Raw genomic sequence first — 72,089 nt, 5'->3', positions numbered from 1 at the left:
TTTTACAGACTTTATGTCACGGCCCCGACTTTGGCGCATTCAGTGTTAGGCACTGGGACGCCGGGGGCGCACTGATGTTGTTGGGGATCGCAAGCTTGTCTGGCAATCCGGGAGTCACGATGTCCCATAGTGAGATACCGAATGAATGCTTGAAAGAGAACTTAAGGTTACTCACGTAACCCCGGTTCTCTGATAGCATGAGTGAGGTATCTCACCAAACCACCCTCCTGGCCGGTGGCGAGAAGAGGTTGGTTAGCTAGACTGAAGCAATGACGTTGCGCCATAGAATATAAGGGAGGAGGAAGTACCTCCTCCACGTCGCATACGTCAGTCGTCCAGCCAATGGTGGCTGGCGTAATGAAATATGGCTTCTGGGGAACCCGTGAGGGGGCGTGTCCCATAGTGAGATACCTCACTCATGCTATCAGAGAACCGGGGTTACGTGAGTAACCTTAAGTTTCTCATACGTAACCTTAGGCCCAGGCAGTTAAGACCCACGATACCCCCAAGAGGTTATTGCAGGTAGCAGGGACCTACTGTTGAGCAAAGTTGCACGTCTTCCATCTGTGGCGCATGTAACCTATTACCCCTATTTCCCCTTGGAGGTTGATCAGGCTTCCGTAGAGGATTTATTGGGATGTTATTAAATAAGGAGTAACTACGCCTAGGTCTCGGACAGTTGGCTAACGTGCAAAGATGTTTGACCCTAGAGATTATCTAGAGACACAGGTTATAGGCTACTTCTTGCTTAGGTTTTTAAAGAGTGGAGACCTTTTTACCGTCCTTCAGTATACAGTCACACTAACCCAAGCCTTAGAAAAGACAGATGAAGAACCATAGAAGAGATACCTTATCTTCCTGTTCAGCACTCTAGAGATGTTAACAAAATGTGGCGCATATCCACTTGCAGGTTACAATGTTGTAGAAAATATAAAAAGAGTAAATCCACAAATAGAGGAAAAGAAAATACAATAAAAATAGTAAATCCACAACTGGAGAAAAAGGTCGGCCGATTGTCGTTCAGCAGTCACTCGCGGCCGGAACAGCAGGTGTGATTTCTGCACAGGTTCGACGGAGTTTCGGTCCGCGACTCAGCCTGGCACAAAGTCCAACACTATGCTTCTCAACGAAGTACGGAGGACGAATTCTAACAACCACACGCGACATCATAAAGCAAAAAACCCAGCGAGTTGAAGGAAGGAAAAAAGAAGAAGAAGCAGCCCCGTTAGTTTGGTTCGACCCCTATTTATACTAGATAGACTTATCTTCCCCAACACATTCCTAAGGCAAATCAATCCTACTTTCCCACGACAGTTTAGAACCTTCTAGAAGATGCAGGAACATTCCCACGATGCAGGGATATTCCCACGATAGCTGGGATATTCCCACAATAGCTAAAACATTCTAGAAGTCACAGATCTTAACCAACAATTTGAAAAGACACACGTTACTTCTCCGAGTTACATTTCGGAGATGCTAACATTACATTCAGTAGGTTTACAGATTGTCATGAGCTCTCTCTCTGCCTGGTAACACGTGCTGATTGAAGTCTGATGACCTCCACCTGTTCCTGCTCTGCTCTGCCTCACCCTCGTTAACCTACCAGCTGCACTGCATTCACCACTCATCATGTCCTGTATATAAAGCCTTGCTTTTCAGTCCACACTTGTCAGATCGTCTGCTACCAGCACCAGTTACCTGCCTGTTTTGGAAAACGCCTCTGACTCTTTGCCTGTGATCCCAGACCCGCTCGACTACTTCTGTGTTCTCCAGCCCCGGTAATCTTGACCTGCCTTCCGTCCCTCTTCTACGAATACCGCCTAGTCCTTGACTGTACTGCTGCTTCGTTTCAATTGCTGTTGTGTGTGTGCTTCCCCCAGGACTTCCCGGATCATCCAGCTCCTGCCATCGCTGTTCGGCTACTGGGGGAACACGCACACGCAGACTCTTGGAACTCCTGTACCCCCCCCGGAACCCCCTTAACCCCCAACCCTTAAATAAACTTTTGAACGTGACGCTTTTGTGGTCCTCGTCCTGTTTGGTGTCTGACACAGATAGTAAAGTACAGTCATCAAGAGAGATTGGTTGCATTTTAACAAGTTACAAACATTTATTGCATTAACCCTTATCACACAATGTAATCTGAACACAATCATTTGAACAATTTAAGGCACTTTACACATTTCAGAGATTTGAGACATACAAACGTACATAATTCCCTAAACTTTACAATGTTACTAAAGTAATACTTGTCTTGATACATTTCATTTATCACACATTCATACAATCTCACATCTCATCCTCGTTCTCGCGTTAATTCAAACATCTCACGGTTTATTATGAGGTCACGTTATAGCTCCATTTCCATCATTTATTCACATTCAATAATCATCTAGTATTTCTGAGTTCAGGGCAATCTGGCCAAGTAATCCAGCACATTGTTCATCATCTGTTACAACACATTCATCCACTTCCACACTTTCAGGTGAACTTAATTCAAGAGTAGGTTGCAAGGCCACTGGTTTAACATTACGATTCAATTCCTGATCAGTTTCTTTCCTAATTTGCCAAATCATATTTTCTAGGTCAGACAGATTACCTTGATAGCTAGCACTGAAGCTAGCCTTTCTGCGTTTTTGCCTTGTAAGACGTATTGGTTTTGTGCTACTGCTCTGTGGTCCATACGGATGGTGTTCAGGCAACACGTCAATGCATTTCAGAAAATCCTTTATAGCATCTAAATACATGCTGTTGCAACATAAGTATAAGTATATATACTCTTTTGATCCCGTGAGGGAAATTTGGTCTCTGCATTTATCCAAATCCGTGAATTAGTGAAACACACTCAGCACACAGTGAACACACAGTGAGGTGAAGCACACACTAATCCGCATTCGGGGAGCAGTGAGGGGTTAGGTGCCTTGCTCAAGGGCACTTCAGCCGTGCCTACTGGTTGGGGTTCGAACCAGCAACCCTCCGGTAACAAGTCCGAAGCGCTAACCAGTAGGCTACGGCTGCCCCATTTACATTGAGCATGAGTCAATAGAGCAGGGGTCTCAAACACCCGGCCCGCGGGCCAAATCCGGACCGCGTCCTGCCCAATTCCGGCCCGCGACGTATGACAAAATAATAATGTAATCCGGTCCTTGAGGCTATTTAATTGCGACAAACAACGGTACTGATTAAAATAGACGATAGATCCAGGTACGGTGACAAATCTCATTTGTAGGCCTACTCTGCTCCACTATGTGCAAGACATCCAGAGCTTGATTCAAACCCAAAATCACTGCGCAAAGTTTTCAGGAAATACTTGTATTATACGCGAGAAACACAAAGACAGAAATCTGTTGCAGAAATTGAAGCAGAAATTAAGCAGAAATAGGCCTACACCTAATGTTGAAAAACGTTCACGTGTGGTGAAGTCTTGTTATTCACCTATTCTAATTCTGAAGGAGAATATCCTTTTGGAGATTATGATCGATCGTCTATGACAGTGATAGTCACGGTGCGTCTGTGAATGGAGGTACGTGTATACAACGGTGTCCACTAAGCATACCATGCTTGTTTCGACCCTCTGCCCAACATAGCTTGGAGGTTGCAGTGGTAATCGTGATGATAGTGTCCGTAATGGATGTGGTACAGACAGCAGGGCTAGTAAAAATAGGGCTCTAAAGAACTACAAAGTCACCCGCAATATGATGCGAACTTCTGGGTACTGCAGATTACCCTCGATAGGAACTGTTTGACCAGAATACTTTATTGTAGGCCTATATTGTAGTAATCTATTACTAAACCACAACATCTTAGGTGTTGGTATACATCTTAGGTGTTTTCCTGTTAATTTGTTATGTGGGTAATATGAAAAAAGGAAAGTAAACCTGCTTAAATATGTTCATCCAGTATTTACTGAAAGGTGCATAATTTGAGGTGCTTGCCATCCAGTGACAAATTAGATGGGTAAATTTACCCCCTTCATAAACTTTTGTTTTTGTTTACTTTTGTTAAGATTTTTACATTTACAGTAGGACTTTATCTCTGACCACTTTCAAGCCATGGCCTTTTGAAATGTTGATATAAAAATCCAATGGTGTTGCTTTCTTAACCCTGATGCCTAGTTTGCCAGGTTTAAAAAAGTTATGAGAGGAAATATTTTTATTTGGTGTGAAACACACACACATACCTGTTTTTATGTTTTTCATTTATTTTATAATTTGTATTAATATTTATTTTATCATTATTTTATTTATAGCTAAGGTTGCTAGCACAGGTGTCTAAAACTAGATAAAAACACGTGCACTTTCTGTTTGCAGTTTTGTGTGGTATTTGAAAAAAAGAACATTGCATTTTCAGAAATAGCCGGCCCTCCAATCAGATGACGTTGGCAGAATTGGCCCCCAGCTCATTTGAGTTTGAGACCCCTGCAATAGAGTCATGACTTATTTGCAGATTCAACAATTAAGTCAGCGGCTTCAGCTGAGACTGCTGCTTTCTTAACTCCTCTACTGCGACCATAAGCCTCAGAATGTGTTCCTTTTCACCATTACAGGGAATTTGAACTCCAAATTTGTATCCATTCCTTCCTCATCATCCAAACCATCCAACACCGCCTCTGCTTCAACAGCAGTCTTTCCATTTGCTTTGAGAATTTTTAACAAGTCATTGCTCACATGCTTTTGTTGCTCTCTGTACCTTGTGGGTTTACAGTCTGAGAAGTTTCATCACTGTGCTACACCCCACACCTGAATCTTGCTTACCTCCTGAGAGGTTTCATCACTACCGGGTTGGCTACACCCCACACCTGAATCGTGCTTACCTCCTGAGAGGTTTCATCACTACCGGGTTGGCTACACCCCACACCTGAATCCTGCTTACCTCCTGAGAAGTTTCATCACTGTGCTACACCCCACACCTGAATCCTGCTTACCTCCTGAGAAGTTTCATCACTGTGCTACGCCCCACACCTGAATCCTGCTTACCTTCTGCGTAATTTTGTTCTGTGTCTTTGTCCTCATTTTGGTCACCAGACATCCCTGTCACTGAAAACTCTTTGTCACCTGCTCTACCCAGCCTCCGACTGTCACGCTTCATTTGCACCTCTGGTGGGCCTGTTTTGCGGGCAAGCATGAACTAGATGCCCTTCTTTTTCACATGATTAACACTTCATGGTTTCAGTGGTGGCAAACATTGTATAGGAAAAAACGCTTAAAGTAAATTTGAAAGCAATATTTAGATCACTTGTATAGTATAGTATTGTATACAGTAGTTGCATTGTATAGACTTTTCTCCTAAAAGAAATAGCATGTTTCAGTAGCAGGAATTTGCTGCAGGAATTTCCCAAAGAGAATCCTTTTAATATAAAATCCTTTTAATCTAAAATGATGAAAGAAGTATCTATCTATCTGATAGCCTACTATTTCTCCATATTGGCCCAATTCACAACAGATCATTTTATCATTGTATCACTGATGACCACTGATGATCGCTGTGTATCAGCTTTAGAACCATGCAGTAGCTATGAGACGCCTCCTAGGCCATAAATCAAGAATCAAGAATAGCCTACCTAATCTGGACTTTGGGGAAGAATGTCCATCTTAGATTTTCACACTTTTCAGGTCATGTTTCAGGACACAAAATTGCCTGTTAGAAAGACAAAAACAGACAGCAAAGACTCACCCAGCTGGACAAAAGGTCCTCATGCACTCACTCTCACAAACGCTCTGCCCACTCAGAGAGAGAGAGATGATTCAGAGACATTCCGTTTTTTTTTACACTGAAAAGTGTGAAAATCTAAGATGGACATTCTTCCCCAAAATCCAGATTAGGTAGGCTATCCCACTTTTTCAAGATTGTAACAACAATAAAAAACTGGCCATACTTATTGGTGAAGAGCCCACAATTTATCTTGAAATGTGAGGATCTGAGCGACTCTGCCTAAAATAAATGAGTCTGTGATATACACACACACACATTCACACACACACATAATCTTATTATCAGGATGTTTACTGCTGTTCATTTTGTTAAATTATTCCCCCAAAATGTGCAAGACAAAAGTGCAGAGTAAATGTAGTATATGTGTGAGCTTTTGACATAGAAAGTCAAAATTGGTTTATGTGCAAGCTTTTCATTTGCATGTGGAAGAAAACACAGTGTATGTGCAAGCTTTTCATTTGCGTGTGGAAGAAAAAGTAGTAGGCCTACATGTATAAGCTTTTAGTGCATATGCAACCTATTCTTGATTTATGGCCTAGGAGGCGTCTCATAGCTACTGCATGGTTCTAAAGCTGATACACAGCTGGCGGACTGGACATCTGGACACTAATTGAGAATTTACTTATATTTGAACCATTGTTGGAGATGGGGAGGAGTAAACTGGACTGAACGTCTTAATTCAGGGGTGGGAGAGGGGTCGGTCTGTGGAGGTCTTGTTTTGAGGTTTGAACAGAGTTGTTTATATTAATCTCAAGTAGAGACAGGTACAGGTGTGCATCTCCATGTTGAAAGGCTGTGTCTTGGGACTGGACCAAGAGAAGAGGCTTTCTATGAGAGAAGCTGGAGATGGGTTGGCCTGGATTAAACTGGACTCACATTAGATGCAGCTGTGCTGATAGACTGGACACTACTGTATAGTAGTAGTGTTTGATGTCAATTAGGATGTGTGATTCATCATGTGTGATTCATGTGTTTCTAACCTGTAGCACTTTGAGATCTTATCTGTGATGAAAAGTGCATTATAAATAAAATGCATTATTATTATTATTATTACTATTATCATCATCATTGCTGTAGTATTTCTATCTGCATGCTTCACCTGCTTCTGATCCACTTTTTTTCTTCTATCAATTGTATCACTTTGATATACCGGCAGTGGTCACATGGATTTTTCCACTTTCATCTAAAAACAAAACAAAAAAGCAGTTAATGTGTTACAGAAAATTCAGAATATATCAGTTAGGCATTACTGTGTTTTTCTCACCCTATAGCTATCTGCTCACTGGGCACTCTGACACCAGCTTGGCATACAGCTACAGAAAAGGGATTTCAGCAGTGGCTACAATAGTCAAGGATGCTCTGCAGCAAACATGCCAAAAGGCCAAAATGACTGACTGGATTAGCATTGCACAAGGATTTAACAGGATTCATTTTCCTAACTGCATAGGTGCATTGGATGGGAAGCATGTTAATCCACAAGACCCACAATACAAATTCAATTCAAAACTATGATGAATTCATTTTTTATTCATGTCATATATGCATTATAATTTATTTCACATATATTCACATCTTCATATATTCACTAACAACCACATGTGCTTGATAGCCACACAGACATGCCATGTAATGGTCATTAACTTACAGGGAAGGAAACACTAAAGCAATAAACTGATATATGACGCTTTTGCACCAACACTGACAATATATAGTGAGGTTTATGACATGAAGATTAGCACTGGCAGAGTGCTAGCAGTGCTGGTGTAGTGAAGCATCAGCTAACCTGTTATCCTTTCCCTCCCTATAATCTTTATGGTGCCAGGAAGCCATAACACAGGGGAAATGTCATGAATGGCAACACATTGTAAACAATTGCCCTGGGCAGTCTCATCGACCCCTCACCCCCCGTCTCTCAGTATACCTATATGCCAACCTGGCCACATAAAAAACGCTTCCCATCACATAACACTGAGGTTAATGGGCAATTAAATAGCTAGAGTGGAAGGATCAGAGGCTGCTGCGGATAGAAATAACTAAATGAAAATAATAAATAAATCTGCACAGGAACATTTGAACAGTTGGAAAAGATTTACATTACCTCTTTCTCTTTATTTTGTCCATTCCGATTTAATAACCAAATAGATTGTCTTTAATTTCATGCCTGACCAATGCGAGCCACTGATCGCCTGTGTGATGTCCTGTAGGGCCACCTCTCCAGACAGAACCAGATTGGGGCCCGGTGATTAGGTCCTGCAACAGATCAGCAGTACATAGTTACTGGCCACAGTTGAAAGGTTTGGCTAATTGCTATTGTTCAGTCACAGTGCTAGCTCTGTCTATCATTTTGTCTATCTGAATGTGTGTGTGTGTGTGTGTTTTCTGTCTGACTCTGCGTCTCTCCTATTATGATCAGTGGCTATTTATTACACTGTCAGGTTGCCACAACAATGCACAAAAGTGGAGATACTGTGCTTTTCACTTGAGTACACAAAGCCTCCATAATGCAACCAACAGGGAAGAGACAGGCATACTCCTCACAAATACACTTATGAACACAATAGTACGCCAGGGCTCTTTCCCTGCACACTCTTGGCTAAGTATCTGCAGGAGTGGAAATTGTATATCATTAGCATTATTTGTGAAAGTCATCATTGTGAAGTGTTTTTTTTACTTCTCAGCAGCAGTTTCACACAATGGGAAACGGAAGAGCGAAAAACACAATGGGCAAAGCCCTGGAAGATCTCAGTAAACAAAAATTACACCACTTTTTCTTTTTTTTTATAAAGGATAGTTAGGATTCTGAGGCTCACTCCACATTAGTGATAGACGAACAAGAAACACACACTTAAGGAGGTTCCGAGAAACCTTGTTCTGTGTTTGTGTCTGTATGTTTGTCTCTGTCTGCTTCCTCTGCGTGAGCGCTGTGCAGTGACCTTAAAGGTCTCAAATGTTTAAGTACAGTAATGGCACAAATTTGAATGCGCACCGCACACTACTGAGGAAGTGATACCAATTAGTGCGTCACACATCTAGAAAACATGACAGAGGCTTACTTTAAATGAGAGTTTATCATCTATGATTTTAGGATTATAGGATTGTCAGTTTCATGGCAGTCATTTTGAACTAATGTGCGTATTGAGAACTTCCTGGTCTGTGCGCTGGCCATGATGGGTGCTTGTGTGTAGCATCTCAAGTGACCTAGAGGGCTGAAATGTTGTCAGTTCAGAAGTACTTGTTATCCGGCAATAATATAAAACAGTATTCTAGCATCTGTACCTGTGTGCCAGTACTTCCCACAGCTATTCTGATTGTTCCCTTTAGAAACTACAAGGTCTCAGCTTTCTAAAGAGACCAAGCATTTGATGGTAGGCCAAACTAGGTGGGAACAGTGGCCTCTGAAGTAGGCACAGTGCAATTTCGAGGGGGAAAAGTCTAAAAATGCCCATCCCATATGAAGTTAAAGCAGCCCTAAACAGGGATATACTGTATACTGTTTGTTACAGAGACCTGGGATTCTATCTGTTTCTCTCTCATGTTACTGTTGCACAAGGCACGTTCTGCTGTGAGGTTGGGTATTAGAAAACATACTGAATTGGTCTTTTTATTTCAGCTGTCAAAAGTGGCAAGTAACATCAACACTTGGCAAGGGAGACACTCCTCAACGCAACAAATGCACATTTGTAACAGACAATTGTGCTTCTCAACTGTAAGAGGACCCTGAGAACAATTATTCTTTAGTGCTCTAAGTTAGCAAACATTTTGCGCTGTTTAGCATTAGGTAGGTGTTGATGCATTGCATTGTGCATTGCTTGCCATACAAATGACAGCAGTACACAACACATACTATATGTTACATATGTCCTTTATGTTTCGTCAGGACACATAACTGAATCTGATGATAAAAGATTCTGTGTATTTTCAGTGAATTTTCTTTGTATCTTCACAGAGCAACACAAAAGCTTTGTTTGAGGAACATTCTCCGACAACAATCCCACACCATGGTGTGTCCTCCTACGTCCAACCCAAACAAATTTGCTGAATAAAGATATAAGATGTCAGGTGTTCTGCTAACTCTGGCAAACACAGCAGCGTGTTCTGAAAATATGATCCTGAAGACAGGTATAGCAGGGTCAAACACAGAGCTTTCCACCGCCTCTGGCTCCCTCCCCCCCTCCTCTTCCTCTTCCTCCTCCACCTCCCTCTCCTACTCCTCCTCCTCCTTCCAAACTCCCCGACACCCTTAGACGTTCAGTATCTATTAACGTGACAGCGCAGGAGGTGTTCGCTCGACCCCCCCTCACCTTGCCACTAATTATAAGCCCTATTATGTTCCGCTGTCAGTGGAAGAGATGGCACTGGCCCTAACCCGCTGGCGTGTGGAGAGGGTTTGCGCCAGCAGGGGACTGTAACCGCACCAACATGAAAGGCCCGCCATGCCAGGCACATGCAGGCTGCCGCTGCACTGTAGAATGCCAGCTTCTGACAAAAATAACACATGTAGGCTAGTCCAGAGAGACAGGGTGCTTACAGCGGTACATTTAAAGAGGGTGACAAGAATAAGAGCAAGGAGAGAGAGAGAGACTGAGAGCAAGAGATCACTGAGACTTCATAGAGGAGAGAGAGAAAGGCAGATATAGAGAATAAGAGTTGGAAAATCATTAGAGCTTTACTGTATATTCTGTGATCTAATTCTATTTACCTTTTAACTTCCTTAGTTCTGTTGGATTAGTTCCAATCAGATCTCCTAATGAAACATTTGATTGTTGTGCGCCTAAGATGATGCCTGTCTGGCATGAATGTAAAATTATTAGTGTGTGTGTTTCAGATTTTGTGCTTTAGAGAGCGAACATTAGGCAAAGCAGCTCTCCGCTAGATCGGAGATGAGATAGATGACCAGCTGGGTCCAGGTTCTCTTATCTCTGAATAAGCACATCGTCTGGCAGCCCCTCTCCTGGATGCAGCCCAGAAAAATATGCTTTTGGAAGAGCTACAGACAAAGCTACAACTGAATACGATGACAACGTCTTTGTACACCTTTGATGTGAGGGATCACAAAGTGGTTGTTCCCCAGCTTGGCAATAAAAAGCTCATAATTGTAGGCCTGGATCTTTTCTCTTTCTCTCTCTTTCTCTGTCTCTCTCTCTCTCTCTCTCTCTTTCTTTCTCTCTATCTCTCTCTCCCTGGATCCATCTAAGGGATGTGTGTCTCTGTGGATCACTGAAGCCCTTTTTTTTCAGGGCACTTCTGAGATTTGAGAGAATCTGGTTTCACTCGGATTGAATGTCTGGCGTCAGTCCCACCGGCCAGGTCTGTTTGGAGCTCATGTGCAATTACCGGCATTATCAAATTATTTCCTATTTATTGGTGTCTCTGGTAGTCCCCTGGCAGTACACACACACACACACACACACACACACACACACACACACACACATCCACACACACATCAGGCCACCATGCTTCATTAAACACCATTAAGGGAGGCACACAGAACAACGCAGTGAGGTTAATGTCCCTGATGCAGGGCTCTTACCCAGTTGAGGCTGCGCTCACTGAGGCCTGCAGCACGCAAGGTAAAGACAAAAGAGGCACAACAGACTCTCCGCATTACGCAGGATCACTATATTTGGACACAGAGAACAGATTATGGAGAGAGAATGGCTACCGTTTAGATAGGCGAAACTTAAGTATAAGTATATATACCCCTTTGAACCCGTGAGGGATATTTGGTCTCTGCATTTATCCCAATCCGTGAATTAGTGAAACACACTCAGCACACAGTAAACACATAGTGAGGTGAAGCACACACTAATCTCGGCACAGTAATCTGCCTGCAATGACAGCGGCGCTCGGGGAGCAGTGAGGGGTTAGGTGCCTTGCTCAAGAGCACTTCAGCCGTGCCTACTGGTCGGGGTTCGAACCGGCAACCCTCCGGTTACAAGTCCGAAGCGCTAACCAGTAGGCCACGGCTGCCCCAAAACACTTAACTGATTTGCTCTGTAGTCACTCACTGGACAAATGGACATCTGCTTCTCAGTGTTCTTTTTGACTCTAACATGCTGACTTAATCCTTAGCCAATAGGTCCAGATGTTTTTCTTTTCAACTTGAAAAGAGGGTATACTGTATTCATGTACTTGGGCAAAAAAACCCACAAAATGAATACTTGTGGTTCATATCAGGTTAGACTAATTTCTGTGTGGTGTATGAATGCGATGTCATCTCACAGCATTTGTATCACAGACTGCACTGATTATTCACAACATCCATCTGTTGAAGGATAAGAGCTCTAACCATGCATTCAGCGTAAACAACCCAAGATTGTGGGGTGCCTTTTCTCATGTGCTACTTGGCTTCACACGAATCTCAGCCTCCTGAGGACTAGACTAGCAACACTATACACACACACACACATTACCGACCAGGATCATTTGGGGAAGGCCATGGTCAAAACAACTGCATGAATAAAGACAAAAAAGCTCTTATCCACTAGCCCTTGCATTCCCCAGTGGCAGTGGGTTTGTAGCCGATAAACCCGAGGCTCGATAACAGCCCTCTGGAGGATACCTCCACACTGTACTCTGTACACAAAACAAGTTACCAAGGCCTACTCAACACAATTAAAGCAGAAGTGGCCACTGGAAAGCCCCTCAGCGAGCCTCAGCATCATTGGCTGTGTGTGTGTGTGTGTTTGTGTGTTTGGGGGTTTGGGTGTGTGTCTGGGTGTGTGTGTGTGTGTGTGTGTGTGTTTGGTTGGGGGGCGCATGGCTGGAACTTAATTTACTGCATTTTTGGACCACAGGGAATAGCAAAGGTGTAAATGTGGGAGCCGGAACTGTAATGTATGCACATAGAACATTCTAGGCCCTGCATGGATTACAGAAAAATGGCTGACTTGTTTGTTTTAGTGCAATTGGCTTTTTTTTTACTAAGATGGTTCCACTTGACTGTGGAAGTGTTGGTGAAGCGGTTCCAGGCAGGCAATAGTGAATAAAACATGATGAAATGTGTTTTTTTTTTTTAAAGAGAAAGAGAGATTCATTCACATAACTGACAAAAAAGGGCAAGGTTGGAATAAAACAAAGTTTGAATAGAGCATTTGCATAAGAACAAATGTTTGTGATTTATTTCAAAATAACAAACATTAATTGCCACTTTAGTCATAATACATTGGAACATCTGGGTCACCACCTTTTTTCAGATCTGTACAATTCTGGAATTATGACACCACAGTTTACTGAGCTGAAAAACATGGAGCGTTGCAATCTTCCGGGTATCATTGTCTTGATGTGATCCACCCTTTAATTAAGTTTAACTAAGTAATTAAAGTATCTGGCTTAATCTTTATGACTTCTTATTAATATGTTGTCAACAGTTTATTAATAATGTTATAAAAACAACAATTATATTCTTGTCTGCTGCCTTGTGCTATGCAACATAGTTACATAATAAATGTTAAGGAAGAGTTCAGATCCTGATGAAAGAATGTTGACGGTTTGACTCTGCCACTCAACTCAACTTGACAACTTTGTACACGTCACTGGGCAAAAAAATGTTTTTGATCTGAAGAATGATCCATCCTAACAGTGTTGTTTAATATTACACACTTATGCATGCTACTCACAGTGGGCCAAACAAAGCAACTTACATCATCTGCATTGCCTGTGCAGATGGCTTCCAACTGGAAAAGTACAACCATATGTATACACAATATATACACGGCTCTCACATAAGAGCATACACACAGAGAGAGAGAGAGGCAACTGCTCAAGAAGAGTAGTGATTGGGGATAAATTAAATTGAGTTCTAAAACCATTTGGCATTTGGCTGATCTGCTTTGCAGCGCTGTGTTTTCTGCTTGTGTGTTTGCTCACGATAAACAGGAGATGAGATTGATCAGATGTAGTCCTAACTGTCATTTCAGAGTCACTGCAGCCTTCACATTAAAAAGAAGTCTAGAGTCTGAAGTCTAGAGTCTAGAGCTAACAAGGTTGCAAAGGGACAATTATGAACTTGCATAAAGCACCCCATCCTGCAGAGTAGGGAGCCTATACAAACAAGCAGAATAAATAAGCTAAAGTGAGTGTTTATCTGTCTGATTCAGTGTAGTCAACTGCACATGCTCTCCCACTTCAGACAGGGTAGAGATAACAAGACAGGAGATTGAGTCTGCAGGAGTCCCTCATAGAGACAAATAAGAACTTTAGCATACAGATACACACATACACACAGGGAGATCTGCAGAGTGTGAAAGAGAATTACACTTTACACCGCCATAGGTAAAGCCTTAACTCACTAATTAAAGAGAAGAGTATACCTAATTCAAAAGACTTTTAACAAGTATAAGTATATATACTCTTTTGATCCTGTGAGGGAAATTTGGTCTCTGCATTTATTCCAATCCGTGAAGTAGTGAAACACACTCAGCACACAGTGAAGACACAGTGAGGTGAAGCTAATCCCGACGCAGTGAGCTGCCTGCTACATCCGGGGAGCAGCGAGGGGTTAGGTGCCTTGCTCAAGGGCACTTCAGCCGTTACTACTGGTCGGGGTTTGAACCGGCAACCCTCCGGTTATAAGTCCGAAGCGCTAACCAGTAGGCCACGGCTGCCCAACAACACCTAGTAACAACACCAACATTAACAGCAGGGTATGCTTAGCAACATCAACAGCAGGGTTTAGGCTGTCAATCAGAACCGCACTAGATGTTGTGTATTGTGCCCTTGGACAAGACACTTCATCTGCATTGTCTCAGTCCACTCAGCTGTAAAGAGGATGACAGCTTTGGCTGGGGGTTACCTGTGGTGGTGTCCCGTCCAGGGGCAGTCTACAACTGTCTCTTAGCTTCCACTGGCTAGGAAAGGATTGGCTAACTTTTTTCATACTTGTAGTTAGTTGCATTTACAGGAAGTACACACACACACTCTCACACACACACACACACACATATATAATATATATATGAGAAGCTGAAATATGTATAACTGTGTTTACAAATAACTTACTGATGGCAATTAATGCTTTACAACAATGCTTTACAAATGATGAACATGGCATTAACCAATATTTTACAAATGCATAACAAATTCTTCTGTAGTTACTAGGGACCGTTCGTTATTTATAAATGGGGCCACCGGAGGGATTTTGAGTGCTTCAATCAAAAGTTGCATGACCCTCCCCTGCCTGCAAGAAAATTTTCAACGACCCTCCAGCAGTCTTTTTAAATAAGACATGACCCTCCCCGGCCAATTGTCGATACCTTCCGCCCACGCTATAAAGCACTATGTATACACATCAACTTAAGCAACTTTGAAGTATAAGTATATATACCAAGATGGTGGCCATTTCAGTAGATTTACTCACTAACATTGTTGTGGAAACACAATAAGCATGGAAACTAAATGCACACTTCCTGCAACTGCATTAGCCAACTTGAAATAAGTTACTCCTCTGGTAAGTATTCACATAAAATAAAACAATAAAACATTGAGACCACTCAACAAAGCACACTGGGTAATAACAAATTCAACACATGAACTTGTTGCTATGGACTCGTCTCTAGGCTTCCTCAGTCATTGTAAAGCTGCCGAAGCTGAACATTATCCAAAACTCAATTTCTCAGACGAGCGTCAATTTGGGAGCTTGCTACACTCCTTCCTTCTCAAATGACTTGAAAAGGCCGTTTGCACAATTTCACAAATAATCACAGGGACCGAAAAATACCTAACATGCCAACTTTTTCCGGGTTTAGGCCTATCATTTTGACTTTTCCCCACTGTCTTGCCGTTTTAATATTTTCCCGTAGAATATCCCATATTACTGTAATACTCTCATAACATTAGTCCTGCATTCTGGCATGTCTCTGTGTTGTCCTGTTGTTACCCCTTGCCCTTCCAGAGAAACAGATGTATTCAAATCATCGTTTTGCTTGCTTGAATGCGAACTCAGAGTGATGTTAACCTACAGTAGGCCTATTTAAGTTAACGACGTGGTCGTGAGAGCACGATTCATTGGCGCTTGCAGTGTTCGGCCGTAGGCTATGTCTACCTGCGCACCTGCCAGGCTAAGAGCCAAAGAAATCCCCCTGTATATTCACTCCAAGTTGGCCTACCATAACTTACAAACTCTAGCCTACACTGTAGACCATAAACTGGCTATTTATATGACCAATGTATTTGTTCAACTTTATGAAGCAGAATTACGCACTGCTACTTGGAACATAACACATTTTTGTTGGCAGGAGAGAGAATGACAGCGATTAACAAATTGCATTTGTTGCTGGTTACCAATAAATAGGGCCTACTATATATTTTTTTGCAAACAACAAAAACAGAAAGGATGGAGACAGCAAAACTAGAGATGGGCAGGAACAAGGTCAATTGGTAGAAATGCTTGTCAAAACGTTAGGAGCTGGATGTGTGGATGAATGAAGCACAAGTATGCTTTATAAGCATGCACACTGTTTAAAGTTAGGCTACACGGTAAACTACAAGTAAACCAAAGTTAAATTTAGCTTTTTTAGGGCTGGATAAAGTTGACCAAATGGATATAGGCTGTTAGGCGTGAATAAAGTAGGCTACTTTGTTGCTCCAACCCTTCCAACGTTAATGGGGACGGATGTTGACATTTTCCGTATTTTGCGTGAGAAACCCGGGAAATCTCCCTTATTTTCATTGTTCAATGTTGACAGAGCTATGGAACGAAAGAGATTGTTATGGCGACAGAAATCAACAATCAAACAAGCCACTTTGATTTTTTGCTGTTTTCATTAATACAAAAGATGGGTGACCCCCCCTCCTAGACAAAAAAAAGTTAGGTGACCCTCCCCTCAGCAAAGAATAAAAAGACATGACCCTCCCCTATTTTCCTCCGGTGACCCCGTTTATAAATAACGAACGGTCCCTTATATAAAGTGTTACCAAATAGTTACATGCATGTGCAAACACTGACATCTCCTTTCAGTGTGTAGCCCACCAGACTTAAAAACATGTTTTCTTTGGTTTGCTTTCTACCATGTGCTGTGATCATGACAGCCCAATCATGTATAATGCATGACCTGCCCACTCTACCATTTACAAACAGGCTGCAGGCCGGACAGGTCACTGTACTCACCACTTAGGAGCAGCCACAGCTCAGGCTCATGAGAGGGGGAAATGAGAATGCTTTTCAGATATGTCATGCCATGTAAGAGGTGTGTGGGCGTGTGTTTGTGTGTGCATACATGCCTGGGCATGCATACGTGTGTGTGTGTGTGTGTGTATATGTGTGTGTATGTGTGTGTGTGTGTGTGTGTGTGTTTGCATCTGTAAGTCTGTTCATAATTGAGCATGTGTAGATGTGTGCAGATCTGTGTGTGTGTGTGTGTGTGTGTGTGTGTGCTTTAAACCCAATCATAAATGTTTTTCCTCTGTTGATTTTCCATGTGTTGGTGTTTGTGTTTGTAAATCTGTGTAGGTGTGTGTGTGCATGTGTGTGTGCTGTATATCCAATCCTATATGTCTCTCTTCTGTTCTTTTTGCATGTATAGGCTGGATAAGCAACATGGGACTGGCAGTCACGAGATATTCATTGTCATCATCCCATCTATTCGTATGTCTCCAACACGTTTGCTTGCAGCAGAGCCTAAATAGAATGACAATTCATGGTGCTATCATTATCACCGTTTTAATTTTCATCCCCAACCTCTAAAAGATCATCCGTGAGTGTGTGTTTCAGTTAAGAAGACAGAGAGATTCAGAAAGGAAATATACTGCACTTCCACAAGAAACACTTAGAGGAGTCAAATAGAATTCAACTCCAAAAATAGGCCCGGTTGGCCCGGTTAGGCTGCATTCACACAAGATTAAGGAAAGAAAAGTGGTTTGTTTATAAATATATATAGATGATCTGTTGTATAAAGGCACAAACAATAAAATATCCTTAGGCAGAGTTAAACCTATTTCTCCCTCAGAGACAGACACACACACACACACACACTCATACACACACTCACACATACACACACACACACACACACACACACACACACACACACACACACACACACACACACACACACACACACACACACATGCTTTAGGCCCTTCATGTTTGTGTCCCTATCCCACCTGACACAAGCTCTGTATTTATTCCATGGACCACTCTACCTGCCACTGAATTGGATAGTCCTTGACCTGCCTTTTGATACACATCTGAATTATACATTTTTCCTCATGGCTGCTGGAGTGAAGACCATATATTCTACCATCCCACTATAATAATCACATGGTACAGAGCATTCAAGCTATGACAAAAAAGTGTATCCACCGCGCTTCTGCGGCATTTACATCTGGTGCATCAGACGAAGAGCGGACCGTGTAGATGTACTAAAAGTAAAAATTCGGAGCAGCACAGATGTAGTAGCTATACACTTTAATTAAGGTGCACAAAAGGGACTAACGTTTCGATGCTTCATGCATCTTCCTCAGAGTAGGACTCTGAGTAGGACTCAGATGCATGAAGCATCGAAACGTTAGTCCCTCCCCTCTGATTTATTCCTGCTTCTGCACCATCTGTGGCCGGTCTGCTTCTTTGGTTTCTGTAATTCGCTTACTTAGACTTTCTGAGCACCATTTGCTGTTGTAAATGATATCTCTGACAGCGCATTACAGTGGCTGTACACACTGGTTTGCGTGCATCAGAGTGCACTGTCTGCACCCGGATATTTCACCTGGATATTTATTGTTGTGGCAGTCACAGCTGGTGCAGCATATTCCACCTGCAATCCAACTCCAGTGGCTCGCGAAAACAAGTGACTGTGCAGATACAATTTATCCTGGCTCTGATGTAGAACAACCGCCGTGTTGTTTTGTAATGACAGCTCTTGAGTGAGAAAGTCAAGTGCTGGAGCTTTTTTTTCCCCCCACACACACGCATCGCTTGTGTGAATATTTTCACCTGTACTTTACAGAGTCACTGTTAAACTGCAGCGCTGTGTGGAGTACAGTAAGTACCTGAAGAGGTTTTTAAAAATGAATCGCAATGTAAGTCTGCTATACACACCAAAATAACTAGGCTCTCCATAGTCATTGTTGGAGGAGATATCAAGTATGCAGGGTTTTTTAAATGGGTATAAATAATCAGGGTATTTTCAGCCCTCAACCATCGTACTCTTCCTACTGGGTGTCGGATATCCTACCAATCCAACTTTTTTTAATATTTGAATTACAAGAAGGTTAATCAGACAATCAAATTATATTGTGCTCAGTGTATTAACAATACCTGTCAGCTAATGCACCGTTTAATGCTCCTGTATGACGGACAAGATATGTAGGGTATCAGCCTTCTTTCTGACCAGTGAGCCTTTACATAGATGTGAAGGTGTGGGAGAGAGAGAGAGAGAGAGAAAGAGAGAGATGGTGAATTGAATTAGATTGAATGTGATAGATATCAGCCATTAGCCATTACCCGTCACAGCGCCACTCTTGGCACCGAGCTGGCCAATCAGACAGAAGTGTATCATGGAGTAAGTGAAGGCCATATGTCACATGTCTTTGCACTTCACTGTCTCCCTCGTACGCGTGATCTCATGCTAAAACAGGATCAGATTTGCAGTCGGTGTGCTTTGTGCGCTCAACCACACAGCATCAGGGTGACCTGAAGAGGAGTGGAGATCTTTCAGAGTTGGGAGAGATTTCTCCGGAGTCGGGGGCCCGTGTCTACTGAGGGGTGGTAGGGGGGATGAGTGGGGCAGTTAGACAAGGGTAGTTGTTGAGCCAGGGGGCAGATGTGGGGGAGAGAAAGGGGCATATCATCCAAGGCTGTGTGCATGTCTGCTGAGAGATGGTATAGGCGGGGTCAGGGGAGTAATTCGAGGAGGGGTAGTTGCTGCGGTGCTGGGGGCAGATATGAGTGAGAGGGGTATCAGGGTGGATCATAGATGGGGACGAGAGGTCTCCAGAGTTGAGGTAAATGTATGCTGAGGAATGATGGGGGGGTTAGATGTTGTGGATCATGGCTGCTCTAATTTAATATGTAAATGGCTCATGTCATGTATGAAGGTGATAATGAGTAATTTAGCGCCCGAGTTGCTTCAGCGCAGTTGACATATATTGAGAGGACCTCCATCGCCTCTCCGAGGCTCTGGTGTGCAGAGTGCGCCTCTGTTCCAGTGATGCAGTGCAGCTTGTATGGCTGTACAGCCTCTCTATGGCTGTCACTTACGCCCCGAAAGGATGTCTGAGCCGCTCTGAATTATTTATCCACTCAAGACAAAGTTAGAAAGCAAGATCACATGGCTGGAATATGGAATATGGACAACAGAAATATGGTCTTCTCCATATCAATGTAAATTCACATAAACACACACACCACACACACACACACCACACACACACACACAAACACACACACACAAACACACACACACACACACACACACACACACACACACACACACAAACACACACACACACACACACACACACACACACACACACACACACACACACACACACACACTGCATAACCTCTGTGGTGGCATCATTATTTTTTCAATCTCACCATGAAGGCAGAGAGCCTAAAGCATGCCCATTTGCCTGCATAATACATGGCTCCCGTGTGGGGGTGATTTAGAGCGCTGATCTCTTGTCTGGGGTGTTATCTTAGTGTCTTCATTCACACCTGCGCAGCACAGCAGACAGGTACAGATTCAGGTCGAGTGTTTATCAACATAACCAGGTGCCTCCAAGATACAGGGAGAAAGAGAGTCTATGGATGTGTGTGTGTGTGTGTGCGTGTGTGTGTGTGTGTGTGTGTGTGCACTCGGGCATCTGTAAGTGTGTGTGTGTGTGTGTGTTCATGTGTCTGTGTGACTGTGAGTATTTGTGTGTGTGTGTGTGTGTGTGTGTGTGTGTGTGTGTGTGTGTGTGTGTGTGTGTGTGTCTGTCTGCCTGTCTGTCTGTGTGCGCTCGAGAGAGAGAGAGAGAGAGAGAGAGAGAGAGAGAGAGAAAGAGAGTGAAAGAGAGATTATGAGAACATAGAAAGGACCAAAAGTCAGAAATAACGATTTAATAATTTAAACCTCAGTGCATTGCCCTGGCTGTAAAATTAAGACATGATAAATAGGTGTCTCTTGGGCTTGATAAGTGAGACCTGATGTACATCTAATGTGAATGTAATCCCCACATAATGTTCAAGTAATGCAGCTGAAGCATCCACAGCATGTTAAAGTAATACAGCTGAAACCTACTGAGTATAATGTGAAGCAGAGTAAAGAGTACATTAAAAGTAAATCAGATATTACATGATTTGTAATTGTGATGTAACTAATGACACATTTCTGTGTGGGTGTCTATGTGTGGGTGTGAGAGAATTAGTGCATAAGCATATAGACAAATAGGGCCCTATTTTAATGATCTGTCTGTCTGAAACGCATAGTCTGAAGCGGATGGTTTAAATACGTTTAGGGTGTGGCCAGTCCAAAATCACTCTCTTCACGGACACGACAGATGCCAGGCACATTCTTCAAAAGGGTTGCTCTTATGTTTCTTAATCAGTCATGGGTGTGTTTTGGTGTAACATCCACTAAACCAATGAGAGTGAGTGACATCTGTCATTCCCTTTAAGAGCAAGGAGCCCAACCTCAGTCAAATTGATATTTTAAGTGAGCGCATCTGAAGGAATCTGCTTGCACACGAGACCTTGAAACGTGTGTGTGACTAGCAGAGTATAACCACAATGCATCTGCACTTGCCTGTTATTTGAACTGAAACTAACTTCACCGTGGCCTCATAGGCAACGACAAATTGTTTTACACTGACAAGGGGTTGCAATCGAAAACATGTCAGTGGCAAATGAACAAGGATTTTGGTTTTGTCTGCGGATACATTTTTTGCATTATTTTGTATATGATTCGCTCCAGTCTTAAAAGCACGTCTACTTTCTCCATACGCATCTCAGTTCTAAACTTATCTTGCTTTCTCTCTCCATCCCTGCATATGGGGCTCTCTTAAAGGAGCCACACCATTTTACAACAATAGGTTATAGGCTACCCCTATATTTGATATTAGAATGTTTTAGATAGATAGATAGATCCCCAAGGGGAAATTCAACATTTCAGAAATTCAATGTTTTGTCAAGTATACGCTTGTAATTGAAAGTAGCCTAATTATGGGCCATACTTCAGTAATTTTTGGCACTAGATATCTGTTTGAATTCAGTTGTTGTAACCCCAGTGTCTAATAATGGCCTATCTTAAAGTGATCAATTTAAATTCCCACAACAGTGATCAATTTGTGCCCCCCTTGGAAAAATGTAATGCCTGTCCATTAATTGATATCTGCCACCGGGTCTGGCTTATATGTGCTTTTCGCTTTAGACCAGGTTTTTCATGGTCAATGGCGTTATGATTTTTAGTGTGTTTAAGATAGCAATTTTTGGATCATGTGCCTAACCACATCTATTTTTTTAACTGATACACCCTTTGGTGAATTGTTCAATTGAACGAGTGCATGGTGAAAAATTCATCACTGCCTTGGGTGTAAGAAAGGAATAAGACTTGTGAGTGAGAGTAAAAATAATTAAAAACAAATTAAAAATCATTCTCACTTTCTCTCGCTTTGCCTCGTCTGTCACTCCCCCTCCCCCTCCTTCCTCTCTCACAAGTGCAACACCTAACAACCCCCCCCCCCCCCCCCCCCCAAACACACACACACACATAGGGCTTTCAGATATAACCTCCGGAGTATATGCAGAGGTTTGTCAAACGGAGGTCCTACCCTCGGATGATTCAGATATGATGCTAACCTGCGGACCTTATACTGAACTTATACAGACCTATGTGTGAACGACATACACACACATTACAGAATCTCCGTGTGGTTGTCGAGTGAGGGGTGGGGGCTTGTAGAGTTCACAAGAGGCGAGATATGACGCAGAATATATGCGGCCGCTGTCACAGCTGCTGTTTGTTTACAAAGTTTATGCATTATGTAGGCTAAAGAAGAAAAATCTATTGTGCGTAGGCTAATACTTGAAGTAGTCACGTAAGTGCACACTTGAAATTGACCTATACAGTATTTGTATGTTTGCTTCAAATAAACACATTTATCTGTTTTCAACGTTATGTAGCAGAATTACTTGGCTATGGAACCCCAAATCCAAGACTTCAAGGCCATCATATAAAACGTTTTTAAGCAACGAACAAAATACTAACATAACTGTGAAGTGGTTCGTTTTTTCATGGTTTATTTTTTCAAAAGCATCCTCTCCCCATGTGTCTATTGCATTTACGTAAGAAGCTTGGAACAAAGTTGGGTTTTCTTTGTTTTCATTTTCTCTAGGCATATTTATGCTCAACAAATATCAGCGAGCTCAGCAGTGAGGTCATGAGAAGGCTATCAATGAACAGACAACCGACCGTGTTGGCTAACAATTTATTAAATACTCCTGTTATTGTCGTCAATGACGTCGTTGTAGGCTACTGCCTTTTCAGCGCCTTCTGCTTGTGATGATTCGGTCTTTTGAATTTGTTTGGCCTTGCGATGCAGTTGTAGGCTACATCAACGTGTCTCTCCACACAGAGAGATGACACGTTGCTACATCAACGTGTCATGCCACTCCATCATAACACTGGCATTTAAGTCAGATTTAACCACATGGACACACGAAAGAAACGTCACTCTCACTAGGTGTGAATTTTAACCGCATGTTCTATGCTTCGTTCAGACACAGCACATTTACATAATGTCCGGAGGAAATACTAGGGGGGGAGTAGTAGAACAACCGGCAAAATTCGGACTTCCATATGACCGGTTATGCCGTTCAGATATATGGCCCCACCGTTTAACATCCGGTCTTACACGTATGTCTGAAAGCGCTTACACACACACACAACCACACACATACACACTCTCTCACAAGTGCAACACCTAACACCCCCCCCCCCCAAACACACACACACACACACACACACACACACACACAGACACACCATCACCACCACCACCACCACCACCCTTTTATTTCCCCTACATTGGCGAAGCGCCTTTCACGTCTAATTCCTCTGTTTTATCAGCATGATATTGCCAATGTAAATGATTACATGCATGGGGAGCGTGTGGCAGGGAGCCAGGCGGGACGATTACGGAGAGGGTGGGGAAGCTGGGTCTGAGATGCTCGCCGAGGACCCGCCACATGCTGCCTGATATTGGGGTCGGTGGAGGAAAGACACGGGAACCTCACGCTCTTCTATATGGTGGATGGTGCCTGTCTGTCTGTCTGAATGTAAGCTGCATATCGCATAGGCACAGCCTCACCACTGCCCAAGGCATTGAGACCAGCTGCCACTCTTCGCACTGTGTACTTTTGGATTGGCTTGGCTTGAGTGGATCTGTGTGTGTGTGTGTGTGTGTGTGTGTGAGTGTGTGTGTGTGTGTGTGTGTGTGTGTTTGTGTGTCTGTGTCTGTGTTCTGTGTTTGTGTGTGTGTGTGTGTGTGTGTGTGTGTGTGTGTGTGTGTCTGTGTCTGTGTCTGTGTGTTGTTTGGATTGGCTTGGCTTGAGTGGATCCGTGTGTGTGTGTGTGTGTGTGTGTGTGTTTGTGTGTGTGTGTGTGTGTGTGTGTCTGTGAGTCTGTGTCTGTGTGTGTGTGTGTGTGTGTGTGTGTGTGTTTGTGTGTGTGTGTGTGTGTGTGTGTGTGTGTGTGTGTGTGTGTGTGTGTGTGTGTGTGTCTGTGTCTGTGTCTGTGTGTTGTTGTTGTTGCTGTTGATGCAATTAATGTGGTGTGGATGTGTAGACACAAAATCAGACTTTCACAATTTGAGGAGGACTCTTCATGGAGTGTCTTAAGTCTGACTGACTAGATCGGTGCATCAGAAATGCACAAATGTGCAAATGACAGATAGACATTTGCTACAGAGTTGACAGAATAGAGAATTGGGAAAATCTATCTGTGTGTGTGTGTGTGTGTGTGTGTACTGGGGTTGCATATGTGTGTGCTTGTGTATGTGAATCTGGTGTCAGACTGACTAGAAATGTGCAACTGACTGAATGACAAAAATACAAAAGTTGTTAAAGAGTTCATAAAAAATCAATCTGAGATCAGTTCATTTTGAACGTCTTTTTATCCTATAATGGTATTAACACTTTCTCTCTCACACACACTCTTTCTCTTCATGTGTGTGTGTGTGTGTGTGTGTGTTTGTTTGATTGTGTGTGCGTGTGTGTGTTTCCTTCTCTACCCGTGACATGTTGTTCTCCATGACCTTTCACATGAGATACATTTGTGTAGCCCTCAGACCTCCAAAAGAAAAAGAGGACCAGTGCTTCTGGGTCAGATTAATTAGTGATCCTGAAGTGACACTGTTTCTCTCTGAACACGCCCAACCAGAACGCATGCCCTTCTATTCGGTCCATGCCATAGTTCAGCAACACCCTTTGGCAAAGAAAGATGCTACATACAGTGCACTCAGCAACACCTTCCTAATACATAACACACACACACACACACACATATACACATACACACAAACACACACACAATCAAAAAAACAAGCAAACAAACACACACACACACACACACACATAATATCCTGTCATCTCTGTCGGCATCTGAACTGAACAAACAAACTCAGGTAATGAATGTGTTTGATCTTCCGTTACTTTGTCATGACATCCCCCTGACCCATCTCATCTGCATGATGGCCTCTCCCTTTCCTTCTCTCTCTCCCTCTCTCTCTCTCTCTCTCTCTCTCTCTCTCTCTCCCTCTCTCCTCATGCCTGCTGCCTGTGCCGGTCTGCACTGGTGTGACCGACATCGGTTTCATTAGCACTAAAAGCCTTCTCCTTTGTGTGATCAATGCCTTAGATCATCGCTCACGCCGAGGAGCTAACCGTCCAGCCACGCATGGCTCCTATGGCGGAGATGAATGGATGGACAGACCTGGCGCAGTCGAGGCGAGAGGGAGGGAGAGAGGGGTGGAGGGAGGGATGGAGGGATGGAGGCTGCGTCGGTGGTGGAGGGTTTGGGGGAGATGTTCAAGCGTTTAGTTGGACTGAGGTGTTGCTGGTGCTGACGCATCAGAGCTTGTTTTATTACCTCTGATGTTGCAAATGACTTTGTTGAAGATATGAGTTCCCTGGGAAGCTCCTGTGCTCTCTCTCTCTCTCTCTCTCTCTCCCTCTCTCTCTCCCTCTCTCTCTCTCTCCCTCTTTATCAGATACTGTGACTGAAACCGCCTTTCTCTCCAACACAACACAAAATGGAAGCAGTCCATAAGCATAATAAACAACACAAAAACAGACAAATGATAAAATAAATAAATAAATAAATAAATAAATAAATACAATTCTGATCTCTTGTCAAACCGTGACCCTTTAATATTGCCACTGTCTCAAACATGTCAGAGAAGTCCATCCTGTGTGTGTGTGTGTGTGTGTGAGAGAGAGTGTGTCTGTGTTACCTCTGAGAGAGAGAGACAGGGATAGAGAGAGATTGCAGGATAGAAAAGGAGATATTACCTGCCCGTGTGTGAAGGGGAAGAGGATGACAGAGTTTTATTGTGTTTGTTTATCTGTTGGGCGAAGAGGCTTGTATATCTACCAATCACCTTGTCCTGCCAAAGCAACTTTTTGTTTCGTTTTCATTTTGCCATTTGACTGTGGAGTCGGACAGGAGCGGAGAGCGACTGAGACCGGCTGAATGACTGGAATTGGATTAGCATTTATATGGAACTCTTCTTCGAGCACCTATATAGCACAGAGACAGGGAGAGAGAGCAAGTGACAGAGAGAGGGAGAGAGAGAGAGAGCGAGTGACAGATAGAGAGAGGGAGATAGAAAGAGAGAGAGCATCAAATTCTGGGATCTCTTCTCTTCTCCTGTTCTCTCATTTCATCTGCTCTTCTCTTCTGTCCTTCCCTCTCCTCTCTTTCCCTCCCATCTCTGCCTCTCCTCCTCTTTCCTTTCCTCTCCTCTTCTTTCCCCAAACCTCCTCTTCTTCTATCCTCCTCCACCCCCCACACACCTCCACAGTGCACTCCTCCTCTCATCTATTCTTCTTTCCTCTCACCTCCTTCCCTTTCTCTCTTCTCCTCCACTCCTCCTCTTTCCTCCATTCCTCTCCTCCCTTTCCCCCTCTCCTCTCCTCTTCTCTCCTCTCCTTCTCTCCCTTCCCCTCCTGAGTGGGGAGACCCCCCACTGAGAAAATGGCACCTCTGCTCTCCCTCTCCCCACACATAATCAGACAGAAAGAGAGAGAGAGAGAGAGTGAGAAAACACCATGTGACAGGCATTGATTAATCTATGGCTTTACTGAGTCACCGAGTCAAGCAGCGGAGGAGAAGAAAAGAACGAGAGAAATGAAGAAAGAGAGCTGACGGAAGGTGGGAGTGCTGCTGCTGCTGCCGGCGCTGCAGGGTGAATGGAGGGGAGGAGGAAGAGAGAGAGAGAGATGGATGCAGAGAACATACAAACATCCCAGATGTTCGCACGGCGGCACTAAAAGCTTCATCCTTCCCTCATCCTCTTCCGTCTCCACCTCCTCCCTCTTTTTCCCTCTTTCTTGCTTTCTTTCTTTCTTTCTTTCTTTCTTTCTCTTTCTGTAGCTCGCTGCAGCTGTTTTCTCTTACATCGAGTACATTTGGACATTTCCATGGGCATGGCGCTCCACAGGTTGTCGACTTCGACATGTGCCCGGATCTTTTGAAAACACCTGCCGTTCTACCTGAATCCAGCGAAAAGCAGCGTGGGGTGTTCACAAGGTTGGTAACCTGGACCAGCTGGCCAATGAATAATACAGTGCATTAGTGTGCACACTCCAGTATTAGACAAAAAAAAGAGCGGAAATATTATGAAAGCAGGGGACTGAATTGAATGTGAGGCAGACAGCAAAGAAGACTGGTGGGGGGGGAGAGAGAGAGAGAGAGAGGGAGAGGGAGAGAGGGCGGAAGAGAGATGGAGGGAGAGATGTGAAATGAGGGGAAGAATACTAGGATAGCATATGGTGAGCACATTCACGCAGGAGATGCTTTGTGAGGGTATTTTGTTGCTCTCCGGGGTAACATACGCACCACCCTGTCCATTCCTGAAGAGCCATTATGCACCACCTGAGCTTTCATCGGACATCAGCCGACGCGGCAGCCTGGATGATCAGCTGACGGTCGGCGCGGCCAAGCTTTGGTCTCCCATTCTAATGGCAACGCATGTCCATTCAAAGAGGAAGGGAGACCCCTACTGGAGACATGTAAAAATTCTCTGAGTTTGACTTTTGCCAGAAAGATTGAACTCCTCCGACATAGGACATGCTACAACTGTGGGGGCTGTGTATTTTTCAAATGCATGCATTGTGCACACACACACGCACGGGGTCATCCCTATGTTCCCCGGGTCCTATGTTCCCCGCTTGGGGTTAGGGTTAGGGTTAGGATTATGGTTATGGTTTTAAAAAAGGGTCCTATGTTCCCCGGTCCCATACAAAGCGGGGAACATAGGACCCAGGGAACATAGGTACGCTCCCACACGCACACACTTCCTCAGGTATATGCTTAAATATCCACGTTCCACTCCGACACACTAAAAGAAGACAGACCACCTGAGTGTCAGTAATGCGCTTCATAGCCTGAGCTGACTAACAGCAGGCATTAGAGCACCACACTAGCAAAGATGGAGGGAGCAGCAGAGAGGAGAGGATTGGGGGCGACGTGAGCTTACAGATTTATCTGCCCCTGTGATCTATTGCATCCTCAGCTGAGTGCTATCCTGGTCAATAAGAGAGAGGGAGAGAGAGAGAGACTATGGCAGAGGTATAGAATATCTATAACTCCTTGGCTGGACCTCTGATCACCCGAAGGAGACCCCTGGGGGATGCTGTCGGTGCTTGTTTGGCCACAGCCTCCCTATAAACCTGTGTGATGGCGGCCGTTAAGGACGTGGAGCGCCTCTAATTAGAGAGGATAGTGGTGGTGGAAAAATGCATCAGCCACCCAAATGAGCTGTAATTACCACGATAGCCAATCTGTCAATCCTCACACCCATCCCAACGTCGATGTGTTTAGGATCGAGTGATCAAGGAGAGGAGAGAGGATGGGAGGACAGAAGAGGAGAAGAGAAGAGAGGAGAGGAGAGGAGAAAGAAACTCAAGGTTTGTAAAAGGTGATGTATGTTTCTAAGACAGAGAGAGCAACTGAGAGATTTATGTGGTGTGAGAGAGGCAGAAAAAATACAGACAGGGATAGAGAGAGAGAGAGAGAGAGAGAGAAAGAGAGAGAGGATGAACTGATAGAGACAGGGTCTGAGAAAGAGAGAAAGGGGACATGCAGGGGCCGAGAAAAAGAGTGAAAAAGGAGAAACATAGAAAGTAGCTGATAGATAGAGGGGGATACGAGAGGCGGAGAAAGACAAACAAAGAAAAGAAAGAAGAATAAAGGAAATGAGGGAGACGGAGTGAAAGAGAACAGAAATGACCACCAGGTTATCTGTGCTTTGGGTCTCTACTGCCCCCTATGGGTCAGTGCTCTCCCAGAATCCTGTCTGAGCTGGCGAAGCATGGAGACCCAGAGTGAAGGAGGTAAAGATGGAGGGAGATGATGGAGGAGGGAGAGAACAGGGCCTCCCAGAGTAGTGTTGGACCAGTGGATCAGCACGAGGTGACAAATAGCTCACTCACTCACTCACTCACTCACTCGCTCGCTCTCTTTCTTTCTCTCCATCACACACTTCCTGCCCTCAGCTGTCGGTCACAGACTTTACTTCTGCTCAGAGCTATGTGAGTCTTCTAAGCATTCATGCTGAACACACACACACACACACACACACACACAGTATACACATACAAAAACGCAGATACACATACAGTATATATACACACACATGCCTGTACTCACACTCACACACATACATACATTCATACACACACACACACACACACACACACAGACACACACACACAAACAGAGAACTGACTGAATTGCTACAACCAGTCCCTTTCTTCTTCTAAATCTCAGCTATCAAAAAAGGAATCTGTTGGAAGCAACTCAAGGAAGGTCACATCATACTTTATAGAGACCCTACACCATGGGGACTGCATGTGCCATTATTAGACATTAACATAAGTTGTTATGGCATATAAAATACTCAGACTTGTCAAATGAATTACCATTGTGGCACTGTTATAGACTCATAACAGACTAGTAATAAATACTGTATCAGGATTGTTGTGTCATAACACGGTTATTACATGATGCCTTGTTTCTTTCCAGCTTTTGCAAACATTTGCAGCTCTGTACTATCTGGGTGTGGAGAAGATAAAGACTTTCATTCAACTTAGGAAGTTAGCCTGGTGTAAAAAGCATTGTTCTGTCTGTTCTTTCTCACCTCATAATCACTAGGCAAGGCAGAATAAGGTATATTAAGATATGCAAAGTCAAAAATACCCCAAACAGTTCCAGTTTCCAACATCCATTTTAACACCTCCTACTATCTGCCCATGCTATTTAACAGATGGCTCCCCTGGTTTCTCAATTCAATTTAAAGGTGTAAAATGTGTTTGTGTGAAAATCCAACTCCAGCTGAGAGGGGCATGCTGATGGCCTTTGGTTTCAATGACTTCATATTTTCTGATTAAATGAGTGTTTCATATGAGTGGTCCCCAAACTGTCACTAAAAAATATGCACATTGGTTGAATATTCATTACAGATTCACTTTAGAAACCTGGTTTAAATCAATGTCTTTGTGCTTATAGTTTATAGACTATAGTATCTGTCATAACATGCTCACTTACTTTGGGGGCTGACTTCGGACTTGTAACCGGAAGGTTGCCGGTTCGAACCCCGACCGGTAGGCCATGGCTGAAGTGCCCTTGAGCAAGGCACCTAACCCTTCACTGCTCCCCGAGCACCGCTGTTGTTGCAGGCAGCTCACTGCGCCAGGATTAGTGTGTGCTTCACCTCACTGTGCGTTCACTGTGTGCAGTGTGTTTCACTAATTCACGGATTGGGATAAATGCAGAGACCAAATTTCCCTCACGGGATCAAAAGAGTATATATACTTATACTTATACTTATACTTATATGCTTATAACAGGGCAATTTACAACATGGTTATATGATGATAGATTCAGGTGAATGGCCAAAATACAAATGAAAATGTTTAGCATGTAGTTCAGGCCGTTTCTCAATAGCTTCCTCTGAAACTTTTCCTCCTTGGTGTGATCATAAGTGGTAGAAAGGTGTTTCACAGGGTACTGTCAAACCTTAAGCATATCTGTGACAGGCACTGAATGGATCTTGTCACAAAATAAGTTCTAGTTTGCCCATCAAATTTGAAAAGCCAAACATGAAAAGTGCGCCATTCCCTTTCAACATCACCTGCTATTAGTGATGGCAGAACCTGTACCACAGGGCTTATTGCAGTCATCGTTACTTTGAGAGGAGACCTCTTTACAAGTCTTAAAGGTCCAAATCTGCTGGTGATTTTAAAAAATCAGCCCTCCTCAAAAATACTTTTCAATCGTTCTGGTTACACTTTACTCACATCCATCTTTTGATCTTAAAGGTTGTAAACACATTTTGGCAGATACCCTTTCGACTGTCCTCTCATTTGTCATTGTGACCGTGGGAGCCTGCCTGGCAATGATTTCTCATTGGGATACATATGGCGTTATGCAGTCAGTCTCTGAAGCACACATTTTTCAGGATCTCTCAGGACCAAAAACTGCTATGTTTAGACACTCAGAGGAAACATTCAAATTGACTTATAATGGAGGCATATGTCAGTTATGAACAGTGTTATGCCAAGGCCAATGAGACTGTCAGCATGCCAATGCTACAGCATTATTAATATGAATATGAAGATTAATATTTCACCAGATTTTGTCAGCAAGATGCTTTGCAACTCTGTTATTGTCGAATAGGGAAGATGAAGGTTTTTATTATGACCGCCGCGCAGCGACAGATTTTCAGATTTTTTATTTTTTTTCGCATGTCCAAATTTCTGTCAAGGATTCCCGGGACACTGTAAGACCGGGGTACACGAAACTTGGTAGGCATGTAACCCCACATGGATAGCATGGAACCTCCTTTTTTCGTTTTGATCCCCCCCGCTGGACTGGACCCCCCGAAAGGAGGGTAGGGCAGACACAGTTTTCTGTGAATATCTCGAGAACCGTAGGGTTTAGGAGGACCATTTTTTTTTGTATGTTGATCTCAAAGGGCTATGTCAACCCATTCCATAACCACTCATTTCATGTATAGCGCCACCTGGTTAAACACAAAAAAGTAAAAATGAGGTGTTGTAATCGCACGTATCTGTGACCTAACATAGTCAAAACTGCACAAAATTGGAAGTGTAGGATCATTATGACACCCTCTGAATGCACGCCAAGTTTCGTGGAATTTCATGGGGGGCCACACAATAAATTAATTTATGTTACTATACACCAACTGGCCTGTAGGTGGCCGGAGACAGTTTTCTGTGAATATCTCGAGAACCATAGGGCCTAGGAGGTCCACCTTTTTTTTGTATGTTGGTCTTAAGGGGGCATGTCAACCTATCCCATTACCACTTATTTCATGTATAGTGCCACCTAGTTAAAAATTAAAAAGCAAAACATATACACGCACACACATACATTCACAGTAATCCTACGTATGACACATACTCACACAGTAGACATATATACGCATGCATGCACATGCACACACAGGCACATAAACAGGCAAACACATAAGCACATGCACATGCACGCACACACACCCACCCACACACCCACACACACATAAACATAAACATGTACACGCACACATGCACACAATTCAAGAATTTCTCAGAATTATGAACAGGCAAGATGGGGGTGGGGTTGTATAAAATGTATATTACATGTGAAATCTATGAACTAATCATGTTTTGGTACTTGTTGTCTAGCAGATACCAGTGAGAATTGAGTGTGCATAATGCAATTCAGTGAGACAGTTAGAATCATATATGCCTTTCAGCGTGACTTATTTTTGTGGAAAACATGTGCTGGACTGGGCGGCGGTCATATTTTGTACCGCTCTGCGGTACATCTAGTTCCAGTGGTGTTGGGAGGTTTGCCTGGCGTAACCAGACATGCATTATCTGCTCTTTCTCACTTTTTAATCAACAGACCAGCTGAATAAGGCTACTGACTGGAAGGCCATGCTGTTTCAAGCAATGCCCAAAAATCTCCAGTTGCCAATAGCCATTTTGTCACCTGTTCCCATGGACACATGCTATTTAACAGATTGAGTCCCTGGTCACTATTCGATTTGAATTAAAACCAGCTTGCATGAAAAGCCATCTCTAGATGAAGACATATATTGATAGCCCTTGATTTCAATGACTTGACTTCACTTGACTTGGCCCTGGAATTGGTTAAAAAACATATTTAAAAAGAAAACGTTTCTGCAAATAATTGCATATAAAATCCTTAACCAAATGGTATTACCCTTAGCACTAATGAAACTAAATAACCTGTGGTGCACCTGACTGAAGATCCGTAGCCTACACATTCATACAGTGCACATTGGGTTGCTGACATGCCTTTGGTCTTTCCTGTCCAGCCTACACAAACCTTTCTTTCTATAAGTAAAATGAACTGATTTTGGAACACAGCATTAACTTCACAGAAGGCTGATATGTAAGATGGCTCACCTCAGTATGTCACAGAAATGTATTACTCTTGCCATGAATGGAGGGATCCTCGAATAGGTCCACTCCCATGTGCAGCATCAGGGATTTCGGAGCGAGAAAAGGCTCATCTTGAAGCAACACAGAGAATGAAGAAAGGAAAGAGTCTTCATAGGACTAGTAGGTCAAAGGTCCAAGTGGTGGACCTGGGCCAAAATGGCATGAAACAGAGTCAGAAATCAATGCAGAGCCCTGACAGGTGTCAAAGGAGCAAGGGGGGCTCGAGCAGGGCACACACACACACACACACACACACACACACACACACACCTCACTTTATTTATCTCTCCAGAGCTGTGCTGTTCGCCTGGTCCTCGTGGAAGCAGACGACTTCATTTCAGCCTCTGCTTATTTCAACATGTCGGATTTATGTGCTTCCGCCCAAGTGGACGGAGAGGATATTTCTTTGCTGTGGCTGTTTGGAGGCCCATGCAAACGCAATGGCGTCCCCTCATAAAACTTTGAGCTCTACACCATCAATATTGCGTCTTTTTTGATCAAGGCAGGACATTTTCAAATAAACAAGATCCCAGCAGACTACAGCTAAAACGGCTTTGCTTTTGAACTCAGGTTTAAAGAAGACATCAATCAAGCTGAAGTGTCTCTTGACATTTAGCATGGCTGCGGTTGTTACCATAGCTCCCATTGTGTCCTTGTACTTCCTACACCATCCTTAATTCACTGATCTTCTGCAGAGGGCAGAGATAGATATAACCTTGGCATCAAAGAACTTAAAAGGGCATCTGGAAACCTCTTGTTAAGTCATATTAGGCCTGAAGTAAAGAAAAGCTTGTGCTCTTGCTTGTACTTCCTAACAAAGAGTACAAAGTCAACTAAAATTACCATGTACGAAGTATGGAAACAACTCAGATCAGTTGTGTTAATGTCAATATGATATTTCTGAAAATGGATGGTAGATATATTCAACCAATTTCCTTTTGTTTTGGATATTTTGTAAGGTTTTTTGACATTTCTTCAAAATTCAAGTTATCCTGCCTGTTTTTGTTACCGTTTTCTAATTCACAGGTTTGAATAAAAAGATAAAACCAGACAACCATTTTAAACCTTCATTAGAATCACCTCCACGAACAACTTTTAATCTCACCCTTAAACGAGCACCAACAGACTGATAGCCTATTTAACTGGGCTTCCTTACGAGTTATCTTTAATCCGACTGTTATTAATTTTTCAATTATGATCTCCCTAGTGTACATAGGAGGCTAAAGCCTTCCAGCTGAAGGATTCATGGTGGTGCAGGCAGTAGAACATTACTGATTACTGGTATTTAAACTAATATAAACCTCATGCTGTCTCTGAGCATTGCCCTCTAACTTCACTTTTCCCAATTGTGTCCATATATTTACATTGAGTCTGTACTTACAACTAAGATTATTTGCATTTAGCCTACATGAGCCCCCATGTTCATGCCCCCAAAGTGTAGCACTGTAGCTGCCAGCTCTAGATGTTGGCTGCAGCAACTCGGGGGGGGGGGGGGGGGGTTCTTTTACCGACAGTACTCAGTGACCTCGAGAAACATAGTGCTTTGTGAAAAATCGCCGGAATTCTCCTTAAACACACAATTCTGCCATAGACTTTTACCAATTATAGATGTGCAGTGCAGTGTAGACAGTTTTATATAGTTAATATATATGGTGTATATATGTATGGTTTACAGTATTATAAATTAGATATAAATATATGCAGTGTGTTAGCCGAACTTTAGAGCAGAATAGATATGGCTATGTAGTATGAACAATATGTGCAGTGTAGTAGCAGTAACATTGTCTGCACTGTATGCATGTGTTCATGACCTTATAGTCTTAAGCGCCTTGCCTGCAGTTCTACTTCATCTGATTTGAATCAGAACTCTCTATAATCTCAACAGCGGCACAGAATATGTGGCAAACTGCTATTTAAGAATCCTCATTTTTAATTTTTCTGCTGTAATTCTGTGTGATGAATGCAAGTGTAAGAGACAGGAGCATAAATAAACAATTAGCTTTCCTCAGAGCAGCTAATCAGCCCGGTGATGAGGTGTCTGTGATAGCGGCATTTCGCAGCGCCAAACAGGCAGTTGCTTCTCCGTAGCACTCAGCAACCTTTCAAGTCTCAATCGCTCCTGATGGCCCCCTTATTTAATATTGCTCCAAACGCCTCCGGCTCTAACGTCTCCATTCATAGCCGTTGTTTTCCTCCGTGGGGCAGTTTTTAGGAACAGGTTGTCTCTCTCCACACCCCTCCTCCTCATCGCCTCTGCACCCCACTGCGCAGCTGTTTAACTTTGACACGCTCCGCTATGGAGAGTGGCATGTAAAGAGTGTAGTGTGGTGTTCAAGGATGAGTGAGGCGGAAGAACACTTACCAACCATCCTTTTCCTCGTCCTCCTCCTCTCTCTCTCTCTCTCTCTCTCTCTCTCTCTCTCTCCTCATCACCAGTTGACATTTGAAATCAGTGCCAGATGAAAGCATTCAGGAGGTTTGGAGGAGAGCCACACCGCTGAACCTGGAAAACACACACACACACACACCTTCCACACACACACCAAGCATTCTACACACACCTCAAAGCAGGCACAAAGCATTCTACACACACCTGGAAAACACACAGCATTCTCCCACTCAATAACCCTACATACATGCATTCACACTGTATATGGGGGAGGAGCAACCAATCTGACATGGCCCTGATGGACAGATTCTTGACATATCTCAGATGAAATGACAAAAAAAATACATGATACAAGATATGGGTTAGAAAACACATATTGTCATGCTGGTACCATAAAGCTAAATCTGCTTTCGAATTCGACATTGCTCTTGGAAATGGAACTGTATATCATTTTGTGGAAGCATGGTGGAATTGTATGTTGGATATAGGCCCACTCTTGCTGTGGGAGGACCTCATGTGTTTGTGTAATGCCACACAACAAAATAGTTTTACATCTAACCAGAGAAGTGCAAATAAGTCCCTCAATCAGTCTAAACACCACACTGTTCAAATAACATGTGACATAAAGTTGGAATGCAAATGAGTGGCAATCATCCTTTCTTCCTGTGTCCCCATAAAAAATGGCTTGCTATCTGCGATGATACTCCATTTGATAATCATCCAGCACCACCTAGTGGTTTTCATTATCCAGACATGCTGGGCATAAAGTTGATGTCCAGTTTATGTGCCAAATCATTCATGTTTCAATCGGTTTTATATCTTAAGGTATGTTCCACAGACTGGTATTAAAGAATTCTCTCCATATTATCTTTAAAATATGCATGAAACTGCGCTGATAGGAGACGAAATAGCTCCGGCTCCTCTAAAATAATTGGCCGTTCCGGCCGGTGACACAAGCGGATGTTAAATCACCGCACGGCTCTCCTGTGATGAAAGATTAATGACTCTTGCTTCTTTCCGTCCCACTTATTCACTTCTCCGAGGTCAACAGTCGACATCAATCAAGCACCGTCCTCAATCTCTCTATCGACCTGTCACCGCGTCAGCATAATTTTCTCCTCACCATTCAGTGGCTGAGAGACAGATTTGCTCAAAGAGTTCCTCTCGTCTGCAATCTGGCAGGCCCTGCCTCTCCACTGTTCTGACAGGAGGTTGTTATGAGCAATAAACCGTGCATTACTCTCGAACCTGAGACCAGCCAGTACATCCTATTACAGCCAATGGCTTTTGGTTTTGTGCTGCACTGAGAAAAATAACTCATATATATAGGCCTAGATTTTTCTGCAGATGCACATGGCTGCTTCTTGTAATGTGTTCTGAAATTCCTCAAGGAGATATGATATATGTGTGTGGGTTATTTGGCTATGTAATATGTTAAAAAAAACATGAAACAATTATTCAAAAGTGTCATCACTAGTGTGGCTGTAGGTTTTAAACTTGTACAGTTGTACCCTGCTTTATTAATAGTGCTGTCCTGTCTGGGCAACGTATTTAATTTCTGCTTCCTCTCCGCCTCAGAGCAACTGTTGTTAACTGAAAAAAAGAAAATAAAAAAAGAAATTCAAAGAATTTTCACTGCATGACAGAAAATGCCTCTGGGAAGTGACATTTGAATTATTACCTGCACGGCTGTTGAAAGCGTCAATCGTGCTGTGCACCGTGTGACCCCCCCATGCAAAAGGCAAAAGCCAAAGGAGGGTCTAATTTCAGAACTCCGGCCACTAACTTAACGATTGTGTAGAAAGAAAAAGGCAGACCACCTGGTCTCAAACCAGCATGTCATGAATGCCCAAATAGGAGTAGTAGTAAATAAATACATTATTTGCTAAGATGGTCAAAGCTCACCTGTCAATCTGGTTGGTCCTGTTGGACTGACTTCATTTGACTTCATTTGACATACAGACTTTCTATAGATTCTCCATGGAAGGGCATTGTCTGGCCTTGTCTGGATGTCTCACAAAGGCAATGAGGTTGACAAGGTCAACGAGCTGGAGAACCAAAGAACAAGTGACCTAACTCTCCCACAACATGTCAGTTGATGCCCTTTTCTTGCTGAGAACAAAACACAGATACCACACCTCTACAACTCTCAGAGGTCCACTCTGCATAAAACTGTTCCTCTATTTCTCCATCCAACAAACTTACTGACCCCAGTGAGCATTAAATCATTCTCTACCTTCTGTAGTCTGATTGGTGATAGAGGTCTGTTCATCATTCAGTTCACTGAAGGCTAGTTCTCTCTCTCTCTCTCTCTCTCTCTCTGTCGCTATTTTATGCCATTACAACATATCAATATGCTGCTATTGTGTAGCTCACTATTGAGTATATATATGCAATAAATTAATAAATGAGTCTTTCCCTGGCCATGGTGGCTGATGAGTCATAGCATCTTCCATGGGACACCAGCCCATCAACCTCAGCCAAAGCTGGTATCATTTACAGATTGGTGGACTAAACCAATGCAGATTAAGTGCCTTGTCAAACGAGGGCATAAAGCACAATCTGCAGTGACTATGCAGGCAGAGATTCAAACCAACAACCTTGAGATTGACCCATTAGACCACTGACCTATGCATTCTACTCTCAATACCTCATTATGGGGTGTAGATTAATGGTGTAAACTAAAGGATTCTAGCTAACATAACAAAATGTGAAATAATATGTAGTGTTAGGCTATACCTCAAAAGAAAGAATGTTAAATTATCTCATCACAACTACAATTAGTTTGCCTACTGAAGTAGGCAAACTAAGTAGGCCTATACATTTTGTAGGTGTCTTGACCTCACATTACGCTAAATTTGCGGGAAGAGGAGACGTCTTTTTGCCGCAACGTGTGTCTGAAAACAAGGCCTGCTGATCTGTTCACATGATGCACCATTTTGGGGAGCCAGGAGGCAGGATCAGCTAGCAAATTAAAATGTGACGTGCAACAGGGGGCATGTAGAGGGATAGTCGTAGGCCTTATTATGCGTGGGCCTTCAGATGCAGCAGGTGTGTGATTTCCAAAACCATGGCGGGAGAACCGACTGCACTTTGGTTAGTTTAAGTTGCTTTGCTATTGCTTAGAATGTTAGATTCTTGCGATCGATGTCTTCAGACAATAAAAAGTAATTTGGAAGGGAAATAGAATAGAAGAGTTGCCCCCTGCGTTGGCCGTGATTCCCCTTTGAAAATCAGAGGTTCACAGGCTACTGTGGCCTTGGTCAGTGGCGCCGCCAGCCGTAATCCTGTACGCACTGTGCGTACAATTTTTCAACGCTTTATTCATGAAATCATTCAATATTACAACAATAAAAATTAGGGCTGTCAATCGATTAAAAAAAATTAATCTAATTAATTACATACTCTGTGATTAATTAATCTAAATTAATCGCATATATAATTTTTGCTGTGAAGGTATTTTAAATATTTAAATTCAAATGAATCATGGAATAATCAGCATTAGTGACATTAAAGTTCAAAAACTCTTTTATTAGTATTTTCACTGTTCAAATAATTGCCATAATAATCTATAATATGACCTAATATGCAGAGGAAATAAATTCAAATGTGCTTTGGGAAGAAGTTTTTTTTTTTCACATACAAGGCATTTCAGGCCACAGATATAACCTAGGGGACACAATGAAAATTAATTAACACTCCCCTCAATGTCAACACTTATTTCTTTTCATTGATGTGCGACTATAGAGTTGATGAACTCCGGTGATATGCAAATTCCTTGCTGCAGACATTGCAGAGGACTTTATTTTCAACACTATTTTTTATCAACCATCAGGCCATTTTTTAAAAGTAAATGTTCCAATCAATGATCCAGGCAGCACGTTTTCTTCTCTTTCCTTCATTTTACAGTCTAATTTTTACTGACAAGGACGGCTCGGGGTCAAAGGTCATACGGAATCGATTAATCTGCAGTAATTTTTTTAATCAGTTATTTTTTTCTCAAATTAATTAATCAAAATTAATCAGTTATTTTGACAGCCCTAATAGAAAGGGACAGCATAGCCTCCACAGAAAAATATTTGAGAATTGAAAATGAATAATACTGTGTTGTTTTTTCCTCACAAAAATGTTGTTACTTTTCAACCCTCCTGTTGTGTTTGTTTTATGTTTACTAGTTTTGTAGCATGATGAGCCAGACCCACATCAAGATGTCTGGGAATTTACCATTGGCACTGCTCAATCCGAGGGACGGGATAAATGGTTGTCTTTCAAATTTCCTCTGCACGCAATAGGATAGCTACTCCAGTGGAGCTAGTTGGCTAGTTGATCAAACTTTTGGCAATTAAAAAAAAAAGTTTAACTTAAGTCGCAATTCAAAGACTGCTGTTCGCCAGCAGCAGCATCCATCTTTTTTGTTGCAAGTAGCAGGGAATTCACGCCGAACCGTCGCTGACTCTATACACGATATGATTGGCCTGATCAAAGTTTCATTTTTCCAGCTCGCAAGCCAACAGAGAGTTGCTAGATTACCCTGGCTGCAAATTATATTTGCTGCCACTAGGACGCGTCTAGATTTCTAGGCTACTAGTTTTGTGTTTCCGGTCAAAAATGACCGCTGCATTACAAACTGTTATAAATCCATAGTTACACACATATTATCATGTAATGTTGTGATAGACCTTTGTATCAATTTGTGTTTTATTGGATTTAACCAGTTTTGTATTTCCATTTGCTATTTATGGCCTGCAGGCCCTGACTGACCTGAGCTGATGCAAGTCAGAAAGGGGAAGATTCTATAGGGGAAAGGTTCCAGTGGGGGCTGGCATAGAAGCAAAGAGGGGGAGAGAGGGTGTGTTTGTGTGTGTGTTTTAATGTACAGAAGCAGTCCATCTGATCAATAAGTATGTGCCTGGACTCAATTTTATAACCATTTTCTCACCCAATCATTTCTAATGGCCGGTCATTTTTGACCGGAAATACACATGTTCTAAAGTTAAATAAAAAATTGTTATAACAATTATCAAAATGTGTTTTGTGTGTTCAGATGCCCTGTATTAACAAAGTCAAGGAGCCTCATGATGGTCAGAATAAGTTCACAATATTTTTGAGAGAAAAGAATTGTCAACATCGTTCACATTTGACCGCGAACACAACAGGAGGGTTAACCCTTTTGTGTTTGTTTCATGTTACTGTAGGTGTTCAGTCAAAGCCACTGCATTACTATTATATAATCATTGTTATAAATCCATAGTCATATATATATATATATATATATATATATATATATATATATATATATATATATATATATATATAATGTTGTGCTAGACCTTCAATTTAAAATCTTTGGAATATTGCACATTTAGAACCTCCATTTGCTATGTATGGCCTGCAGGCCTCATTGACCTGAGTTCATAGCTCAGTGGGGGAATCAATTAGCCTAGAAATCTAGACGCACCCTAGCGGCATTTGCTGCCAGAGCTAGTCTAGCAACTCTCCGTTGGCTTGTGAGCTCGAAAAATTAAACTTCTATCTGGCCAATCAAATCGTGTATAGAGTCGTTAGGCGGGTTTAACATAATGATTGATGGCAGAGTTGCAACGGTTTGGCTTGAATTCCCTGCTACTTGAAACAAAGAAGATGGATGTTGCTGTTGGCGAACAGTGTGACATGAGTTAAGCTTTTTTTAAGTTGGCAAAAGTTTGGACGTCAACTAGGTCCGCTGGTAGGAAAACGCATGGGACTCATAGCGCTGTCCTATTGCGTGCAAAGGGAATTTGAAAGACAATCTATTATCCCGCCCCTCGGACTGAGCACTGCGAACGGTGAGTGCCCAGACCCTACATTTTAATGTGGGTCTGGCTCGTTAGGCTAGAAATCAATAGCTCAATAGGTATGTGCCAGTGCCTGGACTTAATTTTATACCCATTAATTTCTAATGCCCAGTCATTTTTGACCAGGAACACGACAGATGTACAATATAGTTGAATAAAACACCCAAAATGTTGTGAAATTTGTGTAGATAGATGCCCTGTGTGGGCATGGTAGTCAGATTAGGAAGATGGATAGGTAGAGGAAGCCGTATTGTTTGAAGAGTAGTCTAAAGCAACAGCCCACCGTCATGGAATATATTTAAGTGGGGGAAACTACAAGACAAGTTTTTTTAAGGTCATGGGCCTCTTTTGTATCTGTGAAATGCCTACCTTTTTGAGAAATGTACAGAATTTGCCTCAGGTTTGGGTTTTTCCACAAGGTGAAGTTATTCTCCCAAACGTAAGATGGCAGTGTCCCTTTGAGATGCACCAACGTTAACCATCTAGAAATAAATAGTCACAAGAGAAGAAGACCACCATTTTTTTGTACGAGCGGTACAAAGTTGGCTGTGTTTACAGTTAACAATAATTGCATCTTGTTTTGGAATATTATAGGTAAGCGGTGATTACCCCAAAACCTCTCGCTATTGTGGAATATTTCACGCACTGTTGCAATGAAAATTGTTATCTTGAGTTGCAACACTGTTGAATTCTTGCCCCTGTGGTAACGTTTAGCTAAGTTAGCTGTCTGAGAGTAACAAGCTAGCTAACTTTATTATTGATCATGACAGTGAATGCTACCCCCAAAATAAGATGTAATAGCGTCTCTCACTCGATAGTATAACAATTTAACTGTGTGTTCCAAACATTAATTTGAAGGGCGCATCAAATCAGCCATAGGTTGTTCGCTTGAAGCTGAGCTGTGGTTAGCTTGCTGGCTCGTTTTTTTTTAGCTATCTTAGCATATTCTGTGGTTAGCACACACGATATATAAATAGGCTTTCATATATTCTCGAGTATCGAATACAAGGTTCTACATTACATTTAAGTTGTCCATGTCTAGGAAATCATCGTGAACTGAAGAGTACATTGTCTAACAATGGCGTCGTGGGCAAAGGTGGCGGGTGGAAGGCGACCTCCACCAAGCCCCAATGGCGGGTGAGTAGCAGCTAGCAGGCTAATGATATCCCTCTGTCGATACTAGCCATACTAACGTTACACTCCCTGATTTATCATAATTGTAACGTTAAACGTTGGCATTACTGTTAACTTTGTAATGTTTGATCTTGTTGGTAGTATAGCTAACGTTAGTGTATAAAGATGTTTCATTCGGTCTACCCATCAATAATTCGAAGAAGATAACGTTAACCTGTACGGTAAAGGTAGCCTAACGTTACCAAGCTAACTATCCATAGAGTAATGTTATGGTAACTGTATTGAGCAGTTAACAAGCAAATAACGTCTCATCTATTTCAACTGATTACATTTCGTTTGTACCATCAGGTTGTGTAAGTAGTCCAGTGTTTATTGGTTCGTGTTTTTCTAACGTCAAAGCTTTCATTATGGCAAACAACAGTAGTATAAACCTACGATGATAGTTGCTTGTTGATGTTCTAACGTCAACGTTACGTTACATTCCCGTGGGGGAAAACTAATGCCAGCTAACATGCCGAGCTTTGTAGTTTCCATTTTATGACTATCGAAGAACAGACATGTATGATTTGCTAGGGAATGTGGGCAAAGCTGACCTTTGCCTTTCTAAACAAATGTTTTACACCACAGCTTCTGTCTCTCTGAGCTCAAGTAGGCTACTCAAGTGCACACCTTTGCATGTTAAGGTGGCTTGCCAAGTAGTTGGGCAGTTTAGTGGAGGTATAATTATAGCTAGAGTGTAATCCTATGACCCCATTGGTTTGTGTTGTCTTCTGCAGCAAAGTAGGTGCAGTACCCCGGTCCTATAGACGGGCACCATATCCACTCAGAGAGGACAGAGGAGAGGAACCGAAAGAAAGAGAAGGGTAATGTGTTCCTGGGCAGAACTGATAGAAACAAGGGGCTAACAGCACCAACATCATAGGTCATAGTAAACAGTATAGACTATAAGGACAAAAATATTAGGACACCTTCCATTACACCCACAGTACCTTCAATTAGTGTTGTCACGATACCAATTTAAAAAAAAAAAAGAAGGGGCAGCCGTGGCCTACTGGTTAGCACTTCGGACTTGTAAGCGGAGGGTTGTCTGTTCGATCCCCGACTAGTAGGCCACGGCTGAAGTGCCCTTGAGCAAGGCACCTGACCCCTCACTGCTCCCCGAGCACCGCTGTTGTTGCAGGCAGCTCACTGCGCCAGGATTAGTGTGTGCTTCACTTTACTGTGTGTTCACTGTGTGCAGTGTGTTTCACTAATTCACAGATTGGGATAAATGCAGAGACCAAATTTCCCTTACGGGATCAAAAGAGTATATATACTTATACCAAAATTATGACTTCGATAAAATACCTGCCATAAATATCGATTTATCTCGATCTCGATACTTTATACTGAAACGATACCACGGCGAAATCCTAAACTTGGAAAAGAAAGGACGTAGACCTCCAAGTGTATTGAGTCATTTGTGTTGAATTTGGTGCACTTTTGTAGTGTGCAGGTCAATTCTGGGTTCTAAACTTCCTACATAATTATTATTTTTTATAGTCAGTAAAATAGTTTTTGTGTGATTAAGTCCTTTATTGTTTGTTATAGTTAATTTAAATTTTGTTGCGTTTTGGCAATAAAGTACCTTTAAATTTGCTCCATCTTTGCTAGATCAAGGTCAGTGTTGAAATTACTGCATGCAAATCACTGAATGCTATGCAGAGGGGCCTAATTTTTAGGCCATCTGATGTAGGCTACCCTAGGGCTTCCCGTGTTTATGGGTTTTCTTTCTTTCTTTCTTTGACAGTTGCAAAGGGAAAAAGGTCAAGATAGTCTTCTTTGCTCCCAGTGTATAAGTACGACGTTCCAACTCAGGTCTTCGTCAGATAGGTCTACACCATTACCTGTTGCAATATATCTGTGTGCATTCCTACATTACGTCTATTTCTTTGATAACATGATTTGCTACCACGTAACAATAAGCCGCTATTATTATTAGGACTCAACACGCTTCAATGGAATTACAGGCTATGCTGTGGGCTTTAATAAGCACATTTCGGGTAGCCTATCTTACATCTTTACAAACATTACCAGTAATACTGACCGAATATTAAATAGATCGCTGACTTCACAATTACTCTTCTGAATGATATGGCTGCAAAGGGGGGACCAACTCTATCCGAATACCTGTTAAAATTGGATGTCGTTCCTGTGGGTGTAATCGCAGGCATCCCAATATGATTGTCCTAGTCCTTATAATCTATAGGTATTGTGGATAAAAGCTACGGAATGAATGTTTTCTGTTGAGATTTGGAGAGACTTGAATACTGGTAATGGTATCCTCTGTCTATATTGTTGGCATTATTTATTCATGTTCAGACTTGTCAGTCCACATTGTACTAGTAGACTAATAGACTGATGCTTACTGTTCATTTGTGTGCCAGCTTTGAGCCAAGGTATGACGAGGTGAATCAAGAGGCTGACTACTCTGCAGATCCTGATTATGAGGGCTATGAACAACATGCACAGAGTGGTGAGACATTTATCAACATTTTTTGCACATTGCTGCTGACATCACCCTGAGGATTTAAGCCATGTTGACACTAGTCCCAATTAAGCGAGTCCCAATTCAGTCAGACTAGACAAACTTTAGAATCGGGTCGAATTCACATCCGATGTGTTCGTTTTAGCAGACTCATGATGATTAGAAGATGTAACAATCAACGTTAAAGTTACGGACCAATAGGGTTGGATTTCTGAGTTTTGCTCAAGACTGAGAAAGATTAGTGTCTGCCAGGCTTTATCTAAACATAAAGGAATTTTATCAAATATAAAAGTTTTTTTCAAAAGGCAGAGCATTTTTTAAGAAAGTCATTCTGCTATTTCACAAGTCACAAGTGAGGTTATTTTGATGCAGCAGGTTTGTATAAAATGTTGCCTTTGCTCTTTGGTCTCACAGCTCCCTCACCTAAGAGATACCATCCTGGGGAGAAGCGCCATGCCCTCTACAGGTGGTTTTACAAGGTCCTGGAAGGTGGCAGTGGCAAGAGGTCTGCCGACTGTGTGGTGCTGGCCGTGAACACACAGAACCCGTGAGTAGCCTGTCTGCAAGGTGCTGCAGCGGGAGGGGATGGAGCTTAATGATATTGAGTAGATGGCTACACCATATACATCATTCACGTTATTCGCGCGGCGGCCATTGTGTAAACCAGAAGGAGGCTAAGGGGGTACACTGGCTATGGCTGTCTCACAAACCGCATACTTCGCTCAGTACACTGCAGATGTGCACTGAGCGCTGTAGTGTCCACTTTTCGATGGTTAGTATTGTCCCAATATCTGCATTATATACTTAAACTAAGCATTTGAAGTGTGCAAGTCGGCGGTTTGAGACACAGCCTATATCTTTAATGTGTTTTTGCCACCTACTGGCGAATGCATAGAACACTATGGTTCGTGTGCCCTGTAGCTTCGTTTTGGTTGACAGTGGCCGCTGCGTGAATAAGGCGAATAACATATTAAGGAGATGACTGGCTTTGTGTGTGTGTTTCGTGAGGATGTGTTTGTGTTACTTTTTGTATGACCATTTTTAGGACTGAGGATGACTGAACATTTCTAAATGCTAACAAAAATAACTTCAAAGTATTTGCACTGTGTATTTACCATTGTCCTTTCCCAGGTCCAGGTTCCTCTGCATCAAAAGAAAGTTATTGCAGTCTTTTTCCCCCACTGTTGATTCCCAAACAGTTAATTGTCAAGGAGGTTTGACTGAAAAATGCACCCAAGGCACATCAAAAATCATTAATCAATAAGTAACTGGACAAAAAAAACCCTACTTTCAGGCAAATGCATTCAAACAACAAAAACATTCATATATACAAGATATATATATTATTTTCCACGTCCCTAACCTCACTGAATTCACTCCCAGAAAAATTGTAACTGTCTTCAAAAAACCTTTAGCTCGCAAAAAGTCTTCACTGTAAAAAAAAACCTCTCTCTGCTGAGGTCCTTTGTTCAGTCAAGAGCACCGTTAGCTTAACATATCAAATGCATCTATTCAAACCTTTTCTTGCCAATGTTCCCAGTGGTGATTTATTTGCTGAATCTAAATTCTCACACATTTAACCGTCTTGGAAACAGTATGTTGTAACTAAAACCAAAAGAATTACTTTGCAAATGTATTACATTACACACAGTCCAGTAGATCACTGCAGAAAGAAAATGAATACATCAAACAGTCACCTTTACTTTTTCTCCCCTGACCCATAATTAATGAATACCGGTACATCTCTTCCAAACAATGATGCCAGCATGGAAATGAGCTGGATTAGATAAAATAACATTGTTCAAAATCTCTCAGTTATAAGTGTACTGATCATTGTTTAGTCTGAGATGAGATTAACAGTTTTACACACAGTGCCTCAATAGAAGCAAAAAAAACAAAACATAAATATAATTTGTAGTGTTTTTTTATTATCATTGTTGAAAATTGAATTGTTTTGTATGAGATGAAGGTGTACTTAATTTAGAGATTTAAGTGATTTCACTAATATCTATAACTTTTAGATGTATTGGTGTAATTGCCTTAAATATCATGAGGTTTATGAATGTCATGAGGTTTAACATCTGCCATGAAGTCATGCACAACATTTAAAATTGTTCCACAGAACACACAGCATTAACTGTTTTCTAATATAAATGTGGTTAATAACTTTGTTTATTAGATGGGAAGTGTAGTGTTATTTTCTTGTTTTGGCTTTTTGGACACGGAATAAGTCATATACTTTATTTCAAGTTTGCAAAAGAGATTTTGTGCAATTCTCACAGAACTACACTTTCTCCCTGTCTAAGAAACCAGCTTTTAAAGTCCATTTTCTCTCTATCTTTCTCTATCTATCTATCTATCTCTCTATCTATCTCTCTCTCTCTCTCTCTCTATCTCTCTATCTTTCTCTATCTATCTATATATCTATCTCTCTCTATATCTGTCTATCTATCTCTATCTCTCTCTTCTTTCTCATCCTCTCTCTCTATCTCTATCTCTCTCTTCTCTCTGTCTATAAAACAAGCCCCCCAACCTGTCTGCTCAGCCGTTGGCCTGGCTTATGCAGAGGACAATAACCAGCTCTTCTTCTTCTTCTTTCAAAGGGACTATGCGAAATCGCTAGGCCAGAGCTTGCAAGAGCGTGGCCTCTCAGTGGAAATGATTTGCCTCCAGGCGGAGTCGGGTCTCACCCGGGCCCTGCAGGACATCCGCTCCGACGGCTCCCCTTTATGTATTCTCGTCGAGCAGACTAACGTAACTCTGTCCTCGTGCACAGTTATCATATTTTCAGAATCCCTCAAAAGTAAGTCCCTTGCCCCCCTTCCACCACCCCTACATCCCCTGCCAACTAAACAAAGGCAGTTTAAAACTGTTTCATGTATATTTGGTGGTTAAAAGACAGTCAAAATAGACTTAGTGGTGGGCACTGATATGCCATCATTGTCGTGATGGGTCTGGCATAAGTTAAACTTATAATAAGCAAATAATAACCATAAGGCAAATTTTAGAAATAAGTCACTGAATTTATAGTGCAATTTCTTAAACAGCTCACTGACCATTGAGGCAAGCATCTTTGTGCTTGTTGTATGTGTACCATTAAGTGAAACAAAAAATCATTTCAAACCTTTTTTTATAGTTCCTTTGTCCCTTTTTATCTAAATGTTTTACTATGTAGTAACTCAGCCAAGAAAATAAGATCAGAAAAAAAATTACATTTAAATACATTTAAACTGGCATTAAAAAAACCTGTTCTATAATGACTGATATACAAATTTAAGATCAACTTTGACATAATCTTGAGCAAGCTCAAAGCAATGTGCATTGCAACATGTGATATTTGAAAAATAGGTCTATAGTGTATCTTATGTATAATAATAATAATTAAAGCAAACTTTTAAGATTGATTTTGGACTTGATGAATTGAGTTTTCACATACACTTACATTTGTCAGGACTATATCTTTCTGATCAGTGTTAATAAATGCAGTCGGACTTGCATTAGAACTAAAAGAGCACATTGAGAACACAGGCCTCCGCCAAGCCAAAATGGGCATCACAAAAGTGAAGCTAAACTTGCTCCAAAATGTCCTGCTTACTCCTTGGCCCAAACACACCTTTCCACCAAGTTCCATGAAAATCAGATCGGTGGTTTTCTTGCAAAATCCTGCTTACAGGAAGACAAAGCACACTCCATAAACTTCTTGGTGGAGGTAGTAAACTAGTTCAGTCAAAAAAAAAAGCGGAATTTGACTGGGAAACCAGTCTCTGTGCAAATTTGCATCCAATAAAAGAGGATTGGACTATACTTTGACAATTTGTGCTGATCACTTGTAATGAGTCATAATGTCAGGACAGAAAGAAAAATGTCACAACCTCTAACTCGTATCATATCAGACCGCATCCTAGCAGCCCATCATTTAAAAACCATTTAAATTACAACACCAATTACAACCAGACATCTAAAATTGACAAAATACACAAAACAAAATACACAAATGCATAATACACATACATTTTCAGAAGTTGTTCTACAGTTGTTGACATTTCTGCCAATAAATTAAAGCCACAAAATGTAGCATTTTTAATTCTGACCTCAAATGTTAAAACCAACTGTTTGTTAATAATTAAATACGGTTAGCCGCTAAACTAATAGTAATGATTTATCTGTGCCCACCACTATTTTATTTCTCAGTGTAATAGCAAATATAAGTTAGTCACTGTCTTTGCAGCCTTCACCTAATGTTTTTTTCACAGGTTTAAAAACGTGCCAGTTTCTGAGAACATTTTTTCCAAGTCATAATGTTTACACTGTTACTACTGCCAAACATACATATTGCAATTGCAACCATATACATTCAAAGGCTAGTCAAGTAGTTTTCAGCTCTCTCTATGGTAATACCTCAGATGAGTCTAGAGCAACAAAATGAATCTTTTAGAGATTATGATTCTATTCACGTCTCTCTTTCCCTTAATATGTAAGATTTTCTTGTGTAGTTGTGTTATAATCTAGGACTCTTTCTGAGGTGTCACTATATGATTGGAGAATATATAATCAGATAATCTCTTAAGCGTGTCCATATTCTAAAGTTGACCATGGAAGTGTTTAAAATAAAGTGTTGACGTAACTGTCCTTTCCCCGTAAAAAAAACGCATACTCGTGATTCTGACCTACTTGGGCTGCTGTCCTTATTTTGATGTAGCTTAAATGATGCCCCCACTGATGCCCTACCATTTTAAAATGTTTCCATTAAGAAGCTCACCAGAAAAACATCACAAGACCTTGTCACTACGTCACACCTGCCACGCCAAACTGCACCCATTTTAAACCCCATGACAAGCATTTAAACACCTTTCCCCATGTTCAGCAGTCACATAGTGGAATTGAGCCGCTGAATTCCCAGCCTGTAGCCTACCATACCAACAGCAATAACCGACTCTTAACAGCCATTGGTCAGATAGCCTACATGAAATACACGTGCAGTCACACTCTCGAATGAGCGCAATGAAAACGGCAAGCAGTCCTAAACGGAGACCTGAGATGGCGTCATTTCTGTGTGCGTAAGGTCTCTAAGGTGTGATTGTCGCGATGGCGCACCCTGCTCTTGTCTGTCTCCGTCGTCCTTAACGTCTCTCTCTGTATCTCCTGACCTCTCCCTATCCCCCCCCCCCCCCCCCCCCCCCCCCCACATCTCCCACATCCTTCCATTTCCCCATCCCCTCAGTTCACCGGAACATGCCGCGGGACCATGCCCTGGACTTTGTGATGGTGGAGTACGGGCGCGTGCGGGACGGCAAGCCGGTCCGCGATCCCGGCGAACTGGCGGTGCGCGCGGCCGAGCTGGCAGACGACTACCTGGCGCGCGACAAGCTGGAGCGCCACGCGGTGCCCGCCGCCACGCGCCACCTGCTCCTGTTGCTGGCTGAGGGCGTGCACCTGTACCCAGAGGAGCTGGACACTCTTAGCCACTTCCTGCACAGCCGCCAGGAACACCTGCAAGGTCAGGGGTCACCAGCTGCTCCCGGGTTCTTAACTTTTAACACCTATGTGTCCTTATTCTCAGGCTTAAAATGCTACTTTCGTAGCAAAGTCATAGGCTTTCTCAGGGGAGGGAGCACATCAGCCGTTTGTAGACTGAAGCTGTAGCTTACTCATCCTCTTCTCTACATACAGATCAACACACTCTCACACACACAGACACAGACAAACACACATGCACTCTACACCACTCTTGCCCAGAATCTACTGTGTGAAAACTGTTTTGACAGGCAGATAGTCTAGGTAACGTCATTCACATTGGTGTGTCACATGACCAAATCCTTTTAAGGATGATGTAGAGTCTCACTGCAGTTTTATTGAATGAGTCGTTTCAGTGTAAAGATGCCAGCTGACCTCTAGAGGGCAGCACACACTCTTGATTTTTCTAAAGTATGGGTGTCAAACATAAGGCCCGTGGGCCAGATGTTTTGGGTAGGAAGAGAAGAAAATACAAGAAAAATTAGATTCACATCCAGTTGTCTTCAACAATGTGTAATAAGCAATATCTCTCTACATATATATATATATATATATATATATATATATATATATATAATATGATAAATTGATTAAACCTAGCAATACAAACATCCTTAGGAAGGAGGATGCTGAAAAAACTGACATGGAAGGTCAAGAGAGAAAGAACAGTATATGACCACAGTACATGATTTGTACTTGTTTGCTCATACGTGGTTATAGTAAAGGAGTATATCATCAAACAACAATCTGATACCCATGCAGAAAAATTATAATGACGACCCCCACAAGGTCTCATACCAGCAAATCCGGGCCGCTGCCTAATATGAGTCTGACACGGCCGCTCTAAAGGAATCTGAGATGTTTTCTAATGAATGCCATCTTATGCTGTGCTTCTTTTTTTTTCTTTTCCCTTAGAATTGTCTTCCCTAATTCTCCATACTTTATTACACTCCTTTCTTATTATTGGACCTGTTTGATAAATGTACAAAAATTGAAATAATGAATATGTCCTATATTATGTCCTTAAGCTTGTGATTAGTGGTGCTAAGTTGCTGTTGTATTTCCCTGGTGGTGGTGGTACGTTTTGTTCCTAGCCTCAGCTGCGGCTCAGGAGGCTGATGGAGCAGCACCCTCCAGGAACAGCCTGCCGACAGGCATGGGCTCCCCTCCCCCCCTGTTGCCCACGCCGACCATCGCGGGCCCCCCCGGGAGGGATCGACCGGGACCCCCCTCCCCCTTCAGGTATGGGGGGGCAAGCCCCAGGTTCCATCATGTCTTTGCCAGGTAAGCCTGGCCAGCCGCGACTCCGGGGAGAGAACCACAGCTCCGCTGTGTGCTTGGTGGGCCGGTTCTTAACCTGTTGACGAGTGAATTATTTTCCTGGCTCCTTCTAGAATTTTACGCCAACGATCTATAGATTCATGGTCCTTTTCCATTAAAGCAACACCAAGGAGTTTTTTGTACCTTAAAATAATGTTTCCAAAATCGTTTCAGTGGTTCATCAACTCGTAACAGGGTGAAGGGCATTTCTGCATTCGCTTTGCGACCCTCTGTCGGCTATAACCGTGTTTGATGGAATGAGACATAAGAAACTACAAATTTGACTTGCTTCTGATGTCGCAATACATCATACTTCAATACATCATAAAATCATGCAACATACTCTACCTTGTCTGTTGACATTGTTATTTCCAAAGCCGGTGCTGGATAAACAAATAGCGTGCATGCAACAGAGGAAAAGTGCTTTCGTGTTGCTTTAAGGACTTGGGCTGGCCCAAGGCTTTTCCCCAGTTTAAAACACCGTTGGTTGGTCTCTGTGTTCTGTTTCCATAAGGAGCTGTAAAATCAGGGACATTAGCTAACTATGCTAGAAACTTCTAAACAGTGCTTAGCAACGACACCGCGAGCATACGTCAAATTTATGACATTTAAACATCATAACATTGTAAGAAGCTATATTCTTAATTCTTTTGCAAAGTTTTTATATATCTGTATATAGTTTTTCTTAACAAAATAAGCAAAGCCACTTAAGTTGCTAGGCAATCCTAAACAAACATATTTACATTTAATTGATATTACTTTAAACGGCCTTCTGTAAGCCAACTGTATACTACTGCTCACACTGCACTATATATCTTGTCCTGTCTATGCATCAACTGTCTATACTTTGTATATCACATTGCGCTTTTCTACTTTTTTGCACTTCTGGTTAGGCGCAAACTGCATTTCGTTGTCTTTGTACTTGTACTCTGCATAATGACCATAAAGTTGATTCTAATGTAATCTAATCAAATCAAATCGTATCTAATCTAAATGCTACCGGTTTGTTTTTACATTTTTCCAGTTTTATTGTTGCGTGGTATTCCATTCCAAAAGTCCTCGGTTCAGCCCCAATTCTGTCCTGCTCCAGGGCTGACCTGAGGCCGTCTGGGCCGCGTCCCTGGTCCAGCCTCAATCATGGAAATAGAAAAAGCCCAAGGCTTTACCCCAGAAACCGTGGTTTTACTAATAGTTCTAATAGTTGTTTTTGTTTTTATTGTTGAAAGGGACCCTTTCAACAATCTCTTGAAAGGGTCCATACAGTCTAGACTCTATGGGAAACATTTCTGAGGGTAATTGTTGCATCATAGTGCGGAACTCTCGGTTCGCTAACATTCTAATCACATATTTGTGACCGTACTTTTCAACAAGATCTCAGGTCAGCTGGGATAGAATGCACGCCTTACAAGGATTTAGCTGGAAGAGACTGACCACTTCTATGATGTTTCTTAACCACACAGTTCCATGATTCAACAGGGTCCAGGATTCTCACTAATATTGAAATCTGAAAACGTCCACTTTTAACACTTTCCATTTTCAGGCCTGGAGATTTTTTATAAAATTGTCATATGTAAATTGAAATGGGGATAATGTGAAATGGTGTAAATATAAAATCACCTCTATTAAAATCGCCATGTTTCATGGTGCATGGTTCATTTTATTTTGAAATCAACAAGTGATATTGTTTTGCCACATTCTGTTTTGCAACAGTGTTTTTGTGTTGAAATATAAATCCAGCGCACCCCTTTGCACATTTTTAAAGTTTAGAAATTGATAGTGCTTGAGTAATCGGTTTGAATAATCAGGATATTGACCAAAGTGATTATGATCAAGATATTTGCTGTAATGGACCAGCCCTATTTAAGGGACCACAGACCAAGCTGACAGTCAGACCGTCTGCTAACATCTGGACGGTCGATGAGCAGCTGTAGCTCCTGTCTGTGCGGTACGCGCTGCTCCACCAACACTGACGGACCTCCATCAACTAGTTTACAGTGACGGAGGTCCGGAATCATCGATTAGTTTAAGGTGATAGCGACAGCCGTCGAGAAAATAATTGCTCTATTGGCTGTTTGGCTTGCCTACATATTGCAAGAAACACAGCGAAAGCATCACATATTCCCGTATGGAGATACAGTAGTTGGTAGTTAGTGTTTTTCCTCTGGATGACTGTCTGTCTAATAGTTTCACCTTTTATTTCTCCTCAGCGTCTTTTATCTTTCCACAACAAAAAGACCCAAAGCTGATAATGCTGATTGTGTCATTTGCAACTTGTTATGCATGGTTATAGGTTAACTTATCAAACAGCTTGATTAGAAGTAGATATATTGCACACCGCAATTACTGAGTGCTGTGGAAAATGGTGAGCCAGCAGTGCTTTGTTCGTTTTGTTCTGATCTGCACCCACTTCTGCATGTTATGCTAGCAGCGAAATGTAGCCCACGGGCTAGTTGATGGTGTCCAGTCATTGCTGTTTGCGTAGTGCGCCTTTTTTCTGCCCTCAAAAACAACCCAACAGGACTCAACAGACATTCGGCATTGCATCGTGTGCTTTGAATTTGTCTAGGTGTGCGTTCGCTCCGAGACACTTTTTAACGTCTTGTGTCTCTCTTGTGTTTGTCAGGAACGTACCCCAAAAGCAAGCCGCCTCCCCTCCTGTCCATGGACAGTGTTCCAGCGCCCCTCCACCGGCCTCCTGGTCCTCGCGGTCCCCGGGGCTTCCCACCCCCACGCATGGGCCACCACGGCCCACACCCCCCCAGAGGAGCCCCCATGAGTCGAGGGCCCCAGCCCCAGAACGGGCCCGGACCTCACGGCCCTCGCGCCCCACCGCCCTCCCTCATCACTCACCACCCGCCAGGCGCAGGTCTCCTGCCCTCCCCAGGTAAGACCGCTTTCACCACACGTGTCTGTGTGCGCGCGTCTGACTATGTCTGTTTCTGTGTGGCGCTATGTGTCTGTGTTTGTATGCGTTTGTTTGTTGTCTGTCTTTCTGTGTTTGTGTGGGAATGTGTGTATCTGGGGCGGGGGGGGGGGTTATCTTTCCCTTCTCTGTGCACCTAGCTGCACCGCAAGAGTAGCTGAACTCTGCACATTAAGCACATGAATATTTGTTGAGAATGGTGTTCACCCACAGAGAATGCTGAGCACCCACGTGTGCCAGCATAAGGTCCTATTAGGTCCAGGTTCATTTGACATTGATTTGATCAATTCAATGAGCTATTGAAGAGACTACGCATCTGTGATTTGTTTATTTCACGGTCAGTCCCCTGTGACGAATCCTTCAATCCATCATCAATCAGAGCGTCACTCCAGATGATAGCTCAATGCTAGTTAAACGCTAGTGGAACAATTTAACTGATTTATTTATATCCCATCATATGGACCCTTTCAAGAGAGTTCCATTATCAGCATCATAGTTGGCCCCACAAGACTTCCTTTTTAACATTCCATATGTTATCTTAATGCAGAGGAAGTAGATTGGGGCCCAAATAGAACGTTCAAGCATTGTTTTTGTTTTTATTGTTGAAAGGGTCTATATGTTGAATTGTGAAAATATTTGGAGCTGTCCCAATCCACTTTCACCGCAGTGAGCCTAGCTGTTGTCCATTCTATGTCAATTTACTGGGCAATAAAGTTTTTTTTTTCCTTTCTCATCTTACCTTAATTATGTAAGGCAGTGTTTCCCAAGTGTTTTTCTCTCTCAGCACACCATTTACTATGAGAAAATGTCATGGCATTAAAATGTGAATTGAAAAATGTGATCCAAGTCTATGAAAAGTGTGAATGCCATGCTCATAGTAATAGATGCATTAATAAGTTGATGAAGCACAACAAAAATGCTCACTTTCAAGCCTACAAAATATGCAAAGCACAAAATGCTATATGCAAACAAGGCAATTGGCACAAACTTAAGACCCTGCTGTTTTGAACACCCCTCCTGCTTCACAGGATTCGTTTGGACGCTCGGCCAAGACGAAGCAAAACCTCTGCGTTTAACCTAAAAAGCGTCTCCGTGTGGACAGGCCCTCAGTCTCAGTGTATCACTGATCTGATCTTATTTTGTAGTATAGGCTACTGCTTTGCTCTGAACTAACTTTGTGTGTTTGACCCCCCAGGGCCCCCTCCTCAACGCGCCCCCATGCCTCGACATTAAGGATCTGTCCAACGTTCCATTGCCCTCTACCCCCCGTTCTGACCTCCAATGGATTGCTGTTGAGGACATTGTAGCCGGAACGAGCAATCTTAATCTGGAAGATTTTTTGTTCGTTTGTTTGTTTGTTTACAGTTTGTTCCTCTGACATATTTTTGTATATTTTGTTTGTTCTGTAAGATGATGTTCAGATGTTTCTGACTTGTGTTGAAAAAATTATGAAATTTCTTTTTAAATAAAATGGTTCTGGTTAAATAATCGGTTCTTTTTGTGAAACTGAGACATCACAAACTGCATACATTTATTGTGTATAAAATGGTTGAACCAGTTCACCTCCTTCCAACATTAATTACTTGGATTTATACCTCTAAAGCATATATATTTTTAATAAAGCATAGCACTAAATTCTTGACCCATAAAAATAGATGAAATACCTTTTTGTCCTCTATCTTGTGATCATGAGAACCATGATGTAGAAGTAATTGACCTGATGACCTTTCTGTGAAAATATATCATTTATATTAAAGAGCAGTATATAACACATTTTTTTTCAGTAAGAATTGTAGGTTTTACAGGTATTTCTACATTTCCAATCACAAACCTGAGAAAACATGAGAACACAGTTCCATCACAAAGTCCCGTCTGTCACTAGATGGCGCTACAAGTCCATCAGCACCACAGTGCATCATCAGCATGCTTTATTGATAACTTACCTCACTGCAAGCACAAGCATCCTTTCCATAAAATTATTTTTTCTGGCAATCTTATTTCATATTTTCAATAAACCACCCAGGCAAGGAAAGCGCCGTGAAAATACAGGAGTGATAAAATGAAGGGACTACAAGAGAGGTGTTCTCCAATAAATTTAGTTAGGCCTGCTTTTCAATATGTACCTCAAATCATAAATGGGAATCATTATTACAGCTTGGATCAAAAGCGCATTGTTGAAGTTTTATTTATCAGTCTGGGTCGTCCACATTATTGAAAATGTTTGGATTGTGAACATGGATTTTAGGGAATTATGCTGGAGAAGTCTTCTGAGATTTGTTATTGCATTAGTTCCATCTTCTACAGACACAAAACAATACAAACCGCGCCCCTCGCAAAGGGAAGACGACAAATAAACAAACTGATGTCTGAAGCCTGACCGGAGATAAATTATCACTTGATTGTGTTTCATAACATCTGAAGCATCCTTCTCCACACAGTGTTAGATGGTGAGATTAGTTTTATTGCAATGATGGGCAATGTGTTTTAACAGAGTCCCAGATTGCTCCGTGGTATTGTGAGTAGAAGACTTTTCATTCTGGTTTCTGTGAATCTACTTTGCAGACGGAGCGAGTCAAGCCCAGCCCAGGTGGTAACGTCTTTCAGTAAGCTATGTGTGTGTGCATGTGTGTGGTTCAGGCTTTGAAGCTGTGTGTCAGTAATAGGAATTGTGATCTGCATTTACAGAAACCACTTGGTGATGAAAAGAGAAACCCTTTATTCCCTCTCCCTGTGTGTGTGTGTGTGTGTGTGTGTGTTTGACAGCGGCTGACTGGGTGTCAGTGTGTAAGTAAATAACTTTAGCAGGGCTTATTCTACAGCTGTTTGTCTCTCTAGGCCCCAAGATCAGGCAGTCACGATGGCGACTGTGAAGAATCTATCAATTTCTGGAACCAATGGAAGCCTGTCTCTGCTTCTCTTCCCCAGCTGAGAAGTGGAGATTGGAGCGCTTTCCCCAAGACTGCAAACAACTTCACCAGACGCTGGGAATGGGGGCATGGAGGATTATCAGTCAAACAAGTTTCGGGGAGAATAATCAATATCCTGTGCATTTTAGATTTGATGTTTGTTCGTTGCCAATCACAAACTGGAGGTAGACAGCCTCTCTGATTCACAATGTGGCATATTCATTTGTTGTTTGTTTGACTGTCTAACACTAACGCTAACATTCCTTGCAATGACACATAGCATTCACACACACTCTCACACACATACCATCATGCAAGAGGATAACAACACATGCATGCACACACACCTCCCACTACCAGAGATATACACTTGGCACATCCTCACGACTGGATATCAATCAAAATGTATCACTATGAATATTCCTGGCTCCTGTGCGTTAGAATTCACAGGTACCCCGGTTGGGTTGGAAATGTGAATTTTGTTCTTCGTTACCACCGGGGCCCCTTGCTGAGCCTGTGTGTGCTCCTGTAAGCAAGATCTTCATTAGAAGCCCCGGGCCCCCTGCGGCCCCACGAAGCCATGCCAGGTACGCAGTCTGACAGCCAAACATGTTGATAATTAGACCCCTGTAATCGGGAGGTGTTATCACAACAATTAACACATCAACGTGAGGGTATGGGAGTGCAGGGTTTTTTGGAAGTGTGGCTTTGTACTGTATACACTTTGGCCTCCCCGTCAGCCGAATCTGTCAAGATGGGCTATAAAATCTCAGAGTAACCGCACAAACTAGGCAAGATGGGCGTGAGAGTGTGTCTGTGTGCAATTGTGTGTGTGTGTGTGTGCATGTGTGTATTAGAATGTTTGTGGTTTTGAAGTACTTTAATAAGGGTGATGGTTATTTGAAAGCCAAAGTATTTTAGGTCTTAACAATGCTGTCTTTCTCTTTCTCTCTCTCTCGTTCACCAACACACACAACCACACAGGCACACATACACATACACATACACAAATAAATGACCACATACCCATAAACAAACATTACACAGAGATGGAGAAAACATCCCAAACCAGTAAACCCCTATAATACTCTACATTATTTCTTGCCCTCTCTCTTGGTTCTTCTTTCCCTCAAAACACATCCGTCTTTCCCCCAGTTTCCCCAACGCGCGGCCCACTTTCTCCTTGTCTCCCTTCCACCCCACCACCACCACCCCAACACCACCACCCTCTCTCTCCCTTTTTCTCTCCCCAAAGTTGGTTTCTTCTGGCCTGGTTCCTTGGCTTCAGAGGAGACTCCAGCCAGGCCCCTGCGCACAATGAGGCTTAATTGGGTTAAGTTTGTCCGCCACAGATAACATTTCTCTTTCTGCTGAGAATAAAACAAATTGCTGGCACTAATGGCACTGTTTAATGTAGCTCTTTTTATTATGGATGGAGGAAATTAGGAGGAGGCTCCCTGCAGAGGCCCAATGTCGTGGGAGTGCGAGCATTGTTGCAGCTCATCAGAAAAGCATTTTCACTGCTGCTCCTCCGACGACTCCCTCTCGCTCTCTCTCTCTCCCTCTCCTGCTTTCTCTCTCTCTCTCTCTCTCGATTCCTTCTGTTTTGTATGGACGTATCTTACGACAAGAGGAAAGAGAGAGAAAAAAAACGAAATGCTTATGGCCGAGCACACACACACACACACACACAAAAGCGTGATTTTTTTCTCCTCTGAGTGCCTCGGAAGGAGACGTGTGATCGTTTGCGTTGGATGTTGCACTGCTCTCTGTGTGTGTGTGTGTTGTGAACCTGTGTCGGCTATGCCGTTTTTATGGTTTAATGCCCTAAGCCTGTAAAGCTTGTGTTTCTTTGTGAGGAACTGGGGTGCCAGCCAGGACGGGAGGCGACGAGAGAGAGAGATGGAGGGAGGGGGAGCTCTTATTGAGGTTTTGGCAAAATAAATGATAAGCCTAAAAGCCTCAAATATGTCAAGCCTATTTTATTTTTCCTTTCATTTGAAGAGGATCTGATGACAGGCTTATTTTTCGCTTTAAAGAAACTGTAATGTTACATAAGCTAGCCAAAACCCCATTTAATAAACAATAAATACTGACACCTTCAGTAAATGAACTTGACCACAGTGAAAATATGAATAGCATACATTTCCTGTGTCCTTTTCGGTCTAGTGTTAGGATTGTCCCAGCTTCGTTACAATCAACAAAACCACACCTATCATCACCTGAACACCTAGGCCCATCAGGACACCTCTGTCACCTGGCTGTCTATACATCCATTATCAACCCCACATCACAAAACAGTGCACTCTAATCTGACTGAAAGGGGTCTCGTATCCCTCTCACCCTCTCTCTCCATCACTCTTGTCCTCTCTCCTCCCCATCATCATTATTATTGTATCCCTGTGGTTTATGGCGAACCTGGTTGGTCTCTAAGAACAGCTGCAAACAGTGGGAATTCACCCCCCCCCCAAAAAAAAAAACAAAAAAAACATGTGATTTTAATGTGCAGATGGAGACATCAAGCCTAATTTAGAACAAAAAAAATAGAAAATTGTTTACAAACAAATGTTTATTTCATTCCACCACTTTACCAACTTCTACATATTTCATTAAAAAAAATAACACTAAGAGCTAAAAAATCACATTGTAACTAAACACACACATACACACGATACACTTCCTTAAATCCCACCTTTGTATGCATAATGCACATTATTAGCCAGACAAAAGATTGTGGGCTTTGCAGTATTTAAATCAGTTATGTCTAATTGTTGCCTATAAAAATAGCCTATCTAGGGCAAAACCAATGAGATGTAACATTGTCTGTGGAGGGGGGGACCTGGCAGAGTTGGCAGGGGTTCAGGAGGAGAACAAGAGAGTGGAGCAGCAAAGCCGTGCAGCACAGCACAGCACAGAATGGGGCTACTGCAGGCTAAATAAATATAACATCAACCAGCAAGGCCTGTGGCACTACCGTGGAGGAGAGGAGTGTTTAAGGAGATCTTAGTGATTTCACAGCCTCACTGTGACTTTTCCTAATGCTGGACCAAAACTACCAGCTTCTAGTATGATCAGGATGAGCAGTGTGTGTGTCTCTCTCTCTCTTTCTCTCTGTGTGTGTGTGTGTGAATGAGTGTTTGGGTGCATGACGTTTCACCATTCAATGTAAAGTTCTAGGTCAGACCTACACACTAGGGAACTGTCTTTTTTTCCATGCACTGTTTGTCAGAAGATGGATAAATAGCTTTAAGCCTCTTAGATCAACAAGACATACACACAAAGAAAAGGTCACAATTATATGGACCTCAGCTCCCTGACAGGATCTTCTTGTTTGATGACCAGCTCAGAAAATGCCTCCATATATATGTAGCCTATATATATATTGTCTTTCAATTTTGTGTAAGAAATGTTATAGACTTAAAATAGGAATTGTATTGCCTTTCACATGTATAAAAGCTGCAAGATGCTAAATGCACAAACATCATTTCCAGCTTTCATATATCAGTTGCTAAATTTTCTTAAGATTAATCGGCATCTCTCCATCCAGTGTGTCACTAAGGTAACAGTTACATAATATTTTAATTCACTGGCAAGACAGTAAGATGTAAACAAATCCATGGCAAACTTTACATGGTCCTTGTATATATGTCTGTATGTTTAGCTTTATTTTTTCATCTAAAGGCATACTCGACCAACTTTCTCCTGTAACTTAGTTTGGTTTTACAAAGAAAAAGCCAAAGGCTTAAGACCGCAAATGTCCATGACCACATTTGTAGTTCTACAGGGATTGTCTTAATTAATTTCAACCACATGTCTACTTGCCTTATTCAAAGCTGTCCCATACTCTATAGCAAATCCACGCGATGATGACAGAGGGTGTAATCGCGTGCTATGTGATTTAACAATGCGACTTTTTGATACTATTCATGTCTCTGGCTGTCCTTGACCCATAAGGAGCTTGTAATGTGGGCTATTTTCCTCCTTTGTATTTAGCCGAGGAGTAGGGACCGCTGCGGAGAGCTTTCACCCCATCGTGCCAGCGGCCTCTCGCCGGGATGCCACAAGCGCTTTAAAAAGAAGTCTCCAGGCGCGCGGTCATTTCAGGGGGAGTTCAGACGAGACAAGAGGGGCCCCCATCGCGGCAGGGGGTCCATTTTGAAGGCCGCTCCGTCTCACGGCAGGGAAGCGAGGCTCAATCCGCGGGGCACCCCGCTGTCGAGGACAGGGAGCGCACCGTGTTATCCATGACAACGGTCAGGCAGCCCCGGCACGGTCAAAGAGCACACCGCGCAGGAGAAGGGCGAACAAAGCGAGCATGAGATTTAAAATATTTCCCTCTGCTTTATAAACTGCAAACACGTCCCTTTTCTGTCAACGGAATACACGGCATATGAAACGGACGCTGTGATTTCGGGTGTTCCATAATAATCTGACCAGCAGTCTTTTTAGCCTACTAGTCTGGCTATGGTACAAACCATGTACACTGACATTTTCAGGTTTTATTATTGAGATAAGAACACATTGCTTCGTAACATTTTTTATCTAAAACTTTGACGTCAGTCAGTAATAATAATTTTAGGCTACATGCATGTCTAAGGTGTAATAAGAAAACGTGCAGTAGAATTTACTCGACGTATGTTCACAAAACCGAATAAAACAAATGTACAGTCTTCATCAAATCTCACAATGGCCAAATCCCACGAATGAATCAAGGTTTGCGTAATGCACGATTTAGCTAATCAAAATAAACGTCCTTAAATTTCCGATGGCTGTTTATATTATACGCACTAATCCCAAACCCACATCACACAGGCAGATTGAAGAAGCTACGATTTGAGTAGAGATAACCACAAACAGTAAAGGCTAAAATACCTTTGAGGGCTGATGGAACAATCTAACTAAACGTGATCTTAAAACTTGCCAAACTTCCATCCCCGGCACCCCCAGAGATAAGGACAAATCAAGAATGATGGACCGTCTGAAGTGTGTGAGAGAATCGGAGAAGGAGAATCCAGTCCATCTTTTTCCTTGCGCGCTGTTGAGTTCCTCGAAGCTCCGTGTTTTGCCCCCGATCCGTACTTCAAGTTAAGCTGTAGTTTCCATGGCTGACCATGGTTTGGTGCTGTTGGCTCTCTCTGTCTGCTCAACCCAGGCTGTGCGGAGCTCCCTGCGGGATCAGAGCGCTCCCCCGCCGGGACCCTACTCTCACATCCTCCTGCTGGGACACGGCTACATTTCCAGCCAAGCCTGGCTTTATTATGTGTGTCTGCGCCGCAGCCCCGCCAGCAGTCGGATCGAGAGGCGGAGGGAAGACCAGAGTCAGGACAAAGAAAAAGGGAGAGAGAGGCTAGCGACCGAAAACATTTACGGGTTTTAGTTATTGAAAGGGGGGTACGAAGAAATATAAAATCCCCAAAGGTGAAAATGCAAGGTAAAACAGCACTGAGAGTGCCACCTTCCGAAAAATAACCGACGGGGGAGGGCGGTTCGGTGTTGGTAGCCTTGGATCAAGGCGAAAAATACTTTGTTCCGAGAACTGCACAAACAGAACCTCAAGAGAAGACTACGTGGGAAAAGAAGAAAAATCACAGGCTTGCTCCGAGAGAATCGTTTAATTGTTTAATTGAGGTAATCACATTATTGGGACGAACTGCCACCGCTCTCACGTCCGATCAGGTGTTAGAGTATTGGTGTATTAGCAGCAGCCGCGTCTGGAAACTCCGACCGTGCACTGGTGAAGCCGCTTCGCGAGCCAGCGTCTTTCACGGCAAGGAACAAAAGACGGCCTCGCTACAGTCTTCGGAAACCACAAGTTCATTAAATTCTACAGGTTCTAGCCGCTGCTGAAGTTACATTGCTGGAATATCCGGATGCTGCGTCTGTCCATTGCTCACGACAAACCTCTTCCTCTAAGTGCCACAGGACTATAACACGGACCGAAGTTGCCGCATTGCAACAGGCAAAGTAAAAAAAGCCAAGCGAACTATCTATTCACAGCTTATGGTTATTTGACACTAAAGGACAAGAGATCGATAACAGCAGATACAATAGACAACACCTACAGGAGATGTCCAGGCGAAAGCAGGCCAAACCGCGCTCCGTGAAAGGTAAGTGTGTATTTTAGTGAGACATGGGGAAAAAAAACTCACGAGAGGAAGTATGGCCAATGAGATTTCATGGCAAAATGTGGCGGGTATTGTGAATGTTCTTTGATTTAACATATTATTTTGTCATGGAACATTATGGTTAGCATTGTGTTTCTGCGCAATGGCGTGACGAGTAAATAGGCTGTAGCGTAAAACAAATTGTTGCTGGAAAACCCAAATCCTCTGTGCCCAACAAAGTCTTTTTGATAGTTTTACGTTTAACATTAAGCAGGCAGGCTTTCTGCGTGACGGCAGCAGATGACAGCAGTGCTATAGGCCAGTAGGCCTCCAGGTTTTTTTTGTAAGCTGCAGTCACACAGGTTAACGTTAAATGAAGTTCACGTGGGGTCTTTAGCGGGCATGCTTGTTTTGAATTTGCGCTGTGTGTAGGCGGGGTTAAATGCTGTCCAAATATATTATTTTTGGTGAGCCCTCTGCTTACTAGATGTTGTTCTAAGTTTCAGTGATGGGTAGGTAATTTTTTGAAGGGATGAAACGTAATTTGAATTTCTGTCTGTTTGTTGGGAGTGGCCTGGTAAGATACCAGGTGCAACGAGTGAGCACGATTAAATGGACTTTCCGAATTTGGCCTACATTTTTACACTAATCACATCCATGCGTAAATTGCACCTGCAAGGGACACATTTCAGCAGAGCTGAGCTTATCTTTCTGCTTGGGATATGGTTGCACGTCAATCAGGTATTGTGGTTGTCAGTGGCGAGCGTTTCGAGTCTCCCGTTTAGTCTTATCTGTCATTGGGCCTACTGCAGACATGGTCAAATAACAAAAAACTGTGCCTACTGCAGACACAGTCAAATAACAAAACAAAAAAACCTTTAACATTTTTTAATCTTGAAACTTTTTTGCATTGGGTTTCTGAGCTCCCGTACAAACCAGATGGGCACTATAGTGACCATGTGGTCCAGTTGCTTATTAGACCCCCCACAAACCTACACTAATAACTGCCTTTTTCTCCTCTAATTACAATCTGCACTGGTTATAGTCGGCTCGTTTCGAACGTTCACCAGTGCGTGGCCTAATTGCATTAGACAAATGACATCAAAACAACTGATATGATTGGCGAATAGCCGCTTGTCACACACACTAACAGTGCTAAAAAAAATCGGCGCGAAGTAGTTCCTTTGCCCCGATGGCCTGCTGCTGGCTTGGCGCGGTAGATGTCACGACCTCTCTAAAACATCTCTGTCACTGCCCATAAAGCAAGCTGTCTAGCCAGATATTCTCCTCTCTGCGGGCAGGTCGCACAATGCCTCGGCTACACTTCACTTTCAGAACAGTTTGTGGGTGATTAATTGATCATTACAAATGTGTGCCATCTCTAGAGGATGTTAGTGCACACACTATTGTTTTTTTTCCATTTGCTTCATTGCTTGGGCATATTAAAAATGGATCTAGCCAAAGATGTTCTTTGCATGGCAAAAGGATGAGCAAAGCTACATTATGTTTGCAATAAGGGGTCAGTGATGTTTGGCAGTCATAGGCTAATTAAGCTCAGGCAATATGTGCACTGGCTGCTATCTTGCTGCAGCACCTTTCCCAGACATTTGGTCTTGCTGAATTGTGGAAGGGATAGCACACTGCTCTAAGTACAAAGAAGTATTTGTGTTTCCATGTCCTCACGACATTCACCACCCTTCTCCCTCCACACACACACACACACACACACACACACACAGACAGACACACACAGACAGATACACTCACTTCACAGTCATCAGATAGTGACTTGTTAACATGTCAGGCTACTTTGTGCCACTTAACACCCCACTGCCTACAGTCCAGGGGCCAGGCAGGCAGGCAGTGAAGCAGTCTGAAGGTCTATTAGACGTAACATTTTTAAATGCCTGCAGTCTACTCGGCTCGCCCCTTAAAGCCCTGAATGGTATTTATAATGAGCAAGCGATAGTGAGGGAGAGGAGCACTTATCAAAATATTATTTCTCCCAATTAATCCCTTTTTTTTGTGTGTGTGTGGAGTGCCCGGCCAGAGCATTTCAGCTTCATATCTCCTCTGGCCTCATGAGTGTTTCATGCATTATGTAGCGATGATTATTACTTAATTACACATTAATAAATCCTCTTCATTTGCAGAACATTAAGAGAGAATGAGCGCACATGACAGAGCCAGGGAGAAGAGAAAGGGAGGGAGGGAGGGAGAGAGAGAGAGAGGGAGGGAGGGATGGAGTACTTTGTGTTGTTTACAGTCAATCAAGTCGCATAGGCCCTTTAACCCATGAAGGGGGAGAAACGTTGAGGCACCGTTTGTCTGGGACCAAGGCTGAGTGAGCGGGAAGCTAATGGCATCACTTCCAACTCGCCTCCCCGCTCCTCTCTGCTCCTCCTGCACCCGCTATCACACATTCCTCCAGTCTGAGTGTGTCAGTGTGTGTGTGTGTGTGTGTGTGTGTGGGGGGGGGGGGGGGGGGGGGGGTGCGTTTTAAGATTTATGTTCACTCTCTGTTCGTCTCACAGGCCAGTTTTATCTGCTGTGAAGGTGATGAGTGTTAATTTGCCAAAATGAAAAATTCATGTATTTCATTTTCAGTCACATGCCTTGTGAGTTAGCTCTGTGCTACAGCTTTTTATAATGTGATTTTAAATTGTTGTGTCTTTCCGCAAAGAGTCGAAGAGGGCATGAAAATTCAATCTGCCCCTCATATTCATACATTTTGGGAAACATTTAGAAGTTATAAAAATACAAGGACTATCAATTTATTGGTGTGCAGTTTGTGTAAATCATTGTTAGTATTTTATTGCTGGCAAATTTCATCTTTTGAGGATTTTAGTGGCATCCTTGACGGGTAGGGGTAGGGTGATGACATTTCCTGGTATCCCACATTAGCCTGATTTGTCTGCGAAAAATGGTTGAAAATTATATTTATATATTTTAAATTCATAGTAATGTTTCTGGACTTGTACTGACACTTTTTGAAAAAAAAAAAGTTTTTATCATGCCGCATAACTGCATTGCCTTAATTCCTTTTATCAATTTCTCTCTTGTTTTTGCGGGCTAAGATACACAAATGATCTTTTCAATACAAATCTGTTAAAACTTGTTCCCTGTGATAGCAATGGCACTGTGGCGTCACTATCATATCTCATCATTGTGTGACTTTATGATTATTACTAAAGATAATGCCATGTGATGCCATACACACACACATGCAAGTGGCTGTGTAACTAAATAATAAAAAAAATGTGTATAAGAAAATATCACAATATGTTTCTGTATAATTTTTTATGTCCCACCCATAGTGTTACTGTACATCTGTGTGAGGCAGAGATGCATGCTTTTTACACTACACACACACATATATACACACACACACACACACACACACACACACACATTCCTTCTCCTTGGCATCCCTCTGCTCTGCTCTCTTCCTTCCACCATCTGGTTCGAACATTAAATGGCTTTTTTATTGTCACCTAGGCTTTTGGCAGCCACGCAGAAGTTTTCATTGGTCAATTGGCTGTTATAAAACACTGAAGCGAGTTACCACAGGGCTGCAGGGTCTCAAGCAGGGAGATCAGGCAGAGAAATCTCCTCCTTACACAGACAGACAGACACATACACACACATACACACACACACACACACACACACATTTACGGGCATGTGCAGCTGCAGTCATGCTTCTTTTGTATTGTGTACCACAGTGAAATATCTGAGAATTGGTCTCTGTCTAACTGTAGAAGGGTACACACTGATTCATACCTCTAACCTCGTTTGCCTCGTGTATAAGAAGTCATGTGAAGGCTGTGGTAGTGATTAGTGTAGACATATTCATTTAAATTCACTCAATGTATGTGTTGAGTAGGTTTGTGTTTTTTTTTGTGTGTGATATTTGCTTTTTGATTTTGTGTTTGAAATAGTGTATACAGAATTTGTTGCAAAGATATTTCCCTAGTAAGCAGACTGATTTGGCTTGTTTGCTTGCTACCTTTTAGTGTTTTTATATGCACAAGCGTGCACACATTTTGTTTGTGTGTCTGCTCTGCACGCATATAAAACACAATACGTGGAGTGAGTGAGATAAAAAAAGAGTGAGACTGAACGTCCATAATGGGATGACCATAATGGGAGATGAACCACAAAATTGATTTTTGGGTCCTTCATTTTTCCTTGAGTACGCAGCATGAGTAATTAGTTCAACAACTCCGGCTACCTCCGGAGGACCTGGAAAATACAGGCCCGCTCCTCGTTTGATCCCAGCGGTGGAGTTCTCCACTTAACTCCACACACTGCATTGTTTCTTCCTTCATTAGAAAGCCTTTAACGCACAGTCAGTGATTAGGACACACACACACACACACACACACACACCCTTACTTGCCTAGTTTGTTTAGGGTTTGTTTAAACAGTGCCTGTGCATGACATAGTTTTTATGCTAGGCAGTTGGTATTGGATAGGTAATTGTATTTCATAGAGAATGTATTCCACTTCTTGTATATCTAAAGAATGGGCATCAGAGCCGGCCCAAATGTTTCCTGTTTCTCAGGGAATGAGTCATCTGCTTCGCCACAGCGGCCCCTACTGTTGTGGAGGAGTAGGCGCTTCGCAGCGCTGGAGAAGAGGGCTGAAAAGCGAGGGAGAGAGAGCAGAGAGGAGAGGAGGGGTAGGCTCCCCAGCGGGCCGTGTGTCTGCCAATGACAACTCCTTATCAGCAGCCTGCCTGCTAGTTTTGTGTTGAAGGATCTGTCTTAATGCAAGAGCTCAGTCCTAGCCCGTGCCATTGTACCAGCTTAGCTGTCGGGTTTATCAGCACCGGGAGCGCACTGGGCCGGAACACCACGGGCCACTCCAGGCCCGGCCCTGCTTACACCCCTGGACCCCCCCCCCGACCCCACTGCTCCGCTTCGTGCCACGCCGCTTGCTTCTGAAGAGGAGGCGTCGCCAGGGCGACTCGCACTATTAATTCTGTTTGTGTTGTCACTCTGTTCCCCCCACCCCCCCCTCCTCTTTTTCCCTTTTTTTTCCTTCTTTTTTGGCAGACCCTTGCCTCTCCCCACCTCTCCACCACCACCAACCCCCCCCCCCCTCCGTCCCTCATCATCCTCCCTTCCTCTTGTTCAGCCCATGCCTCCCCACGCACCCCTACACCCCCCCCCCCCCCACACACACACACGCACACACACACACACACACCCCCCCACCCTGCCAAAGCGTGTTCCCCAGGCAGCCGTTCCCGACGGACCCTGGCCGCTCTAACATGCCTCGCTCTGAAACCCGGCTTGGGCTGCTGCAGGGGCTAGATTAAAAATGGCTGGTCGGGTGGAACAACATGTTCACATAAATAAACAAATAGCACAGCAGCCATTCAGAAAGCCGTGCGCTCCCGTGCACACGACAAGAGACTCGCACATGGGTGACTGGCTGCCACAGACACACACAAAGGAACAGTTATAGTTTTTAACCATGTCTGCAACACGTTCCGCTACACATTGCGATGGGCTATGATGGTGAAGGCACAAGGTGTGGTTATTGCCTTGGGAATCCTGCCAGTAATGGACTGACTGCGTGTAGGTGTAATGGTTTTCCTCTGTAAGTGTCAGGGAGTGAGTCTGGAACTCTAACGTACGCAGTGATGCTTTAAAAACTAGCGGGGGTATTCATAGTGTGTCTGATAGGGCCAGTTTCACAGTCTAGGCCTAGAATGAAAGAAACTTCAATGTAGACCTCAACTCGATAAGAGCTATTGGTCTATTGGACGAGGCTTAATCCATGTGAGGGAAACCGGCCCGTAATGTTTAGTTGAATGTGAGGCTTTCGGAATGTAATCTTCAGGCTGCTGTGGTTGGTTTGGTGTCCAGTACAGCAGACTAGAGTTTCTACGACTCCTTTTTTCTCTGTCTAATCTATTCAGTCTTGTAGCAGCACATTTATTGATTTCCCACATTTGCATTTCTCCCTTAAGCTATAAGCTGTGCAATCAGCTACTGGAGAAGGCTTGGAGATGGCTATGGCCTTTCACCATGTTAAATCGGCTTGGATGCATTTCAAATGTTTATTTCTTCACCTCTGTGGTTTATCTCCCCGTATCTTCTCCCAATCACCCCTGCACCTCCGCACTCTATGTCCACTCCTTCTCATCGTCTCCTCTTCCTCAGCTTTCGTCTGCTACTCCCTCCCCTCTCCTCGCCTCTCCTCTCCTCCACGCCGCTCAGCTCCTTTCCTCCTCTCGTCCGTTGTGAGGCTCAGTGTTACACGACCCTGCCCATCTCTCTCTCTCTCCCCCCCTCCCTCTCTCCCTCTCTCTCTTTCTCTTCCCTTTCGCTGTACATTAAACATAAGGAGAGGGGGCAATTAGAGTGCACTCACTCCACCTGGCTGATGCATATATTTATCGGGCAGGTTCTCCCCCGGACGGCCCGGCCGACGAAGGCAGTGGACCCCATAGTTCTCTCTCTCTCACTCCCTCTCTTTTTATCACATTCTTCTTCCTCCCTCCCTCCCTCCCACCCTCTCTCTCTTTTTTTCCTTTTTCGTTCGTTAGTTTTTTTTTTTATTGTGGATGGAGGTTTGGGGAGGTTAGCAGGGGGCTTCGGGGGCTGCTAATGAAGAGCTTTGGTGCTGCCCTGACCCCGCACGACCCCTGGAGTCCACGCTGACCTCTCTGCAGGGCCCCCATGCCTCCCAGTGGCTCCCGCGCTCCGAGCCCTGCTGGGTTGGGGGGGGTGAGGGGGGGGGGGGGGTGTCCAGGGGCGTCCAGGGGCGTCCAGGGCCAGATAAGGCTTTGTGGAGCCGGAGGGCTCGGCTGATCTACCCGCACCCCTGAGTGGAAGAGCTGGTGCCCACGCACTGTTGGAGTGGATACTCACATGTTCGTGTACACGGACACACACACACACACACACACACACACAAACACACACACACATAAATGTATACTCATTGAAAAACAGATACGCACACACTCACACTTAGACAAATACATACCCACAGGATCCGATGCATTAATTTGATACGCATGCATACACAGAAACACGCAGATTCACCATCAGACACCATCTCTCCCCCATCTGCACTAATAACACACACATGTTAGTATACTACTTTGCGCTCACTTGGAACACACACACACACACACACACACACACACACACACACACACACACACACAGTAGTGTTGGCCAACCTATTGATTTTTGTGTTATGCTGAAAGAAAGTTTTAAAAGTAAGACTCTATGCCCCCGGTGCAGTTGGTCTCTTTGTTCTCCAGGAATGTGCTAAGTTAAGCATGCCTTTGATTCATTTACTGTGCATATGCCATGCGCTTGCACGCTGGGCTTGAGTTGTAAAAAGTGATGGCCTAATAATAAAACCGAGCCTTCGGAAAACAACTCACAGAGGTTGCCTATCCGTGCGAGAATCGCGAATCCGTGCAGAGAGCTGCAGTCAGTAAGAGAGGCTGTATGATAGTGCACTAGCAAGTGTGTGCAAGTGTCATCATATTACTGGGAGCAGCGAACACCCAGGGTTTCCATAACCGCCTGTTTGTTCTTCATATCAAAAGTTCAAAGACTGTGTGCAGTCTGACTGTGTGGCTGTGTTTGACTGTGTGAAGTCAAGCAGGAGAATGTCAATGGCAAAGCTCAGTGAAGATTCTGTCTCAACAAATCTCCTTCTTCGTTTTTTTTTTTACAATTGATTAAACAGGATGTTGTTGTCCCAGGCACCTAGGCTGTACTGGAGCGAGGCTGTGGGTTCTTAAATGGCCTCCTCGGTGGACATCCGGACAGGCCGGGCTTCAGGTTGGTCAGAGAGAGACCGGCGGTGTTTGGGTTCACCTGTGTCACAGTGAGGCTTCCGTAGCGCACCTGCCATGTCTCTCTCTCTCTCTCTCTCACCAAATTGATTTGAGCCGTGAAGCCGGTTTCTCCCTTTCTCCTCCTCCTCCTCCTCCTCCTTCCTGTGGCCTGCCATATGGGCATCTTTGCCCCTGGAAGCGGAGAGCACCGTGAGCGTTTAGCTCCTTCAG

General features: G+C 43.0%; 2 protein-coding genes across 5 annotated transcripts in view; one reads left to right on the top strand and one right to left on the bottom strand.

Annotated features, from left to right (window-relative positions):
• Positions 1-42,053: 42,053 nt before the first annotated feature.
• On the top strand, positions 42,054-56,520 carry si:ch211-216l23.2 (uncharacterized protein LOC565061 homolog). 4 transcript variants are annotated; one of them, XM_042110841.1, is made up of 10 exons: positions 42,054-42,208; positions 42,657-42,751; positions 43,525-43,611; positions 45,175-45,263; positions 45,690-45,822; positions 47,879-48,078; positions 50,497-50,772; positions 51,890-52,073; positions 54,733-54,993; positions 56,228-56,520. In XM_042110841.1, exons 2-10 carry the CDS (start codon positions 42,693-42,695, stop codon positions 56,337-56,339), a joined length of 1,401 nt encoding a protein of 466 aa, XP_041966775.1. In that variant the 5' UTR covers positions 42,054-42,208; positions 42,657-42,692; the 3' UTR covers positions 56,340-56,520. The 4 variants fall into 4 exon arrangements, with proteins under 4 accessions (XP_041966775.1, XP_041966777.1, XP_041966773.1 ...); XM_042110843.1 differs by having other exon boundaries at positions 51,884-52,031; XM_042110839.1 differs by having other exon boundaries at positions 51,884-52,073.
• A 12,042-nt stretch (positions 56,521-68,562) lies between these two features.
• LOC121724150 (zinc finger protein 423-like) overlaps positions 68,563-72,089 on the bottom strand; it is a 26,645-nt gene continuing 23,118 nt past the window's right edge. Inside the window, exons 7-9 of the mRNA XM_042110510.1 lie at positions 71,959-72,050; positions 70,721-70,909; positions 68,563-68,687 (exon numbers count right to left, since the gene is read on the bottom strand). Of these exons, the coding sequence (XP_041966444.1) occupies positions 68,563-68,687; positions 70,721-70,909; positions 71,959-72,050 (406 nt within the window). The remainder of the gene's footprint in view (positions 68,688-70,720; positions 70,910-71,958; positions 72,051-72,089) is intronic.

Source organism: Alosa sapidissima, chromosome 11, assembly GCF_018492685.1.
Source record: "Alosa sapidissima isolate fAloSap1 chromosome 11, fAloSap1.pri, whole genome shotgun sequence".
Classification (NCBI taxonomy): domain Eukaryota; kingdom Metazoa; phylum Chordata; class Actinopteri; order Clupeiformes; family Clupeidae; genus Alosa; species Alosa sapidissima.
Note: the sequence above shows the minus strand (reverse complement) of the source record. Positions and strands in the feature narration are given on the sequence as shown.

Excerpts from the sequence above, each read along its gene's own strand:
- si:ch211-216l23.2 (XM_042110839.1), top strand. The coding sequence starts at position 42,693 with ATGGCGTCGTGGGCAAAGGTGGCGGGTGGAAGGCGACCTCCACCAAGC. Across the intron at positions 45,264-45,689 it reads TGAACAACATGCACAGAGTG|CTCCCTCACCTAAGAGATAC; the intron begins GTGAGACATTTA and ends TTGGTCTCACAG. Across the intron at positions 50,773-51,883 it reads CCGCCAGGAACACCTGCAAG|CCTCAGCTGCGGCTCAGGAG; the intron begins GTCAGGGGTCAC and ends TTTTGTTCCTAG.